Source organism: Leopardus geoffroyi, chromosome A1 (genome assembly GCF_018350155.1).
Source record: "Leopardus geoffroyi isolate Oge1 chromosome A1, O.geoffroyi_Oge1_pat1.0, whole genome shotgun sequence".
Taxonomy (NCBI): domain Eukaryota; kingdom Metazoa; phylum Chordata; class Mammalia; order Carnivora; family Felidae; genus Leopardus; species Leopardus geoffroyi.
This window is the reverse complement of record NC_059326.1, coordinates 215,568,997-215,641,085: the sequence shown is the minus strand read 5'-3', so window position 1 is coordinate 215,641,085 and position 72,089 is coordinate 215,568,997. Positions and strand designations below refer to the sequence as shown.

At 34.9% G+C, this 72,089-nt stretch overlaps 1 long non-coding RNA gene across 1 annotated transcript; it reads right to left on the bottom strand.

The window, feature by feature from the left end:
- Positions 1-28,087: 28,087 nt before the first annotated feature.
- Positions 28,088-71,401, bottom strand: LOC123605857. Its single transcript, XR_006715968.1, has 5 exons — positions 71,298-71,401; positions 70,660-70,818; positions 60,285-60,335; positions 32,424-32,456; positions 28,088-28,228 (listed from the first exon to the last, which is right to left on the bottom strand). It is a non-coding gene; the product is annotated as an uncharacterized LOC123605857 (long non-coding RNA).
- Positions 71,402-72,089: the final 688 nt, after the last annotated feature.

The window sequence follows — 72,089 nt, the reverse complement described above, 5'->3', positions numbered from 1 at the left end:
CCCCAGTACTTTCTTTCCTTACCAAGCTCAGTGTATCTTCAGCAGGTTGTTGTGACTTAAACCTAGATAAAGGCCACAACACCAGGAGGGAAAGTGAGGGCATATGTTAAATGGTATGTATGTTGCCAAGCTAATAAATCTCAAGCTTTATGTTTGGCTATCTCTGCACTCCTACTGTAAGACATGAGGGTCTCCTTGCCTCTACTAAGTCCCTTGGGCTGTCACAGTTCAGTATTATATTTCTTATCATTCTATAGAGAAATTACAGCACATAAGAGTGTGCCGGTATGGAAACTGGGATTATAGAAAATCAAGAAGGACTTAATGGTCTCCTCGCTTCTGTAGAAAATGAAGAAGGACTTACTGGTCTCCTTGCTTCTGGACCAATTCATGTTTACATTCATAACACTGTACTCTAACTTGTGAATCTAATGATTTTATTCTTTCCCCAAATCTTCTCTCTCTACACACACACACACGCACACACACACACACACACACACACACACACACATGCAGTACAAGACTCTATTATATGTGACCTGCCTAAATATTAAACCCATTTACTACTAGTCTCTTTTGTGGCATTTAAATTTTTTTAATGTTTATTTATTTTTGAGAGAGAGAGAGAGACAGAGAGACAGAACATGAGCCAGGGAGCAGAGAGAGAGACACAGAATCTGAAGTAGGCTCCAGGCTCTGAACTGTCAGCACAGACCCTGACGTGGGGCTGGGACTCAAACTCACAAACCCTGAGATCATGACTTGAGCTGAAGTCAGACACTTAACTGAATGAGCCATACAGATGCCCCTCTTTTGTGGAATTTTAAATAGAAAAAAATGTATGTATGTATGCGTGTGTGTGTGTGTATATATACATACACACACATACACATACATGTACATATATACACACATATATACACATACACATATATACACATACACACATATGTGTGATAGCATATAAGATATGACATATATGTCATAAGACACATATGTCTATAAGCTAGACAGCATCAGCAATTATAAACACATGTACAATCATGTTTTGGTTCTATACCAGTCAGTTTCCCTTAGCCCTTTACTGGTACAGAAACCGATCCTAGACATCATAACATTTCAAAAAAAAAAAAAAAAGTTAGCATGAAAACTAAACAAAATATTATTTAGCTGTCGACCTGGAAATTTAACAATACTTCATTAATAATATAAAAATCTAATTTGTGGACATGTTTCCATGACGTCTCTTTCAAAATTGGTTTATTGAAATCAGGATTCCAATAGGCACAAAATATTGATAGCTTGGTTGATGATTGTTTTGTCTTTATAGGTTTTTTTTTCTCTTTTTCCATGAAGTTTGTTTTTCTTTGTAGGTAGTTACTTGCCCTACAGAATTAACAAATTCTGTATTTTTGTTTGCATTCCTATAGGTTTTATTTTTAACATATTTCTTTGATTTTATGTTTTTCCTATAAATTGGTAACCAGGGAAGGGATTTGATTAGATTTAGATTTGGTTGGCAAGTTTAATTCATAGTTGATGTGTTGTACTTCCTGTTTCTTTACATTAGGTGGCACATAATATCTGGTTGTATAGAGCTTTTGTTCTTAAATTTGATCACAAAGTTCATTTACTTAAAATTCCCCTAGACATGCTATGATTCTTAAACACCAATATATTCAGATGTACTGTTTTCTCTATGGATTTGAATGACCAGAGCATACTTTATATGGCATTATAATAATTATTCATTTTAAAGGAATAAAATAACTGACTAAAATTAATATATAAGAATGGTTATTACAAAATTTGTTGGGATAGGAAAAATTAGAAACACATTCAATAGCAAGGAATAAAAGTACAGGTAAGTTAACGTACTCATAAGATGAGTATCTTTTGTAGATACTAAGATATCTTCAAAACATACTCAGTAACATGGAAAATGTTCTTAATGCAATGTTATATCAAAAAGTACCAAAGATAGGATTCCTGGGAAGAAGCAGACTAAGAGGATAATGAACTCACCTCATTCCACAAATACACCAAGATAATAGCTGCCATGTATACAACTAACTCTGAAAATGGCCTAAAGACTAGGAGAACCGACCTTTCAAAGTTAATCACAGAGAAAAGGCCACATAAAAAAGGGTAGCAAGAAACTCCACACCCGAAAAACAAATAACCCAGTGAAGAAATGGGCAGAAAACATGAATAGACACTTCTCTAAAGAAGACATCCGGATGGCCAACAGGCACATGAAAAGATGTTCAGCGTCGCTCCTTATCAGGGAAATACAAATCAAAACCACACTCAGGTATCACCTCACGCCAGTCAGAGTGGCCAAAATGAACAAATCAGGAGACTATAGATGCTGGCGAGGATGTGGAGAAACGGGAACCCTCTTGCACTGTTGGTGGGAATGCAAATTGGTGCAGCCGCTCTGGAAAACAGTGTGGAGGTTCCTCAGAAAATTAAAAATAGACCTACCCTATGACCCAGCAATAGCACTGCTGGGAATTTATCCAAGGGATACAGGAGTACCGATGCATAGGGGCACTTGTACCCCAATGTTCATAGCAGCACTCTCAACAATAGCCAAATTATGGAAAGAGCCTAAATGTCCATCAACTGATGAATGGATAAAGAAATTGTGGTTTATATACACAATGGAATACTACGTGGCAATGAGAAAAAATGAAATATGGCCTTTTGTAGCAACGTGGATGGAACTGGAGAGTGTGATGCTAAGTGAAATAAGCCATACAGAGAAAGACAGATACCATATGGTTTCACTCTGATGTGGACCCTGAGAAACGTAACAGGAACCCATGGGGGAGGGGGAGGAAAAAAGGAAAAAAAAAAAAAAGAGGTTAGAGTGGGAGAGAGCCAAAGCATAAGAGACTGTTAAAAACTGAGAACAAACTGAGGGTTGATGGGGGGTGGGAGGGAGGAGAGGGTGGGTGATGGGTATTGAGGAGGGCACCTTTTGGGATGAGCACTGGGTGTTTTATGGAAACCAATTTGACAATAAATTTCATATATTATAAAAAAAAAAAAAAAAAAGGGTAGCAAGGGTGGAGATACAGTTGGAAACTAAACTCTCCTGTAACACACCCGAAATAGGAGGGACACCACAGGCATGGAGGAACAAAAGTATACACCACACCAGGCACCCCTAGCCCTGGGGAACTACGCTGAGGAGAGAGAGAGGGAGAGAGAAAGGAAGTAACAAATGAAATGGGCCACTTTTTCACATCACACACAAAAATAAATTCAAAATGGATTAAAGACTTAAATGTGATACCTGAAACCATACAACTCCTAAGAGAAAACATGGGCAGTAATCTCTCATACATTGCCTTTAGCAATGTATTTATAGACAGTCGCAAGCAAGAGAAAAAACAGCAAAAATAAACTATTCTGGCTACACTAAAATAAAAAGTTTTGTACAGTAAAGAAAACCATCAACAAAACAAAAAAAGGCAACCTACTGAATGGGAGAAGATATTTGTAAATTATATATCCTATAAAGGATTAATATCCAAAATACCTAAAGAATTTATACAACTTAACACAGAAAAAAAAATCCAATTCAAAACGGGGCAGAGGATCTGCAAAGACATTTTACCAAGGACGACATAACCGACAGATACATGGAAAGATGCTCAACATTACTAATATTTGGAGAAGTACAAATCAAAACCACAATGAATTATCAACTTGCACCAGTCAGAATAAGTAGTATTAAAAAGACAAGAAATGACTAACAATGTGGATGGAACTGGAGAGTGTTATGCTAAGTGAAATAAGTCATACAGAGAAAGACAGATACTATATGTTTTCACTCTTATGTGGATCCTGAGAAACTTAACAGAAGACCATGGCGGAGGGGAGGGAAAAAAATAGGTTAGAGAGGGAGAGAGCCAAAGCATAAGAGACTCTTAAAAACTGAGAACAAACTGAGAGTTGATGGGGGGTGGGAGGGAGAGGAGGGTGGGTGATGGGTATTGAGGAGGGCACCTTTTGGGATGAGCACTGGGTGTCGTATGGAAACCAATTTGACAATAAATTTCATATTAAAAATAGTATAGCACACACACACAAAAAAAGACAAGAAATGAATAACAAGTGTTCACAAAAATGTGGAGGAAAGGGAACGCTCATGCACTTTTGGTAGAAATGTAAATTTGTGCAGCCATTGTGGAAAATAGTATGGCGTTTACTCAAAAAGTTAAAAGTAATAATACCATACAATCCAGTAATTCCACTACTGGGTATCTATTGAAAGGAAATGAAAACACTAATTTGAAAAGATATACATACTGCAGCATTACTTATAATAGCCAAAATATTGAATCAACTCAAATATCCATTGATTGATAAATCAATAAAGGTGATGTGATGTGCACATGCGCGCGCACGCACACGCGCGCACACACACACACACACACACATACACACACTATAATATAAAGCCAAGACTTAGATCTTGCCATTTGTGACAACATGGATAGACCTAAAGGGTATGTTAAGTGGAGTAAATCAGACAGATAAAGACATATACCCTATGATTTCACTTATAGTAGGTATTGAAAAAAACTAATAAATAAACAAAAAGCAGAATCAGACTTATAATACAGGGAACAAACTGGTGGTTTGCTAGAGGGGAAGTAGGTGGAGGAATGAACAAAATAGAGAAAAAGGATTAAAAAATACAAACTTCTAGTTATAAAAAAAAACGGTCATGTGTATGGAAAGTACAGCATAGGGTATATTGTTAATAGTATTGTAGTATCTGTCACCAACTGGTTACAGATGGTGACTACAGTTATCATGATGAGCACTGAGTAATTTATAGAATTGTTGAAACAATGTGCTGTACACTGGAAACTAAGATAACGTTGTAATTATATTATACTTCAATAAAAGAGTACCATTTATACATACTGTTCCTTAAAAAAATACAAATACTTATCAGATGTAATTTCAGAGTAATATGTAATTTTAATATCCTAGTGTTTGCGACAGTTTGTAAATATTCTAAATTTTAAGTCATATAATGTGTCATATAATTTAACTAAAAATTAAACTGATTTAGAATTATAGATGGCAGAATAAAGTTGTTTCTTGGGCCCTTTTCTCAGTAATTTAGTGCCACCAACAAAAGGAAGATGAAAAATAAGTGTATGCTCAGTAAAAATAGAAAATCTAATGGAAGATGGTTTTGTTAATGGAATACGACCAAATTGAGGAAGAACTCTGAGATCACAGAGGTAACACACATCTCAATAATACAATGCAAAGTTCTAAATGTAAGTGACCAATCTTGTGATTCCTGAACTGGAGTTTGGGAAAAGGGCAAGATTTTCCCAGGAGAATGGATGAATGCTCAGAAAACATATCCCCAAAAAATTGGATGGATAAGGTTTTCCATTATAGAACTCTCTGTATAGCAGCCAAGTGAGGACAACTCAATGTCCACATAAGAATGGGAAATAAATGATGAAGAATCCAGAATATATAAGACTATGACGGTATTCTGAAAAAGTTATATATCTATAAAGAGATATGGAAAAGAGTTTCTAAATTTTATTATAAGATAAAAAGCATGATCCAAAGCGATACAAAGAATACTTGTCCAATGTTTACATTTCTACCAATCTGAATACTTACATTTAGTTAATTTTATGAATTAAATATATAAATAAAACATTTGTATTAATATTAAGTCTGGTTTGGTTGAATGCTAAGCAGTTTATATATTTTATTATATTTATAAGCTTTTATTATTTGTTTTGAATTGCTTGTGATGATTCAATGTAATATTTATCTTCTATGTATTTTATTAAATCTCTTGACTCTATTGATTATTTTGCATTGCAGAAGTTCTCTATTTTGAAATTTCTTTTCAGTTTTTGAAGTTTTTGATATTTTTAAAAAATGTTTATTTTTGAGAGGGGGGACAGAGGATCTGAAGCAGGATCTATGCTGACAGCAGTGAGCCTGATGTGGGGCTTGAACTCACGAACCATGAGATCATGACCTGAGCCAAAGTCAGACACTGAACCAACTGAGCCACCAAGGTGCCCTGAAGTTTTTGATATTTAATCAAATCATTATAACTCCTTATAGTGTAGCTCAGTTTCAATTTTCTCCTATATAATTGTAGGATTTTATGCTCTTACATTTAAGTCCTTATTCCATCTGAATGCTACTTTGATTTGTATTTCAAGATCTATATAAAAAGAGCCATCTGCTAATTAAGTGTACGTATTTAAGATATTTGCAAATGACATATCTGATAAAGGGTTAGTATCCAAAATCAATAAAGAACTTACCAAACCCAACACCCAAAAAACAAATAATCCAGTGAAGAAATGGACAGAAGACATGAATAGATATTTTCTCAAAGACATCCAGATGAGTAACAAACACATGAAAAGATGTTCAACATCAGTCATTATCAGGGAAATACAAATCAAAACTACAATGAGATACTATTTCACACCTGTCAGAATGGCTATAAGTAACAACATAGGAAACAATAGATGTTGGCAAGGATATGAAGAAAGGGGGACCCCCTTACACTGTTGGTGGGAATGCAAACTGGTGCAGCCACTCTGGAAAACCATGTGGAGATTCCTCAACAAGTTAAAAATAGAACCACCCTATGATCCAGCAATTAGGTATTTACCCAAAGGATACAAAAATACTGATTTTCAAAGGACAAATGCACCCCAATGTTTATAGCAGCACTATCAACAACAGCCAACTATGGAAAGGGTCCAAATGTCCATTGACTGATGAAGGGATAAAGAAGATGTGGTACATACATATACAAGGAATATTACTCAGCAATCAGGAAGAATGAAATCTTGCCATTTACAATGACATGGATGGAGCTAGAGTGTATTATGCTAAGAGAAACAAGCCAGTCAGAGAAATACAAATACCATATGATTTCAGTCATTGTGGGATTTAAGAAACAAAACAGATGAATATAGGGGAAGGGAGAAAAAAGAGAGGGAGGTTTCTCTTTAACCAATATTGTAAAGAATGCCAAGCACTTGAGTGTATAATCTATCATAATAGTAGGGAATGGGGTATAGTAAAGAGTTTTAGTACCCACTGCTGGCCTCAAGAAGATGAGTGATTGCCTTGGAGAACCTTAAGTATTTATTTAAATTTCAATTTGTAACATCTCTGGTTAATCAAAATTGTTATCATCATTGTTTCATGTATTCTCAGTTTCATGGGGCAAAAATTTGCTCTAAAAAATGTTTTTACCCCTTCAGTCCACCTCCATCTACTCAGTCAACAGAGGAAACTTCTCTTCCATTAGTGGCATTATATTTTTATCAGATCAAGTGTTTGATAAATATCAGCTTCATCTTGACTTGTGTCTTCAAAAATATTGGAAGAAGGCTGAACCTAGTAACTGATAAATCTTTATGTAACTTTCTGGATTTAAAAAAAAGGAAAAAAAAAACTCTTTGTAATTTGCAAAAGTAGCCAGTGTGATAATTCATTAATTTTGCTTGATGCTTTTGAAGATTTATAAATTAATTTTTTAAGTTTATTTACTTTTGAGAGAGAAAAAGACAGCATGACTGGTGGAGGGGTAGAGAGAGAGGAGGTAGAGAGAGAGAGGGAAAGAGAGAGAATCCCAAGCAGGCTCTGCTCTATAAGCACAGAGCCAGACGTGGGGCTCAAACTCACAAACTGTGAGATCATGACCTGAGCTGAAATCAAGAGTCCAACCCTTAACCAATTGAGCCACCCAGGCACCCCTATAAATTATTTTTTTAATGAAAAAAATAAATTTGTCCACTGTGCTCTTCTTTCACATTAACATGGTAGTCTTTGCATTCAATATTTTATCATTTTTGTTTCATGACATTGCCATTTCATGCAGACTGGATTTTATTGTCTACTTCTCTCTCTTAATGTTTCTCTCATCATATCTAGTTTCTATGGTTTTATTTTGAATTCTGAACAAGTTGACTGAATATCTGTTTCATTGCATTGATTTTCTAAGGAATATAACAGTTTTAAATTTGATAATTCTTCTTTCAATCGGGAATACATATTTTATTTCTAATCTCTAGAATAATTGCATAAATTAAGAGCTAATGATAGCTTCAGGTCATAACAGAGGTGGCGGCTGAATACCAGATTTCTGGACTACTCTGTGGGTTCCAATCACAACTGGGGCCACCTATCCACAAGGAAGGTCCTCATCTACTTCATCAAGCTCCCTGGAGTTGGAGTCAATATGCTAACTGCTTTCCTGAAGTCACACCAGGGAGAGCACAAGAACCCGTATTCTCTACATACCCTCATCTCTGCATCAGGTCCAAGCTCTTTCTCTGGAAAGATGGCTACCATGCTCTATTCCATAGCCTTCATGCAAAGACACTTTCAACCCATGATGATATGAATAAAGAAAACCACTACTCTGACACTGTGGACCACAGCACCAATTTGGACCGTTATTCTATACATGGACCAGTAAAACGTAAGTGATTTTAAGCTCATTTCTTTAGCTGCATCAAATGATGATGTGTAGACAGGTCTTGTAACACTTTGATTTGACAAGAGATGACTTAATAATTTAGAATGACTTAAGTAAATAATTTAGAAATAATAATAATAATAGTAAATCTTTAAAAAATAAGTAATAAGAAGAAAACCTTGCCTCACTTCTCCCGACCCCACCTTTTTATTCTTGTTGCCTTGGGTTTTACATTTCCAAGTAAAGAGTCACCGCATTACATAGGTAGTATATATAACAGCCATATACATGTGTTTTGACAATTAAACATTTTTCACACTATATGAAAGACAACAGTTGATCCAATTACAATTAAAGTTCTCACTACTCAGTGCTTTACAAGGAAAATAAATTGGACAAAACCAGTTCGAGACTAGTTCCCACTTTGATTTAATGGACTCAGCAGAAGTCGACCTAGAGGAGCTATAAGGTGGCTAGTCTTCTATAATGTATAGGTTATTAGAAGAGTATGGAATAAAAAACAAACAAAAATGAAAAAGATGTTCACAAGATGAGACTGCAGAGGTGGTCATAGCCTAAGTGTATATAAGGCCCAGGAACATAACTTGATAACCTTAAAATATTACCAAAAGCCTTGAAAAAAACTCAGTGCAGTTAAATCATTGTTGAAAATATTTTCATATGGTGGCCCAGGGTAAAGAAAGCCATTTTCTGCCCTAGACAGAGTGGTGGGGTAAAATGGGAAACTGGCAGTATTCAGTATGTAGCCTTGCATTCTTTGTTATACTTCACTGACTTACTTTCTAATATATTTTACCATTGTTGATTTAAGTAGTTTCTGTGAATTGGCTGGGTAAACATTAAAAATGGATATCTTAAGTCTTCTAGTAATTAGCAATATTCTAGAACACTAATAAAAATATTTGATGATGTATTTTTTTTGTCAAGATGAAAATTGGCAGGTTAATAAAACCAAAATAACGTATTTTTTTTAAACTTTGCAAATGCACTGAGAATTTCTGCCATAAGTAAACCTGAACATTATTAATCCAACATTTCTAAAATGGATTTGATGATCTATCATGATTTTATTAATCATAATACCTATCAATATATTGCAGAATCAGTACACCAATGTTTTATTTTAGATTACTTATTAAATCTATTTTTAAGCTTGATTTTATAAATAAAAACACAAGAATTTGAAAATTGTCAGTTTTCCACTATATATAAGAGGTTCATGACATAAATTGGTCCATATGAGAAACTTTCTTTTTAAAGAATGCTGAGTTACTTAACAAGAGACCCAGATAACATGAAATAATATGAAGGGTTTAAAAATATGTAATTGTGTTTAATTTCTTATATGTTAAACATTTTATCCAGTGACTCACAATTGCTGAAAATTTTCAAAAGATACAGGAAAAGAGAGATTTAAAGAAAAAATATGCAACTTCAACACAAAACTAGCTTTTCCACAAAATGAGGGCCATTCCATGTTCCCATGGAATGATATACACCCACTGGCAAAGCTTTGCTTCTAATCTTATAAAATATACAAATTTAATCAGGGATAATACTCAAATACATTCATTACTTTTTCCTTGGGCATTGTGCATGACACTTAAAAACTTAATTTTATAATAAAACAAGATGCCTATAGCTACATTGGTGAAGTATTAGGAAATTGTTTAAATTGTCATTATTTAAAACAAAACTTTCTACTAAAGCTAATAAAAATTTAAATCAATACATAAAGCTACATTTAAGTAGATTAAAAGGAAGCTTACCGTTATGATTAAAAACAATAAGTTCAAGAATGTAAAATGAATAAGGACATTCAATAAATAAAATGTATTGATAATTGATATATAATTATATTCTATTTATTAATTAATAATTCAATTCTAGAAGCATTGGAACTTAAGCACATAGCTATCTGTACCATTATTAGAAAATAGAGACATCACATATTATATTAATAGGAAAGAAGTTTAAAATATTTTTTTAAAAAACTTAGAAAAAATTATCAGAGGCTGTGGATTCAAATAGAATCATTAATAAAATGAGTCTTTGGTTTAGTGCATGCTCCACAAAAGGATAAGGGAGGAGGAGGGAACTAAAATGCTTTGAAAAACTTTCCATCATATTTCTGGAAATCTAGGAGGTCGTGTTCATGTTTAGAACTGCACATGCCCAGAAGAGACATGAAAATATACTTTAACCTCTGCTTGACCTTGAGGCTTAACAAAAGCAGTAAGTGAAAGTTATGACACAGTCTTAAACTATTGGCTAAAGCAGTGAACTTGTACCCCAACACAACCCACACCCACACACAGAGCTACTCAGCAAAGTCCTAGAAACCCATTAGTTGAAGGTGTATATCTCCCTTCCACGAAGTTAAGTAGAGGCCAGCCAATACATACAACAAAGAATACAGACAGTATAGAATTAGTCCAGGAAAGTCCTAAACAAAGGATGATAGCAGAGTAGGAAGATTCTGAGTTCATTTCCTCCCATGTACACACCTAAAATGCCTCTGAAGACAAGCAGAACAACTCTTCCACAACAAGGGATAGAAAGCCACACTAAGAAGGGTAGGAGGGGCAGAGACAGAATCAAGAACCAAACCACTGGTACAACCAAACCACAACTGGGAGGAATACCATAGGCACAAAGATCCTCCCTGAGGAGTGAGGGATCAGGCCCCACATTGGATACCCCTTGCCCTGGAGACGGGCAAGGGGAAAATGACCATCATAATGTCTGTCTCTGAAAATCAGTAGAGCTTAACTCTGGGAGAGCCGAAGGGATATAGGAAGTTGATATTTACAAATAAGTCATGTTGATGAAAAGGACAGAATGGGTAATACAATCAGTAACTTTGTAATAATTTTATATAGTGACAGTAACTACATTTACCACAGTGAACATTTCGTAATTAATTGATTATCAAATCGTTATGTTGTACACATGAAACTAATATTGTAGGTCAACTATATTTCAACTAAAATTTTAAAATACATATATTAAAAAAACAGCAAATAGCAACAGTAACAAAATTGGATGAAGGAGGAAAATAATTTCCAGAGCTGACACAGAGTCAAAGCCTTTGGAATCAAGGTTACAACATCAGTTCCTGCTGGAATTTCCAGCCTACAGGCATGCCCTGGAGATTTTGGATTTGCCAGTCCTCACAACTACATGAGCAAATAAACCCAAGTCTCCGAAATACATTCCCTAAACATCTCTTTCTCTCAGTTTCTGTCTCTGTTTCTCTGTCTCTGCTGTCCTTTTCTTTCTCTCTCATGTGTTCTTTTTCTCTGGAGAAGCTTAATCCACAAATCAAAAGAAAACACAGGAAACAAACAAAAAATCAAGGACACCAGAGGAAATTAAAGCTCTGACACCTATAGTTACACCAGACAATAAAAACAGAGCCATAGCTAGATAACCATACAACTTCACACTAAAAACCTATTTGCTGTAGTTCTTATCCAAATACAATATGTCTAGCAAGTAACAAAAATTACAAGGAATACTAAAAGGTAAGTAAAACCATAGTCTGAGCCAAATCAGGTAACAGAACCAAACTCCAGAAGTGGCAGACATTTTGGGTTTATCAGGTTGGAAATTAAAAATGAGTATGATTAATGTGTGAAGAGAACTAATGGAAAAAGTGGACAGTATGCAACATCAAATGGGTAATGTAAGCAGTTAGATGGAAACTCTAAGAATCAAAGTAAATGCTAAAAATCAAAATCACTGTAACAGAAATGAAGACTGCTTTTCATGATCTTATGAACAAACTGGACAGAGCAGAGGAAAGAATCACTGAGCTTGAAGACACCTTAACAGAAACTTTCTAAGTTGAAATGCATAGAGAAAAAATATGAAAAAAAAAAACTGAAAAATCTAGGTACTATAGGGCAAGTACATAAGGCATAATATATGCATGTTGGAAATGCAAGAAGAAAAATAAAAAGGAGGGAAAATCATGTAAGAGTTGAAAATGGCTAAGAATTTTCCTAAAATGGCAGGCACCAAACCAGAGATCAAAGACTCAGAGAATTCCATGTAGAATAACAAAAACCCTTTACCTATGCATTTCATGCTTAAACTACAAAAAATTAAAGAGAAATCTTGAAACACACACATAGACAGAAAAACGACATCTTACCTAGGAAGAAAGAAGTATAAGACTCATAGCAGACTTCTATAAGCAATGCAAACAACGAGAGAAAGGAGTGAAATAAATCACCAACCTAGAATTCTATATCAAGGAAAATTATTCTTCAAAATTGAGGGAGAAATAAAGATTTTCTGAAACTAGTAAAACAACAAGAGTATTTGTCACCAATAGACCTCCCTTTAAAAAAAATATTTAAAGTATTGGGGCGCCTGGGTGGCGCAGTCGGTTAAGCATCCGACTTCAGCCAGGTCACGATCTCGCGGTCCGTGAGTTCGAGCCCCGCATCGGGCTCTGGGCTGATGGCTCAGAGCCTGGAGCCTGTTTCCGATTCTGTGTCTCCCTCTCTCTCTGCCCCTCCCCCGTTCATGCTCTGTCTCTCTCTCTCTGTCTCTCTCTCTCTCTGTGTCAAAAATAAACAAACATAGGGGCGCCTGGGTGGCGCAGTCGGTTAAGCGTCCGACTTCAGCCAGGTCACGATCTCGCGGTCCGTGAGTTCGAGCCCCGCATTGGGCTCTGGGCTGATGGCTCAGAGCCTGGAGCCTGTTTCCGATTCTGTGTCTCCCTCTCTCTCTGCCCCTCCCCCGTTCATGCTCTGTCTCTCTCTGTCCCAAAAATAAATAAACGTTGAAAAAAAAATATTTAAAGTATAATGTTAAAAAAGTGTCTACAGAAAGAATTGATGAAGATCAGAAACTGAAATCTACACAAAAGAGGGCATTAGAAAGGAAATAAAGGAAAGATAATTTTTTTACATATAGTTGATTCAGTAACTTTAAATTTTTTTAATGTTTATTTATTTTTCAGAGAGAAAGAGCACGGGGAGGGGGGGGGAGGGGCAAAGATAGAGGGAGACACAGATTTCAAAGCAGGCTCCAGGCTCTGAGCTCTCAGCACAGAGCCAGAAACCGGGCTTGAACTCACAAACTGCGAGATCTGACCTGAGCCGAAGTTAGACGCTCAACGGACTGAGCCACCCAGGTGCCCCGAATAACAGCAAGACATAGCAGACAATAATAGCTTATTAATAAGTGAAATGCATGATAGCAATACTAGAACAGATGGAGGGATAAATTTGAAACGTTCTGTTATGAAATACCTGCACTACTCATAAAATGGTGTAGTCTTATTTGAAAGTGGACTTCAATTAGTTATAAATATATGTTGAAAACTTCCAGGCAACCAGTAGAATAATTTTTAAAAAGAAGTGTAAATAATTCTACTAAAAAATGGGAGAAAACAGGGACACCTGGGTGGCTCAGTCGGTTGAGGGTCCGACCCTGGATTTTGGCTCAGGTCATGATCCTAGACTTGTGGGACTGAGCCTGACGTCAGGACCCATGTTAAGTGTGGAGCCTGCTTAAGAGTCTTTCTCTCCCTCTGCCCCTCTCTCCCCACTCGCACACTTTCTCTAAAATATAAATTTTTAAATAAAAATAAAATATCGATAAATAATGAGAGAAAACAGAATCACAAAAAATGACTAATCAAGTCAGAGAAGGCAGAAGTATGGAAGATTAAAAGAAAAACAACGCAATGAATAAAGAACAGTACTGAAAGAGGTGAGAATTATCCAAGTATATAGATAATTGCTTTAAATATGAATGGAGTGAATGCAACTATTAGGGGGTGCTTGGGTGGCTCAGTTGGTTAAGCATCTGACTTCTGCACTGGGCTCTCTGCTGTCAGTGCAGAGCCTGCTTGGGATTCTCTGTCCTTCTCTCTCTGCCCCTCCCCCTCTCTTGTGTGCTCCCTCTCTTTCTCTGTCTCCCAAAAATAAACAAACATTGGGATGTCTGGGTGGCTCAGTTGGTTGAGCGTCTGACTTCAGCCCAGGTTTGTGAGTTTGAACCCCGTGTTGGGCTCTGTGCTGATGGCTCAGAGCCTGGACCCTGCTTCGGATTCTGTGACCCCCTCTCTCTCCGCCCCACCCCTGCTTGTGCTCTGTCTCTGTCTTTCAAAAATGAATAAACATTAAGAAAGATTTAAACACCCCAAACATTAAAAAAATTCAACTATTTAAAAACAAAACAAAAAAAAGAATAGATTTTTAAAAAAGAACAAACTCTATGTTGTCTGCAGGAAACCCACTTTAAATACCTAGACACAGATAGATCATGTAGAAAAGGATGAAGAAAAATATACCATGCTAACACTAGTGAAGAGAAAGCTAGAGTAACTATATTAATGCTAGGCAAAGCAGACTTCAGGCAAGGAAAATTATCAGGGACAAAGAGAGGCATTACCTAGTGATAAAGGGGTCAATTTCCTAAGAGGATTTAACAGTCCTTAATGTGTATGTGCTTAACAGCAACACACCAAAATAAATAAGGCAAAAACTGGTAGAATAGCAAGATTAAGTAAATAACTCTATAATTATAGCTGGAGAGTCCAACAGACCTCTATCAGTAATTGACAGATCTTGCTGGCAGAGTATTAGTTAGGGTGTAGTTGAACTGAAGGGCTATCAGTCAAGTGCCTCTAATTGACATTTATAGAATAGTTACGCAACAACAGGAGAATATACATAATTCTCAAGCTCACATGGAACATGCAGCAAGATATATCACATTCAAGGAAATGAATCAGACTTTGGCAAATTGAAAAGAGTTGAAGCCATCCAAAGCATGATCTCAGAACACAATGGAACTGAACTAGAAGTCAGTAACAGAAAGTGGTAAATTCCAAAAGATATTTAAAATAACTTAAATTGGATGAAAATACAAATTATCAAAATTGGTGGTATGTAGTGAAAGCAGTGCTTAGAGGGAAATGGAGGACATTGAATGCCTACAGTATAGCAGGAGAAAGCTCTAAAGCCAAAAATGTTAGCTTTCATCTTAGGATACTAGAGAAAGAAGACCAATATAAGCCTCCAAAAAGCAGAAAAGAAATAACAACCTTAAAGTAGAAATCAATGAAGTTTAAAATAAGAAGTAGAGAAAAATCAATAGATAAAATGAGAGGATCTATGAAACCAAAAATCAGGGCTCTTTGAAAACAGGAATGTAATTGATAAACTTCTATACAGACTAGGAACAAAAATGGAGAGAAGACACAGTGACTAGTATCGGAAATGAAACAGTACCGTCATTAAAAAAAAAAGTTTATTTTGAGAGAAAGAGCAAGCACACATGAGCGAGCTGGGGAAGGGCCAAGAGAGAATCCCAAGCAGGCTCCATGCTCAGCACGGAGCCCAATGAGGAATTTGATCTCGTGACCCTGAGATCTCAACCTGAGCTGGTATCAGGAGTCAGCCACTCAACCTACTGAGTCACCCAGGCACCCCAAGAGTACCATCATTTTAAAAGCTAACAGATTATGTAAAATGTTATGATCATAATTTGATACTTTGAATGAAATGAACTAATACTTGACACAACCCACCAAAATTTACACAAGGAGAAATGGTAATCTGAATAAGACCATGCCTATTATAGAAATTCAAACAATAATCCTTCAAGAAGAGAAAGCACCAGGCCCAGATTTTTTCTTTGCTGATCTCTACCAAATATTTAAGAAAGAAATGAATTAAATGTCTTTAATATCCTCTATAAAATAGAAGCCGGTTGAACATCTCCTCACTCATTCTATGATACCAGAATTATCCCAATATCAAAACCAGATACAGACATTACAATAAAACTACAAGCCAACATCTCTCTTAAGGAGATGAAAAATCCTAAAGAGTTATAGGACACTAAACCCAAAACTTTGTAAAAAGAATTTTCATACTAGACCAAGTAGGATTTATTCTGAATTGGCTAAACATCAATATTCAATTACATCAAAAGAACAAAGAAGAAAATTTTACCCCAGTCACGTTACCTACGTTCTAGTGTCTCATTTTTCACATCTGTAAAATCTGGTTGATAAAGGATGTACTGCATGCAAACAGCTGGCTGTGAGAAGTAGATGATGACTCCTTTCTCTCCTTCATTTTACACCAAGATCACCAGGACTGAGTCCAGTAGGATAATCAGATGTGGCTGTCATACAGTTCAAGGAATGATGGTACAGAGATACAAATATGGACCTAGAATATAGTATCTACTTGGTAAATATTTGTTGAAGGAATGAAAAAAATAAACACAATACTATATAAAAATACTGATGAGGGGCAGTTAACTCTGGTGGTTTCATAGAAGACTTCTTGAAGAAACTGATTTTTGATCCAGTTCTTGACGGATGAATAGGAATCTGTCCAAGGGAGGAGATATGTACCAAATGTCATAGTCAAAGAGCAATGGAGCTCCCAAATGACAGGAAGTGGAAAACTGAGGTCAGGAAGATGAGTAATGGTTCCTCCTTGCTTCCTTTAGATCTGTGCCCCAGATTTGGGGCTTGAAGTGTGCTGGTTATGGAAATTTGTCATTACACCTGTTTTTATAATATAATTTTCTTTCACTATGAAACATAGCAAAACTTCAGGTACTCAGTCTAAACATCTTTGGGATGGATTAACATTCTATATTTAGGAGTGCTATTCTAATATTTAGGTGTTATGTAGGTATGATTGCTATTCACTACCAATATCTGCTCTGTCAGTTCTATACTCTACCAGTCATGACATATTTTAAAAGTTGTATCTTAAAATTACATATTTACCACAAAGTAAATAAAGATAGTCATTTTTTTTGCAAACTTTTGGTCAAGTGTAAATAATAGTATTCATTTGATATGAATTTGACATGAATCAAATGAGTTACTGTAAAATTGTTTTCTAATTTATTTCTAAGAGAAAGACAGTGTGAGTGTGGGAGAGGCAGAGAAAAGGAGACACAGCATCCAAAGTAGGATTCAGGCTCTGAGCTGTCATCATAGAGCCCAACACAGGGCTCAAATTCATGAACTGCAAGAAAATGACCTGAGCCAAGGTCAGACACTTGACCAACTGAGCCATGCAGGCGCCCAGATGAGTCACTTTTTAAAAGATTCTATTACCTTTATTTTCCTTTGCCTTTATTTTGACTCATCATGTAAGTATTTCAAACATTCATATCATTTTAAAAAGAAAAAGAAAACAGGTATAGTTATATTCACTCTGTACATAAACTTTTAATTTTGAGTGTATTTATTTCCATGACTTCCCTTTGAACACCACCATCTTATTACTGAACCATCCAAACCAGGTGAATTTTTTTTAAATTTCTGATTATACATTAGTAAATGTAGTTTTTAGAATAGTTTTCGATTTATAGGAAAAAATGTGAAGATAGTTCAGAAAGTTCTCATGTATTTTATATCCAGTAGCCTCCGTCATAACATCATGTATTAGTTGTGGTCCATTTGTCACAGTTAATGAACCAAAATTGCTATATTATTAACTAATTATTAGCTAAGGTCCATACTTTATTCAGATTTGTTTAGTTTTTACCTAAAGAAGACATTAGGTCTTCTTTTCCAGAAACTCATCGAGGATACCACACTGTTTAGTTGTCATGTCACCTTAGGGTCCTCTTGGCTGTTGACAGATTCTCATGCCTTTATTGATTTTGATGATTTTGACAGTTTGAGAACTAACTGTTCAGGTATCTTTTCAAAATGTCCCTAAATTGAGTGTTCCCTGATGTTTTCTTATTATTACATGGGAGTCTGAGATTTGGAGAAGAAAGTGCACAGAAGAGACATGACATTTTCATCATATCAAGTGTATATACTATCAACATAATTTAGCAATGTTGATGTTGACCTTGACCACCTGGCTGAGATAGCATTTTAATTTTTTTCCACTATAAAGTTTTTGGTTTTTGTTTTAATTTTTCCTGTACCCTGTCTCTCATTCTCTACTCATTGGAAGGAAATGACTGTGTATAGGCCACATTTCAGAAATGAGAGTTATGTTCCATGTCCTTGAGGGTGGAGTATCTAAATTATTTGCAATTCAATAATCATTTATTTATATCAATATGGCCTCATTGACGTTAATTTCATACTTTATGCTACAACTCAATACACTTAATTTATTTTGATGCTCAAATTTTTCCAGCTTTGGCCATTGGGACCTTTTTCAGTTGGTTCTCTGTCTCTTCAACCTACTCTCATCATTATAGGTGTTTTGTTGCCCTTCCTTGCTTCCTGGCACTAGATGATCCTCTAGGCTCATATGGTGAATTTCCTCCTCTGATGCTACAGGCAGCCATTTCTTCAGGAAGCACTGGTTCCTTTTATTGAATAATGAGGAACTAGAAACCAAAATAACATTACTAAGTGTACCCGTTGCTACTGGAGAGTTCTTACTCCTGAGCCCTCTCAGATGAAAGACAAGATAAAATATGTGTGTATAACAAAATGTGTACATGTGTATATATATTAAAGTATACATAAATAAAATACATATTATACATACATAAATACATACATATATACATATATAAAATATATGCTTATCTGTAAATTGACACTCTAGTAGTGAGAAAATTTGATTTTATATATATATTATATATATATATATATATTTTACATATAAAACCTGGAGAATACAAATGTATCAAAAATAAATTTGAGATTACTGAAAATTTTCTCACAAACACATCAAAATGTTCTTGAATTTTGAAAATATACAGCCAGGAAATAATTCTGTTTTCTAGGGCAGTGCTATTATAATAACCATTTATGGAATGTTTCCCATACACTATGGAATGAGTTTTATTTTAAAAAATCTATATGAAAGAAATTTGCCCCAGATAGAAACTTTTACACCTCTTTAACACATCTACATTTCAGCAATAGCTACTACAAATCTGAATGAATCTTACATGATAGGCATCATGCTAAATACAATGTACATATTAACTTCCATCATACTGAGAGTTGCCTTTAATATAGTTACTATTTCCTTCATTTTACCGAGAAAACATCTGAGTTTTGTGGAGATAGATTACCTCATATCATAGAGTTATTACATAGCAAAGAACTGAGTCAAGGAGAGCAAAAAATTAATTTCTTAACCATTTGTTTATATGGCTCCTGCATTTCCGTCTACTTTTTAGAGTAATTTAGAAATTAAAGCTGAATTGTCTTTACTGACTATTTTAGCCATTTAGATTAGGTAGGCCATGCTAGTCTCCTGAAATGGTTATAGGTACCACTATCATATGAACATTTTATAGTTTAGAAATTACAGATATATATTTATGTGAATACCAATAAGCTTCTGTCAAGGTCAAGGGCTAGTCCCAAAGGGGAAAACCAAATTAAAGGAGGAATTTGATTATTATCTGCCTCTATGCTGGAAGGAAGTTCCATGAGGGCAGGGTATTTGTTTTATTCAGAGATCTAGTCCTAAACCCTAGAAAAGTGTCTTGCATGCAGATACAGTTTTGAAAATTACCAAATATTTGTAGGGATGCATAAACTTAATATAGAATCATTTTAAACTGAAATGCTACCAGCTTTTGTCTATTTGCACATATAAACAAAAACCACGGAGCTCAAATTTCCTTATAGAGCTCAAATGTCAGTAACTCATAACCATTCCTTCTCATTTCTGAGAATCCTTTCAATGTATTCATTTTAATGGAATGGGTTGATTTCAATAAAGTCTATTCTTGACAATTATGTTGAACTCTTAAGAATATGATGGCTATTCCATTTGGCGGTTGTGAACATCTTCATGAAAAAAGAGTATTTAACAGATATTTTAATGTCTGCTGGAATAAATTAAATGCAATGTGTGATACAAAATCATTTACAAAGCTCTTTTAGGAACTACAAACTTGTTTCCATGTTTGGTTTTATTCAGCTAGAAAAGTTAATTTCCTGTTCTCTGAAGTGTTGTGTGAAACCGTGATTATAAATGAACTGAATTTCATAAGCCAAATGAATCTGCAATTCTTGTTCAAGTGAAGTAGATACTTGGTATACAACACACACCCAATTAAAATGGTGAAATTTGGGGGCATGTATTATATGTAAATGAAAACATTTATGTGTATGTAAATATATGTATTATATATAAATATGTGAACATTTATGTATGTATATTATATATGTACAAAAGCAAGCCAGAGATTAAATATTATAGACTGAATTATGCCCCCCCCCCAATTCATATGTTGAAATCCTAACCCTCAAAGGACTATATTTCAAAATAGAGCCTTTGAGGAGGTTAAATGAGGTCAGTAAGTTTGGAACCCTAATCCAATAAAATTGGTGTCCTTATTAGAAGAGACACCATCAAAAGTTCACATGAAGACACAACAAGAAGTCAGCAAGCCAAGGAGAGAAGTCTTAGGGAAAGACCAAACTTGCCAAACACCTTGACTGTGGACTTTCAGCCTCTAAAGCATTGAGAAAATCAATTTCTATTGTTTAAATCACCCAATGTACCCACGGTGTCTTATTATGGCAGCCTTAGCTGACTAGCAATTGCTTAAAGGCAAAAAAGCACAACAAAGAAATTCCCTAAGCAAAGCTTGTTGGATGATAGCCTATGTAGAAAACTTTTTTCCTAATATTTAATAGTTTTAGAGCTTGTGCGTGTGTGTGTGTGTTTGAAACAGCTCAGGGGTGCCTGGGTGGCTCTGTTGGGTAAGCGTCAGACTTTGGCTCAGTCATGATCTCCTGGCTCCTGATTTCAAGTCCCACATCAGGCTCTGTGCTAGCAGCTCAGAGCCTGGATCCTGCTTCCATTTCTATCTTCATCTCTTTCTGACCCCTCCCTGACTCGCTTACGCGCTCTTTCTCTTTCTCAAAATCAAATAAACATTTCAAAAAAGGTACAGCTCATGTGATGTTACATGTATTTATGCCAAGTAATTTAAAAATCAGCAAAATGTATGCTTATTTATTGTGTCTTGAGAGATGTTATACAAATGAGCCCCATAAGGCCCTAGTATGGTTTGCTTCTTTACAGCAGTCTAAGACTATTAGCTCAAAAGCCTGCTGGTACAAAACTCCTATTCTTACACATACAATTGCCTTAAATATAGTCCAAATTAGCATATATTTAGCTATTTAGAAGCTGGCCTGCTTCCCATACTCCATGAAACTGCACCCGGCATCTCCTAGTGGTAAATAAGATAACCCTGGGGCCATCCCCGATCCCAAGCCCTCTCAAACCCAGAAAGTCCCTATCTTGCTGCTGAGTAACACCTCCTGACACTAAGCCTGCTCTTCAATTTTCCTCCCAAATAATTCCTTTGGCGGGCTCTCTTTCTGGATGATGGTCCTGCCCCAGTGCCCAAAATATCTCCTTTTGAGGGGGATTTTCTCCTTGCTGGTGGGCAAGTGCTGTTCCAAGGAAGCCTTTGTATGCTACTTCCACCTCATGGCATACGCCTTTGCCTGGACCAGGCCTCCACGGCCTTCAATTCAATGCAGTGGGTATGAGTGTCTTAATCACACATAAGCTCATAATCAAACTTAGATCTAGATACCAATTTTATATAAACCAAAGATGAATCACAAGTGGTAAATTGCTTGTAAGGTACAGCCACTCACAAGATAATTGGGGGTAAATAAATTAGTGTATGTAAAATATGTAGAATAAGGATTGCAAAATACGTAATGGTACTTAGCAAATATTAATATTCCTGGTGAACTAGACTCAAAAATATTGATACAATTTCTTCAACTTTTGCTGGACCAACTTTTCATAATCATTTTAGAACTTATTCAGCAAGCACTTTGAGCACCTTCACTATGTCAGGTTACTACATGGTGGAATCTTTCCACATTTTCTCCTCTTTATTTAAATAGAGTATTTCACGTGGAACTTTCCTATCATATAAAGAAAATTTCTTGCCCTGATTAGTAAATTTGAATCATAAATCATTTATGGCATTTTTAATAGTTATTCATTTTTGAGAGAGAGAGAGAGAGAGAGACAGAGAGAGAGAGCGAGCATGAGCAGGAAGGAAGAGAGAGAGAAGGAGACACAGAATTCGAAGCAGGGTCCAGGCTCCTAGCTGTCAGTACAGAGCCTGATGTGGGGCTTGAACTCACAAGCCATGAGATCATGACCTGAGCCAAAGTCAGCCACTTAACTGAGCCACCCAGGTGCTCTATGGCATTTTTCTATCATCACTGAAAAAAAGTTGATATAGATAGATAAAATGCTATTAAAATCATTGAAGGTATAAAAGGAGATGATTCTAGGGTCATTGACAAATGCCTATTTTTCCTTTCATATTAACTCTTTTTGTGATCAGGTTCACTATCTTCTTTTAGTTTGAGATTTCTAGCATTTTGAATGAACTGATTTCTTTTTGATCCTTCAATTTTGTATCAGAAATTATATATTATAGCTGTTTACCTATAATTTATTTATTAAAAAATATCCAAACCAAAAAAAAATATCCAAACCATCCAATAAGGGGTTAATATACAAAATATAAGAACTTATACAACTCCACAAACACACACAGCACTACAAATAATCTGATTAAAATAGGCAGAGGACATGAATAGACATTTTTCCAAAGAAAACATACAGATGGCCATCTGACACATGAAAAGGTGTTCAACATCAATAATCCTCAGGGAAATGCAAATCAAAACCACAGTGAAATATCACCTAACATCTATCAAAATGACTAAAATCAAAAACACAAGAAACAACAAGTATTGGCAAGAATGTGGAGAAAAAGGAACTCTCGTGTAACTGTTAGTGTGAATGGAAATTAGTGCAACCACTGTGGAAAACAGTATGGAGGTTCTTCGAAAAATTAAAAATAAATATACTATAGGATTCAATAATTCCACTACCGGGTATTTAAAAAAAATGAAAACACTAATTCAAAAAAAAAAAAAAAACAACACATGCACCCCTCTGTTTATTGCATCATTATTTACAATAACCAAGATATGGAAGCAACTTAAGTGTCCATCGATAGATGAATAAAGAAGACACTGTGTGTGTGTGTATGTGTGTGTGTGTTTGCGTGTAATGGAAGATTACTCGCCATAAAGAAGAATGAGATCTTGTCATTTGAGACAACATAGACCTTAGCAGGTTTTATGCTAAGTGAAGTAAGTTATACAGAGAAACCCAAATATCATATGATTTGAATGATATGCAGAATCTTAAATACACACACACACACACACACACACACAAATGAATAAACAAAGAAAAAGCAGAATCATACCTATAAATACAGAGAACACACTGATGGTTGCCAGAGGGGAGGAAGTGGAGGAATGGGCAAAATGGGTGGAGGGGAGTGGGAGATACAGACTTCCAGTATGGAATAAGTCAGGAGAATAAAAAGTTCATCGTAGGGAATATAGCCAGTGGCATTGTAACGGGCTTGCATGGTGACAGATGGTAGTTACAGTTGTGGGCAGCATAGTATAATGTATAGACTTGTTGAATCACTATGTTATATAGCTGAAATTAATGTAACATTGTGTGTCAGCTCTCCTGAAAAAAATATAGATCAAAACCAAAATGTATGAGTGCGTTCATATCCTAAACCCCTTTGGCAATCAGAGGTCATGTAAAATACACCTCAATTCTAAGTTATGTCAACATCTTGTTTCCAGGAAATTGTTAAATCTTATCTCAACTGACAGAAATGCATATTAAAAAAACAATAGTTAACACTGCTGCATGGCATATAGGAAATTACTAAATACTAAATATTAAGCAAATACGGAATCTTCATCACGAAAAACAACCTTCTTTTTTCCGTTTTTTAATTGTATCTACATGAGAAAATGGACTTTAGCTGAATCTTTTGTGGGAATTATTTCACAATACATAGAAATCAAGCCACTATACACCTTAAGTCTACAGTGATGTTTCTCAATTATTACTCAATAAGATGCGGAAAAAAGAAACGGAGATCTGAAAATATTTTATATACACACTACAACTGACTGTAAAATTTTGCCACTAAACTAATGTGAAAATAAAACAGAAGACAAAAGAGCTTCCACGTGGCAGTATACATTTCTGTTACCACTCTTCAAATATTTAAGCCTTTGAAGAAAACTCTGTAAAACGACTGAAGTGTCATTAGAATGCATGGAACTTGCTAGAAAGTCCTTTAAATTTCTAAAGGACTAAAATTTTTTAGACTGCATCTTTTTCAGACTAATAAATCAATAGTTAAAGAGAAAATTAGGAAGCTAAATATTCCGATTTTAGAGCTTTTACTGAATTGCAATGGTTAAAAAGGTTTGCAAACAACAAGATGCTTAAATGTATCACTACAAAAGTGAAGAAAGGGAAAAACTAGGTGGCCTTGAATTTGGTGATAGGTTTTTAGATACAATTATCAAAAGCACATTCCATGAGAGAAAAACTTAAGTTGGGCTTTATTAAAACTAAAAATATACATGCTGTAAAAGAAACTTTTAAGAGAATAGAAAGATAAGCTATTGACTGGAATAAACTATTTAAAAAAAAACCACATACCTGACAAAGGTCTTGTATGCAAAATACAGAGAAGGATTTAAAAACTCAACAATAAAAGTATTAATAGGCAAAATATCTGAATACCTTACCATAAAGGACATACAAATGGCAAATCATATGAAAATGTGCTGAAAATAATTTATCATTAGAAAACTGAAAATTAAAACAAGAAAAGATAGGACTACACAACATTACAATGACTAAAATCCAAAAATGTAATAATAATAGCTGGCATGGATGCAGAGAAACAGGGACTCCCGTTCACTGATGATGGGAAAGCAAAAGGTTTTGGAAGATAGTTTGGCAATTTCTTACAATGTTACACATACACTTAACCATACAATCTAGCAGTTATACCCCTAGGCAAGTTACCCAACTTACTGAAAACTTATATTCACACAAACCCTGCAGGCTTCAGGTTTCTGATTCTACATATAAGGAGTTTGGAAGTCACCACCCCATACTAGCAAGAAAAAGGCTGAACAGACTTCAAAAACCAACAACTCCTCTTAAATCCATAAAAGAGGACACAGCACAAACCACCGCCCCCAAAATTGGAGAGAGTCACCCAAGTGCATACAGGTATCAGTACTTACCTGAGCAGAGACTCGGCAGCAGAAAATGTGAAGGGAGCCAGTGCTGGAGAAGGAAAACATGAACTGTCGCTGATTAAGTGCTAGAGGCTCAGTGTGGACATCTCCAGACAGTTAAAAACTCCAGGGGGACCCAGTTACAGGGGCTCTCACATTTTCGTGAATTTTACCTCTAGGAGCCCAACAAGATTCTCCAGTAAGTAGGAGAGAAGAATCCCCTCTGGCTTCCAGTGGCAGCAAGGGAAAAGGAACCATTTTGAAAAACGCCAGAGCACTCTGTTCTTAAGGAGGCCTGCCCTCAGAAGAAACGAATTAACCAGAAACTAATGTGCTGGTTGTTATCAGTCCCTCCCTAACTCACCTGGGAGAAGGTGAAAACCCAACCTCAGTCAAGTATAGCTTTCCATAAAGGAGGAGGAAAGTATCAACTCCAACCCACTTAGCCATCCTCAGCTACCTAAGGAGAGAGGAAAAAAACAGAGAGAAATACTTGTAAAGTTCACAGTCTAAGCTCACTAAAAAACAGAGATCTAATCATAGTAGGGCCAGAGAACACTTCCCTTTTCCCAATACCTTGACACCACATACTAAAAACCTATGTACAGCAGTTCCTTGTTCACGTCTGGCTATCAAGAAAGAAAAATACAAGGCATTCTAAAATGTGGGGAAAAAATACAACAATTTGAAGGGACAGAGGAAGCCTCAAAGTGGGAATTATCATATCAGGACTTTTAAAAGAACATTAATATGCTAAAGGCCATAATGGATAGAGTAGTTAACATTCAAAAACAGATGGGCAATATAACAAGAGAGAGAGAAGTCCTAAGAAAAAACCAAAAGGCAGTACTAGAGATCAAAAGCACTAACAAAAATGAAGATTGTCTTGATGGGATAACGAGTGGACTAGATGCAGCTGAGGAAAGAATCTCTGCGCTTGAGATAATTTCGATATAAACCTTCAAGACAGAGAAGCAGAGGGCAAAGACTGAATTAAAAAAGAAAAGAAAGAAAAGAAAAGAAAAAAAGAGAAGAAAAGAAAAGAAAAGAAAAGAAAAGAAAAGAAAAGAAAAGAAAAGAAAAAAGAATATCTAAGGAGTGTGGGAGAACCACAAAAGGTAATATATATGTATGAGAATGCCAGGCGAAGAAAGAGAGAAAGGAGCAGAAGAAATATTTTCAATGATAATTACTGACAATTCCCCCCAAATTAATGTCAGACACCAAATCAGAGATGCAGGAAGCTCAGAGACATTAAGCAGAATAAATGCCAAAAGACTATATGCAGGCATGTCATAGAAACTATAGAAAATCAAAGACAAAGAAAGTATAGAAAACTCAAAGATAAAGTTCTGAAAAAAAAAAACTACGTGCCAATAAACATGCCAGCTTTCCTCACAATTGTCAAAACCCAGAAGTGACCAAGATGTCCTTCAGGAGGTGTGAATAAACAACTATGGTATATCCAAACAAGGGGATGTTATTCAATGATGAAAATAAATGAGGTACAAAGTCACAGAAATATATGGATGGATTATAAATGTATATTGGTCAGTGAGAGACGCTGGTCTGAAAAGAATAAATAATGAAAAATATGATGTTCTGGAAAAGGTGAAACTATAAAAATGATTTGAAAAAAAAACAGTGATTGCCAGGTGTCTGGGGTCAGACAAGTATTAAACAGAAGTACAGGGAATTTTTTTAAGTCAGTGAAATTATTCTGTATAATATTGTACTGATGGACATCTGATACTATTCATTTGTTAAAACCCATAGAAATTCATAGCACAAAGGGTGAACTATAATATCTGCAAATTAAAAAAAAATCATTTAAAATGTCAGGAGAATCCTGCAATGGCATGCAGTACGTGACCGATCGAACTTAGTACAAATGTATAAAACAATCTCACTTAAGGGGGTTTGGGGAAAAATAGGTGTTGACCTCAGTAATTCTGGAAATGAGAAGAGGCTGTAAACTGAAAGCCAAAATTAACCATAATAAGCACTATAAAAATTACTAAACAGATATTTTGTGGAGAAAAAAACTAACTCAGATAATATATTTGCTTAAGTTAAAGCCCAGGGTCATTGATCTCCCCAGTCTAACCTAAGGCTCAATGAATCCCTGTGCATTGTCACATCTGTTGCCTTTGAAGTCTGTGAAACATTGGTGTCTCAAGCAGATGTTTAAGGCTTTTCTAAAGACTGCATACGCTGCTCTCGGGGACAAATTGCCCTAAAATGGGATTTGAAAAATGTCTTAAAACTGTGGAGGGTCTCTATGTTACTGCTTCCCTTGCCCAAGTTGCAGATCCTGGGAAGACTCAAAATGTGCACTTCTCATAGCTGATGTGTTCAACCAGATGTGTTAGCTGCAGAAGTGCAGAGCAGACAGAAGTTGAAGAACCCTGCAGAGATTTGTTGGAACCCGGCTCCTATTTATTAAAACCAATGGTAAATGTAAAGCAAATAGGAGGTGACAGAGGTTGCGAACACATTCATTGCTTGTGTTTTCCCTGGTGCGCGCTGATAGTCAGGAGTCGGTTCCCTCTGTCATCCATTCCCTGCGCAGCATGAGTTAGAAATTTTATCAATAAATGTTTTCACTGTCAATGTTCAACCTATTCTAATAGACCGTTAAATACAGTTTTTGGGTTCACAGCTTGTCATCATCATTTGTCTACACCTGTGGCAAGGAATACGTAATGAAATACTCTCAGCATTTTTCATACATAGACTAAAATGATGAATGCTGTGTTTCACAGAATGATCAGATTCATAAAATTCAGAGACCCAACTGACATGCTGTGGATATTCAATGGTAGGTTTGGATTTTATTTTTTTCAAGGTTAATGATAAAGGGTTATAAGTTAAATATTAGAAAGTCAAGTATGCGTTATGATGAAATGGGTAACCTGAATTAGCAATATGCACAATACAATTTATTTTTTGTCTTTATTTTAGTTTATTTTATTTTAGAATTCATGTCATATGTATAGATTATTCATTAGTTTGGGTCCTTTCTATCAGAATAAAGTTAAAATTAAATAGAGCTATAATAAAAAGGACTATATTTTAAAATCAAGATGAGCTTTCTCAATAGGCAAAGGGAAGGAAAGTGACTTTGACTCATCTTTAATTTTTTTACATACATGTAAGAAAATCATGTTGTTTTTACATGCTTCGGTATTAAAATCAGCATTATAAAATATGCTTTGCAATTCCTAATTTTCATAGTCGATGGTTGAGATGGAAGTAGCAATTACAGGAATTACATTGATATAGATTTATGGTACTCCAGATAAAAATCAAGTTTGGGCTGTGTGAGCTAAGAAAGCCTGTGCCAATACCGCTTATGGTCTGCTTCATGAGGACTTAGTGCATTCCCAAAATGTTTCATCACTAAATCTATGTCGATGCAAACCTCGATACCCTTCAATAGGTCACCCCTTCAATCAGTGCTTCAGATATTGGCAAACCATGATTTATGATTGATAAAAAATTTTAAATTATATAATTATTAATCTAATAGTGTAATATCACACATGATGGATAAAATTATGTTGTGATAATTTAAAATCACAAAACCTCATTGGTTTAACACAAACAAAATTTACTCCTTGCCAATTAAACATGTCTATTGTGGTACTGCAGGGACTTTCTGTTTATGATTGTCACTCAGATATCTAAGATGATAGAGACTCAATCTTAAGATGTATTTCCACAATCATTAGAGTCAGGAGAAGACTAAATGGCAGGTCGCACCTAGATTTCAAAATTCTCCAACTGGAAATTCATATAATACTTCTGGTCACATTTTACTGGCCAAAGCAAGTCACGTGACAATGCTTAATTTAAGTTTTATTTATTTAACTAAGCTCTCCACCCAACATGGGGCTCAAACTCACGACCCCAAAATCAAGAGTTGCTTACTCTTCTGACAGAGCCAGCCAGGCACCCGACAATACTTAATTTAAAGATAAGATACTGAGGGACGCCTGGGTGGCTCAATCAGTTGAGTCTCCAACTTCCACTCAGGTCATGATCTCACGATTGGTGGGTTTGAGCCCCACATCTGGGTCTTTGCTGACAGCTCAGAGCCTGAAGCCTGCTTCAGATCCTGTCGCTGTCTCTCTCTGCCCCTCCTCTATTCGCACTATGTCTCTCAAGAATAAATAAATGTTAATTTTTTTTTTTTAAAGATCAGAATGAAAGAGGAAAAGGCCTAGAGTGATTGCCAATACTAATCATGACTGCTGCAGCTACTGAGGACTCCACCCCAGTGCACTTCATAGGCCTACCTAGGTTACATTTAGTCCAGTTATTAGCTTCAGCTGAGTGCCGAAAGGAAAGCTGAATCTCTTAAAAATCAAATATACCACATGGTAAAGATTATGGCCAGCAAATTATCTAGGGCCAGGCAATGACTGTTCCTATAAATCAAGTTTTAATGGAGTCAGCTATGCCTATTCATTGATGTATTGTTTATGGTTGCTTTTGTACTACAACAGAAGATTTATATAGTTGCAACAAATTATGTATGGCCTGCAAAGTCTAAAATACTTATTTTTGCATTTTAAAGAAAAAGTTTGCTGACTCTTGATATAAGTGCATATATAACAGATGATATATATATATTTTTTTCTTTTTTAAATTTTTTCTTTTAGTGGTGGGCCTTTGTTTCTGATGTGATATTGGACATGTAAAAATTCAGAGAGGTCCCCAAAGGAGTCTATGCCATTTATTAATGAGTGTGAAAAGCAGCAATCCACACTTACCACCAAAAATTCCTGTGAAATGATAAATATGAGCCCATAAATATAAAGCTAATGTGGTTTTGTAAGCATAGTATTTTTATGTGTACATGGTGTATTTCTGATTTTTTTCGAATTTATTTTGTTAAATTGTTTTCTTTTTTTGTCTGTTGTGACAAAATACACACAATGGAAAATCCACAATTCTCATCATTTCCAGCATCAAGCTGTACCTCAAGCACACCCACACTTCAGCGTAACCATCACCACCATCCTTTCCCAGAACCTCTCCGTCCTCCTCAACTGAAATTCTGTACCCATTAAATACCAACTCCTCATTTTCCCCTCCCTGCAGCCCCTAGTAACTACTATCCCACCATCTGTCTGTCTGTCTCTATGAAACTCACCATCCTAGGCACTTCCACACGAGTGGAATCATACAATACTTATCCTTCTGAGACTGGCCTACTTCATCTAGTGTAACATCTGCAAGGTGCATCTAAACTGTAGCATATGCCAGGATTTCCTTCTCTTTCAGGTCTGAGCAATAGTCTAAAGTATGTGTAGGCTGCATTTTATCCTCTTAGTCTTGGATGCACGCCTGGGTTGCTTCTACTCCTTGGCTGCTGTGAAAAATACTGCCACGAACATGACCATACCAGCATCTTTTCAAGTCCTCACTCCACCTCTTATGGGTACATACCCAGAAGTGGAAATGCTGTATCACAAGGTAATTACGTGTGCAACTTATGAGGAACACACGTACTTTCCTCCAGACCCACTGCAAAATTTTATGTTCCCATCAGTAATGCCCAAGGATTCCAACCTCTCCATATTACCTACACCTGGTATTTTGTTTTGTTTTGTTTTGTTTATTTCGTTTTGTTTTGTTTTGTTTTGCTTGATAACAGCCATCCCAGAGCGTGTAGTGGCATGCCATCATAATCTTGATCCAAATTTCCCCCAAGGCTAGTGATGTTTAACATGTTCTCATGTGCTCAGGGGCTACTTCTAGAATCTGCCTGGAGAAATGTCCACTCAAGTCCTTTATACTTTAATTGGGTTTCCTGTATGTTTATTGTTGAGATGTAGAAGATCTTTATATATCATGGATATCTCTCCCTTATAGGATATATAATTTGCCAATATTTTCTTCCACTCTGTCGATTACATTTCACCCTGATAGTATCCTCTGATGCACAAATGCTTTTAATTTTGATGCGGTCCAATTTATCTGTATTTTTCCCTTGTTGCCTATATTTGTTAATATGCTTACCCATCCTGGCATGCCAGAAATAAATACCACTCAGTGATGGTGTAAGTAGATAGAAAGCTTGTGAGAAAAGCTTTAAATATTTTTGAATTATAAAATGTTCAAATATTCACAAATTTTCAATATTTTCAACTATTCAGCAGAAAGGTCAGTTACTCTTAGGAATTCATTAACAAGCTTTAACAAAACATGTTTTTCCACATGTTTCAAAGCTATCCCCAAATATTTGTTCTTTAAACCGAACAATTTTAAAATTAGCATGAATTTCAAAAATAATAATAAGAATATTTCTTACATAAATACAATCATATTTTCATATCGTACATTTTATGATTTATGAATATTATATAATAATCCATAATCAACTTACACTATTCCTTATAAAAAATATTTCTTGTTACTTCAGGATAAAAAGCATGCATCCAACATTCTGATTTTTTGTCATTCTATTCCACTAATAGTTTTTAAAAATGTATTCAATTATTTTATAGTATATTCCATATTTTGAATTTTATGAATTGTTTCCTTATGGGATAGTTTAACTTTTTCCTTTGTTCTTCATATTTTCTGAATGTTTCTGAACAATAGATATAAAGGTTTGAATACATTAAGTTTCAAAACTGTTGGCAAGAATTTTGGAGTAGTTTTGGATGGTTGCATTGCATAACATGGGGAAACACGTAATGTTTGTCTCAAATCTATTGATTCTAATAACGAATGAGTCCAAATTACGTGAAGCCTGAAGCTCTTACAACTGGAAGTCTCCTGTGTAACAAACAAACACATTAAAAAAATTAAAATTACCAAAAAAAATTACTAGTATAAGTATTTAGTTAGAAATAATAAGGAAATGGGGCACCTGGGTGGCTCAGTCCATTAAGCATCTGACTTCCACTCAGGTCATGATCTTGTGGTTTATGAGTTTGAGCCCTGCATTGGGCTCTGTGCTGACAGCTCAGAACCCGGATGAAGCTTGCTCTGAATTCTGTGTCTCCCTCTCTCTCTGCCCCTCCTCTGCTCACACTGTGTCTTTCTCAAAAATAAATAAACATTAAAAAAATTTTTTAAAGAAAAAAATAATAAGGAAATCATACACACACACACACACACACACATACCAATTAAAATTAAAAAAGAAAACAAAACAAAACAAAACAAAAACCCTAACTAGTTACTGCGAACTTCACACATTGCTCTGGTCTCTCAGAGCTTGGAAGTGGCAAATGCAAATAAGGAAACTTGAAGCTAAGGCTATTTCCTTCATAGTAACTAACCTCTCTCTGATGCTAAGATTGTAATCCTTTCCAGTAGAGACCTAACTCCTTTATTATAATACTTCCCACTAACATTCTACCTTAGCACAATGGTATCAGCCATCATGACTGTTGATTAAATCATGTATTTCAATATAAATTGCAAAAGGAAGTTACATAAATTTGATAATTTCTTCTTTATGAGCTAGATTTCATTTTTAAGAAAAGTGACTTTCGAAGTTATGCAATGAAGTTATAAAATGAAGTTCCTACCAGAAAGATAGTAAAATGTGTATTTCTTTACCATTAATCTATTTTCAGAGTAATGAGTTGATGCTTTAGTGAACGCTAATGATTTTTGTCATTTTGATATGCTACTTTTTTCTTTTCATGAATGTCTTTATGAACTCATTTTCTATACTTAAAGAGATTTAATCAATTGTATAGTCATTTTTAAAAAAAAAAATTCAAACTATCTTATATTGGCCTATAAGTTTCTATTAAAACTAACTCTTGGATCCTCCTGACATGACTCTCTTAATTTTGAATAGCCATGTTTTTTTCTGGTGTAGTAGTATGCACCAGATCTATCTTGTGGATTTTCTACTCCAAACACAGAAACAGTTATCTCCCCAAGGCAAATTCAGCCCCCCTTAATTGGATGAACTGTATTAAAGACAACAATTTTGACATTGGGACAGCTTTTATATCATTTGTAGAGAGTGGTGTCTCCTGCTTCTTTACAAAAATTCCGTCTCAAGTTATACCACACTATAACAAGTAAAATGATTGCTTACAGTCTACTCTGATATCATTATTTTATTAAACACAATTTGGATGTATTTTTCTTTTGAATCTCACAAATCTTGCATTTCTAACAGGACCCCTAACTCACTGTTTTCATCTAAAAGGACCAAGGATTAATACATTGGTTTAAAAACTGATACATCTTTTATTACAGAGTCACAAACCAAAAATATCTCCTGAGCTTACTAAATATATATAAATCATATATGGTGATACATACAAATTATGTGTATGTATGTGCCTCTGTCCAACATTTTATACACAATTCACTCTGTACGCATGGCTGAATAAATAGATATCATTATTATAGCTCAGCTGCAAGGTACTGTTTCCTTATTTCTAATGACAAGTCCTATAATAAGAGAAAATCAAGGATATTTCTGCACATAAAGCCTATAGCATTTTTCCAAAAATCTTTCCCTCCAGGGCTGAATTGTTCAGAGTATACCAGTACGCATTATGAAATCATTTCTTCAATTATAAATTTGGAGAAGCATAAGTTTTACTTTCAGTGGGTCAAAAGGAAAAGGGATTAATCTTAAAAGATCATTTCTGAGACTGTGTTCAGTATTCCCCACCTTTCACATCATCCGTATGCCTATTACTCAAACAAGTGGGCTACTGTCGTGGGGACCTATGGTGGCAGCATTGGTGCACTGCTTCAGCTTTATACACAGTAATTACTTCTACTTAGAATCTGTGGCATTGGACAGTGAGTGCCTGTCATGTCTGTCATCTAGCTTGCCCTTAATTGGAAAAAATGATGGATCGATGGAAAGACAGGAGGCAAGAAGATGGACAGAAAGATGGAAAGCAGCAAATAAAAACAGCAGAGCACAGATTAAAATATATGTTAAGCTTTGCAAACACTGCAAGAGGCCAGACAGCTTGAAAGATGCTTATGTTCAGTTTACAGATTTATGACTTGCTCTCTCCAATATTCATGAACACAGAGAGTATTTGCCTAAGGCATGATACAGTGCTGAAGCATTAAAACTGACAATAATTGCCTAACACAATGAACAATATAATTATAGACTTTTGGCCATTTTATCTATTGAATTCAAGATACATTTACTACTCTTAAATGTATCTGTATGTACAGAAATGCATTCATCTGAAACAAAGGTCAGTTGCCTACAAGATTTTCTAATCTTTTTATCTCTTAACTAATGCTGTTTTTTCCCCTTTCATTTTGTTTATAGCATGTAAATTGCAGTTTTACTTAATTCAACAGATCCTTGACTAATTGGCTGTCAGTTTCATTGTGAATGCTATATTCAATAAGCCACAATTATAAATCCTTAATAGAGCTCTTATTATTGAAAGGAAGGTGAACGCAAACAAACAAAATAACATTATATTTTACATTTAACCAAGATTATTGGCCCTTTGCAGCAAGGTTTTCAGATGATAAAAACAACTGATGTCATATTATTTATCCCCATGTATTTTTTTTACAGAGCTGGGAAATAACATTCTATTGTCCTGTGGGCCAATTTCTTTGCAGATGTGTAAACATATTCAATTTTTCAATTAAAAAGATTAAAAGAAGAAAGAAGGAAACAATTTGTATTGACTGTATATATCCCTTTCCTGCTAGACTGTACTCTTGCCTTCTACTCCACAAATTTCTTGATAAGCTGTCTGCATATAAAATTTTTTCAAACCATCCTCCAAACACTACAGTTAATTTAACTACAATCTGGCATGGCTCGTCTTCTTCCCCTAAAAGTTTGGGACCCCAGAAAACCTTCCATTGCCAAATCTAAGAGTCACGTATGTCACTGCCAGATATCTTACCGGAAATCTCCCTGCTTGACTTTTCTCAAACAACACTCCTCTGGATTGTAGTGCATCAGCCCACTCTGGGCTTCCTTCTAAAAATAAACAGGATTGTAGTAATAAATCTTTTTACTCCTTAGTGATGCTGTTCTCACACTCATGCAGCCACACTCTTTCTCTCCCTTTGTCTTCCTCATGTTAAAATTCTACCAATCTTGTTAATTGTTTTTCACAAGCAAAAAAATTTGTCTCTGTTAATTATATTTATATTGAATATTTTATTTCATTGACTTATACTCTTATTATTTATTATTTGTTTGTTGCCTAGGGAGAGTTATATCATATAGTACACTGTAATTGTTTTGAATTGTTTTGGCTTAACAGAGTCAGCTGTTTTCATCTAAATTAAGAGCAAGAAAAAATGCTGGATTCTTTTTCGTGTTTATTTAAATAATTAAAACTTCTATTTTTCTCATTCCTCCCTTTACATGGGAGTTCCAGTGGGTGGTGTTTCTCCTCAGCCTGAAAAACACCATTTAGTATTTCTTTTAATACAGTTCCACTGGCAAAAAAATTCTCTCAGTTTCCATTTTTCTGAATGTGTCATTTGTCCTTGTTATGACTGGATACTTTGTCTATAGCTTTCTGGGGTCTCTTAGTTATTTTAAGCTATATTACATGTTAAAATCTAGAAAATTCCCAACCATTCTTTTAAAATAATTTTGTGAGCAGTTAGGCAATATGACCCACCACCAACCTCCTGGTCTCAGACAAGGAACTGGAGGACCTATACAAGATCACAGAGAAAGCAGGGCTTGAATATAGGTCACAGGAGATATGCTATGTCCCTGCCAAATCTGGTCAGAGTCCATTGCAGGAAAAATTCTTGGCTTTTACAGTCAATCTTGTCTGCTGGTTTGCCCATGTGTCCCAGAGGCTAGTTGCCATGAGACACATTGTAAAAGTTGAGTCAATTTCAAAGAACTTCTCCTGGCTCTCTATCAGGCTCACTTTCCAGCCCCTCACCACACACGGTGGACTGGAAAGTTCCCCCCCCCCTCCTGTATTTTTTGTACATAAGCTTCTTATCACACACAATTAACGGTTCCCAGTTTACAAACAAAACACAAAATAAGCAAAGAAAAACTTTTGCATTGGCTTAAGGTTATAGAAAAACTCTAAAAAGTGATTTCAAATTAGAATCACGTTGAATTTTTAATATAATTATGGAAATATCAACATTTTTTTAATGTTTATTTATTTTTGAGACAAAGAGAGACACAGCATGAACAGGGGAGGGTCAGAGAGAGAGGGAGACACAGAATCTGAAACAGGCTCCGGGCTCCGAGCTGTCAGCTCAGAGCCCGATGAGGGGCTCGAACCCACGGACCGTGAGATCATGACCTGGGCTGAAGTCGGACGCTCAACCGACCGAGCCACCCAGGCGCCCCATCAACATTTTTATAAACATGTATGTTTCCATCAAACAATATGGTATGTTCCTTCTTTTTGCTTTGGTCTTGTTTTATATCCTTCAATAAAACTGTATTGGTTTATTCATAAAAGTTAGGTACTTTTCCTCTAAGTTTATTCCAAAGTATCTTACAGCTTTTCTACTGTGTTAATGGATTTTTAAAAATTCTGTTACTACTTCTAATAGGAGAGACCAAGTAATAAATTATTTTTTGCATCTGTTCGATCGCTCTATATCCATTATTACATTTTCTTTTTTTCCCATTATTATATTTGCTAAGAATTTATTTGAGTCTCTTAGTTTTTTAGGCATAAAAATCATGTCTTCAAAAAGATATATATTCTCTCTCTTCATTTTTTTATATTTATAAAAACGATTTCAATGTACCTTATTAATTGTGACAAAACTTAGAATACTGCATGATAATGTGGATGTCATTCTTCTCTGGCTTTATCCTAATTTTCCTTGGTGAAGACTTTAAAGTTCCTTTACCTAAAGTGGTGCTTGCTATTAAAATTTGATAAATGATTTTGATTGCAATTACCATTTTGCTTAGACATTTTATTATAAATTATTTTTAAATGCTACCAAGAAATTTGTTTGCACATGAGAAACAGGTACTGATATATTATTTTATGGATATAATGAGATGTACTGATGGCATTCCAGGTATTGAGCTAACTTTTCAATCTCGAGATAAATCGTAAATTGCTATAACATACCATGCTCTCAATACATTGCTACAGTACCATATAGTATAGTATATACAGATATATCAGTTATATATTATATAGGACTAGGCTTTAACCATAATATTTCACTCTGCTCTATTTTTATTTTGCAAAATTAATCAAAAAGTTTTATGTCTTATTCCATGGTAGGGGTGAGTTAAATATCACTAAAATTACTTTAAAGTTTATAGGAAAATTAACTATACAAATATCTTTACCTTTGTGTGTATGTGTGTGTGTGTGTGTGTGTGTGTGTTTGGTCTTATTTTTCCCAGCTCATTTAATGAGGCATAATTGACAAATAAAATTATATATATTTAAAGGCACATAACGTGATGTTTTGATATATGTAAACATTGGAGAATAATCACCATAATCAAGCTAATGAACAGATCTACCTCCTCACACAGTTACCATTTGCTTGTGTGTGTGTGTGTGTGTGTGAGTGTGCACATGGTAAGAACACAAGATTTATTCTGTCAGCAAATTTCAAGTACCCAATAAGTATTGTTAACTATAGTCACTGTGCGTTACATTAGATCTCCAAAAATTGTTCATCTTGCAAAACTGAAATTATGTACTCTTTGGTCAACAGCTCCCTGCTTCCTTATCCAGATCTACCCCTGGAAACTAGCATTCTAGTCTCTGCTTCTATGATTTTGGCTATTTCAGATTCCATACATAAGGTAGATCACCTTTCTGTGTCCTGTGTCTGGCTTATTTCACTTAGCATAATGTCCTCCAGGTTCATCCATGTTGTCACAAATGGCAGAGTTCCCTTCTTTTTTAAAGCTGAATAATATTCCATTATATACTCACATTATAAAACCACATTTTATTTATTCATTCAACTGTTGGACATTTAGGTTGCTTGCATATCTTGGCTATTATGAATAATACTGCAATGAACAGAAGAGTGAAGATATCTCTTTAAGGCACTGATTTCATTTCTTTGGATATATATTCAGAAGTGGGATTGTTGGATCATAAGATACCTCTATTTTTAATTTTTTGGGGAACCCCCACACTCTTTTCCACAATCGGCACATAAAAGTACATTCCTACCGATAGTGTCCAAGGGTTCCCTTTTCTCCATAGCCTTGTCAACACTTTTTATCTTTTGACCTTTTTTTCACTGTAATAGGTACGAGGTGATATCTCATTGTAGTTTTCTTCTTAAGTGTATTTATTTTGAGAGAGAGAGAATGGGGAAGGGGAGGGGGCAGGGAGAGAGGGAAAGAGAAACCCAAGCCGGCTTTACACTGACAGCAGAACCCACTGTGAGATCATGACCTGAGCCAAAATCAAGAATCAGGTGCTTGACCGACTGAGCCACCCAGGCGTGCCTGATTGTGGTTTTAATTTGAATTTCTTGAAGATTAGTGATTTGAACACCCTTTTATGCCCCTTTTGGACATGTTAATGACTTTGAGAAATTTGTATTGAGGGCCTTTGTCCATTTTTAAATTGAATTCTTGTTATTACTACTTTGCTGTTGAGTTATATGAGTCCCTTATGTATTTTGGGTATTAACTTCTTAGCAGATATATGGTTTGCAAATACTTTTTTCCATACTTAGGTTGCTGTCTCACTTTGTTGATTATTTGCTGTGCAGAAGCTGTTCAGTTTGACAAAGTCCCACTTGTTTGCTTTTGTTTCCTGTGATTTCGATGTCATATTCAAAATGCATTGCCAGGACTGATGTCAGGACACTTTTTTCTTATGTTTTATTAAAGTAATAATATAGATTCAGATCTACATTTAAGACTTTAATCCATTTTGAGTTGATTTTTGTACATGGTGTAAGCTAAGTATCCAATTTCATTCTTTTGCATGTTGATATTCAGTTTTATCAACACCATTTATGAAAGAAATTTCCTGTCCCTACTGTGTGTTCTTGGCACCTTTGTTAAGAGCAGTTTACCTTTGAATTGTGAATTCATTTTTGGGCTCTCTGTTCTTTTCACTGGTCTATGCGTTTGTTTTTAGGGCAGTACTATACTCGTTTTGATTACTGAAGCTTTCTAATATATTTTCAAATCAAGAAGTATGATCCCTCCAGCTTTATTCTTCTTGCTCAAGACTGATTTGGCTATTCAAAGTCATTTATGGATCCATATGGATTTTAGATTTTTTTTCTATTTATTTGAAGAATGCCATTGAGATTTTAATAGGGATTGAATGGAATCTGTAGATCTCTTTAGGTAGTGATCACTTTATTAATTCTTCTAATCCATGAAAACTGAATGCCTTTCCATTTGTCTGTTTATAATTTATTTCATCAATATTTTGTAATTTTTAATGTACAAGTCCTCACTTCTTTGGTTATATTTATTCCTTAGTATTTTATTTTTGTTGTTATTTTGAATGGGACAGCTCTCTTAATTTCTTTTTCAGAGAGTTCAGTTTTGTGAAAAGAAATGTGACCCATTTGGGTTTTTTCTTTTATTTAAATAGAGGTATAATTTACATATATCATTATATTAGTTTCCAATATACAAGGCAACAATTTAATATTTATACATTGTAAAAGGATCACTACAATAAGTGTAGTTAACTTCTATCACCATACGTATTTACAAATTTTTTTTCTTGTGATGAGAACTTTTAAGTTCTTTTAATAATGCAATATAGTCTGGCCCACGGAATATAGCCAGACCAACACGAAACCATCCTACACACCTAGAAAACTGATTGGAGGATTAACACAACAATGTGCACAAACTGAACCACAGAATTCAGCAGGTATGTGGTGCGGAGAGGTGAACTTGGGGAGAGAGAAGCCAGCAGTGGGCTGGGAGCCACTTTTTCAGGAGGAGAGAGGACGGAGACTGGGGGAGGGGGGCAGATGCGGGAAAAGCACCCCTCCCCAAAAGCAGCTGGAGAGAACATTTTAAATTGGAAACAGCCTCAGATACTAAACTAAAAAGAAAGGAGAAAGGAGAAAGGAGAGGGTTTAAATTCCACTAAGACTGTTAACAGGGGGAGTGCAAAGTCTGCAACTCTGCAGCTTGATAACTGGCAGTTCTCTGGTGGGAAGGGCAAATCCCCAGGAACAGAGTGGGGTCTGGGAGGTTCTCGGGCCACATGGGGAAAAGCGGTTCCATTGCTCGAAGGACATTTGGTAGAGACTGTTGAAGCCACCTGGTCCCAGCAGACCCCTGAAAATGGCCACATTCGCTGTTGCTGGAACAAGGTCGTTAAGGGTGAAGCCTGGTGTCAGATGTGTGTTGTGATTTTCCAAAATCCCTCAAAGGTGCTGCTACAGTATCTCGCAAACTTTTTCTGGGGCGGGCTGGCCCCTGGCCGTAGTCTCAGGGCACTGGCAGCAGCAGGGTCCAGCAAGCATTCCTGGGTGCAGCTGATATTCAGCCATTGCTCATACGGCCATTGCTCATGAGACTCTCCCGCAGAGGGGTGGAGAGGGTCAAGCCTGCGGTCCTTCAGAGGTAAGGGGCCGGGGAAGGCAGCCACATCTGTGACAAAACTCGGGAGAGAGGTACTGCCTGGGGCTTGGTCATGGACAGTGGGAAAGTGGGAGGTGGATGAAAGCTGAAGACAGAGGACAGGTGTGCAATTGCTGATCAGAGAGAACAGAGTTCTGATACTGCAGACTGGGTAGCTGTGTGATGCCATTTTCGCCGCCCCCGCGCATGCGCATAGGCACCTACAAGCGCCGCTACAATCCACCCCAGTAGGCTGGCAGTGCCATCTAGTGGAGAACGGAGCCGTTACACTGAGCCCTGCCCAACTGGGCCAACCTCACTCTTCAAGAACACAAGTCTCACTGCCTACTTAGTTTATGGACTATAAAGACCTACATAGTATGACTTCTAGAGGAAAACGAAGTAATTTCAGTCCTATTTCAATCTATTAGAAGGTCCATCTATTTAATTTTCTTTCTTTTTTCTTTCTTTTTTTCTCTTTTACACTACTTTTCTTTTTCTTGAATATAGAAAGAGAAAAAAATCATTTTTATTTTCAATTTTTATTAAAAATATTTTTATTTTTTTTAGTATATTCTTTACTTTTGTGTAATTTTTTAAACATTCTATCTTACTTTCATCATTTTATTTTAGTCTACTTCAGTGTATTCACCTTCTCAAATGTTCAAGCAATTTCCTTTTTTTCTTATTTCTTTTTCTTTTTTCTTTTTTGATTCTTTTCTTTTTCTTGAATGCAGAAAGAGAAAAACTTCATTTTTTACATTCCATTTCTATAACAAATATTTTTCTTTAATTTTTTTTACTATTTTTTTGCTTTTATGTAAATTTTTTCAAATTCTATTTTACTTCCATCATTTTATTTTAGTCTACTAAAGTGCGTTCACTTTTTCAACTTTTCAAATGATCTTTTTCTCTTTTTCATTTCTTTTCTTTTTCTTGAATACAGAAAGAAAAAATCACTTTTATTTTTAATTTTTATTAAAACTATTTTTATTTAATTTTTTTCTACTATATTAATTTTGTGTAAATTTTTTCAAATTCTATTTTATTCCCATCATCTCATTTTAGTCTGCTTCAGTGTATTCATTTTTTCAAATTCCCAAACGATTTCCTTTTCTCCCCCCCTTTTTTTCTCTAATATGTCAAACCACTTTCAACACCCAGAAAAAAACACACCTAGGATCTAGCATAACTTATTAGATTTGTGTGTGTGTGTGTGTGTTTAATTTTTTAATTTTAACATTTTTTTAATTTTGTTTTTTTAATTTTAATTTTTCTACCTCATTAATTCCTTTTATCCCTTCAAAATGACAAAATGAAGGAATTCACCCCCCAAAAGAGAGCACGAAGAGATGACAGCCAGGGATTTAACCAACACAGACACAAGCAAAAAAAAAAAAAAAAAAAAAAAAAGAACGAAGAAATAACAGCCAGGCATTTAACCAACACAGATACAAGCAAGATGTCTGAACCAGAATTTAGAATCATGATAATAAGAATACTAGCTGGAGTTGAAAATAGATTAGAATCTCTTTCTGCAGAGATAAAAGAAGTAAAAAATAGTCATAATGAAATTAGAAACGTTATAACTGAGCTGCAATCACGGATGGATGCAGCAGTGGCAAGGACGGATGAGGCAGAACAGAGAATCAGTAATATAGAGGACAAACTTATACAGAATAATGAAGCAGAAAAAAAGAGGGAGATTAGGGCAAAAGAGCACAACTTAGGAATTAGAGAAATCATTGACTCATTAAAAAGGAACAACATCAGAATCATAGGGGTCCCAGAAGAGTAAGAGAGAGAAATAGGGGTAGAAGGGTTATGTGAAAAAATCATAGTGGAAAAGTTTCCTAACCTGGGGAAAGACACAGACATCAAAATCCAGGAAGCACAGAGAACCCCCATTAGATTCAACAAACACTGACCATCAAAAAGGCATAGCATAGTCAAATTCACAAAATACTCAAGCAAGGAGGGAATCATTAAAGCATCAAGGGAAAAAAAGTCCCTAAACTACAAGGGAAGACAGATCAGGTTTGCAGCAGACCTATCCACAGAAACTTGGCAGGCCAGAAAGGAATGGCAGGATATATTCAATGTGCTTAATTAGAAAAATTTGCAGCCAAGAACTCTTTATTCAGCAAAGCTGTCATTCAAAATAGAAGGAGAGATAAACAGTTTCCCAGACAAACAAAAATTAAAGGAGCTTGTGACCACTAAACCAGCCCTGCAAGAAATTTTAAGGGGGACTTTCTCTGAGGGGAGAAAATATGAATATATATATATATATATATATATATATATATGTGTGTGTGTGTGCACATTATTATTATATGCATATGTAAAGAAATACCAAAAGCAACAAAGATTAGAAAGGATCAGAGAACACCACCAGAAACTCCAACTCTACAAGAATCATAATGGCAATAAATTCATATCTTTCAGTACTTACTCTAAACATCAATGGGCTCAATGCTCCAATAATGCAATACAGTCTTATTAACTACAGGAAATACGACAAACTTTTGTATGTTGATTTTGTACCTGCAACTTTACTGAATTCGTTCATTAGTACTAATAGTTTTTTTTTTAATCTTTACATTTTTCTATGTATGTGATTATATCATCTGAAAGCAGATATAATCATCTGAAAACAGATATTATTTACTTTTTTCTTTCTTATTTAAATGTTTTTTCTTTCTTTTTCTTATTTATTTTCTCTGGCTAAAATCTCAGTACTATGTTGAATGGAATAGTCAAGAATGTGCATCCTTGCCCAGTACCAGATCTTAGAGTAAAGGCTTCTGTTTTCCTCCATTGGTTATGATTTTAGCTATGGGCTTCTCATATATAACCTTTATTGTGTTGAGGCAAGTTTCTTTTATACTTACTTTATTGAGAGTTATTATGGATGAATGTTGGAAAATATGCAAATCTTTTTTCTCTATCTATTGAGATGATAATATCTTCTCTTGTTCTGTTAATGCATTGACTGATCATTGACTGATTTGTTTACATTGAACCATCTTTTCATCCCGAGAATAAATTCCATTTGGTCATTATGTAAGATACTTTTAGTGTGCTGTTGAATTCAATTTGCTAGTATTTTATTGAGAGATTTTTTTTTAATCTCTATTCATCAGGTATATTGGTCTATAGGTTTTTTTTTTTTTTCTTGTGGTATCTGGCTTTACTATCATGGTGATATGATTTCATAAATTAATTTGGTGGTGTTACTTTTGATAGTAGATATTTTATTTCTTTGCTATGATGATTGATTTATTCAAGCTTCCTGATTGCATATCAATCAATAAATCAAGATTATTAATTTTCAAGGAAATTATTTATTATGTTTTCTAATTTATTGAAATTGAGTAACAGAAAATACTTTATAATAAAAGTGTAATTAATCTGTGGAGTTTCACCTCATACATTTACCTATGAATTATGCCTATTTTCATTCTACAATGGCAGATTTCTGCCAGTTGTGATAGAGACCACATGGCCCCAAAGCCTAAAATATTTACTGTCTGGCCATTTACAGAAAATGTTTGATGACCTCTGTTATAAAGGAATACATAGAAAATTCAATTTTTATTAGTTTATTGTATTTATCTTAGCTTGAAATTGTCTGGTAATCTGAACAAGTAATTGTATCACTACATATGATTATTTATTTCATTCTCTACACTATTATACCTTATTTCAGTTATTTTTCTAAATTAAACACTTGATTTCTTTATTAAAACTATCCCTTCATCTTTCCAATCCAATTACATACATCAGAAACCTCAATGTCCTTCTGGGTACATTCTCCTTCTACATATTCCAGCCAGTCTATTACTTATGAATTTATTAAACAAATTACATTGAGTCACAGTATGTTTTGGTGACTAAGAATAATATTGTGTAAAACTCTAATTCTTTATATCAAATATTTTTCAGTAGGTTAAATGGTTTTTATATTCCTAGCCAAACTCTAACTGGCACACCATTACATTCATTATATGATCCAAGATTTTGCACATTCCAGTTCCTCCTTACTTCTTCATCTTGTGTGTTTTCTTGCTTCTTCTAAGAACAATAGTTTTCTTTCAGTTTTGCTAGTACAGAAAGCTCTTTTCCACATTTAGACATTCATGGAAGATGTATCTTCTCCCTCAAAGGCCCAGTCTCCTCTACAATTCAGTCAAACTTCAGTATAAGCATTAGTTCATCAGAAATGAGTTTTTCTTCTTAATGCAAAATACATTTACTCTCTAGCTTTTGTTCTCTTGTGGAATATTGGTTTTTATCACAAAAATATGTCATTGTGAGATTTCATTTCATGTTTCTCTTCCCACTATTGTGTAGGCTCCATGAGGACAGGAGACAAATTCCTTAATGAATACCCAATACTAAACCTGAACTACATAAGCATCTTGCTCAAAATAGTCATTTGAATAATATTTTTATTAAATAATACTTATTTTGTGTAAAATAATCACAGAGGCATTGCTTACAATAGCAAAAGCCAATTATAAAACCCAAGTGAAAAATTAGGGAAAGGTAACGTTCACATATAGGATTGAATTCCAGTTATTCATTACGTATAAAGTTTTAGAGGAAATATTTAAAAACATTACTATTATCAACCAAGTGAAAATGTTATATTGTTTTGGTTCTTTTCTGCTGAGTACACTGCCCTCCCTATTGACAAAACCAAAATAAATGAGAAAATTCTCTCATAAGCTGTCCAGTCAATGAAATAAATTCCCAGTGTAATGTTTTGCTCTCCAAGGAAACCTAAAGTCACATGGCTAAGTATCTGAATAGTTTCGAAATGGTTTTAGACATGTACATACAATCCTGTTTATTGGGGATCATCAGCAAAGAGAACAGAATAAAGTAAAACCACTTGTTTTTCTGGAATAATGGACCACAGAGAGCTTGATGTGTGGAATAACTGTGGATACTACTGGAAAATTGTTCTAGGTAGAATCTCTTTACAAGCACCCTCTAGCTTTCCTGACGGGAATAAATGGGGAACATGATTACATTATTTAGGGTGTTTGGGGCTTAATTAATGGAAGTCTTGTATAAACTTCCTAAAATAATGAGAACATTTATTGTCTCAGTACTGGAAGTTATAGCAGATTTCTAAACTTATTGAATACATGACTTAATGAGGTCATCAGAGTCATTAATTTTATCTGCCTTTTGACTCTTGTCCTCAGGGTTGGCTTCATGCTAAGACTGGTTGCCCGCAGGGTTATAAGGTGACTGTCAGTAGCAATCGTTGTTACAGGCTAACTCCTATTCTTAGGTTCTTTCCAGAAGAGTAAGAAAGAACTTTCTCAGAAGTTTTCTCAGCAGATTTCTCAATTTTAATTCTGAATAAATCCCATGTCTGTATTCCAACCAATCACTGACAAGTAGGAAGATACATATTGTGACTGATTTAGGCTAAATTCAGCCTATTAAGTCTCTACTGAGTTATATAGGCTTCATAGAAAGCATTGGATACTTGGGGTAAATGGTTCAGTTTTTAGTAGGGAAATGGAAAGGGGGGATATGGAATGTGGATAGATGAACAACTATCCAATATTACAAGCTCTTTGGTTATCCAAGAGCTTATTTTACAAATATATTTTTTAAATATTCATGCTCACATAAAATATGTCTCAATTCCTCCTCAAATAGATAGAATCAAAAGTTAATTACTGTATTTAACCTCTAGTATAACATCTTTGGTTGGTGTTCAGTCCTCTTCATCAAGTCTAGATGTAGCTCCAAATGGTTCTATGATATCATACTACAGGATGAATTGTTTTCCTTAAAAGCACACAAATGCAAAATGGATAAAATGATAATTACTATAAAAACTTCCTTTTTTAGGGGACTCTTTGAGTGAAAAGGAAAGACTAAGAGTAAGGAAAGTAGGAAGCACAAAAGCAGTAAAAATAAGTATATCTATAAAAATCAGTCAAGTGATCCACAAAATTAAGGATATATAGTACACCTAAAACTTGGGGATGAGAGGAGTAAAAACTTAAGCAACCATCAACTTAATATAGACTGCTATGTGAAAAAGATGTTATATACAAACAGAATGGTAACCATAATTCAGAAATCAGTAATAGATATGCAAATATAATTTGATAAAGGAATCCAATTAAATCACTAAGCAAAGCCAACTAATCTTGAGAGAAGAGAGCAAGAGAAAAAAACAGAGAAAAACTTCAAAAATCACCACAAACCAGATTTAAAAAATGGCAATAAATACATACCTATCAACAATTACTATGGATGTAAATGGAATAAATGTTCTAATCAAAAGACATAAGGTGAAGGAATTGATTAAAAAACATGACCCATCTATATGCTGCCTACAAAAGACTCATTTCAGACCTAAAGAAGCATACAGATTGAAAGTGAAGGAATAGAGAATATTTACCATGGAAATGGATGTGAAAAGAAAGCCAGGATAGCAATACTTATAAGGCACAAAATACTTTAAAACAAAGATGATAACAAGAGATAAAGAAGGACACTATATAATAATAGGGGAAAAATCCAACAAGAAGATAAAATCATTGTAAATATTTATTCAGCAATATGAGAACACCCAAATACTTAAAGCAGTTAATAACAATCATAAAGGAAGTAATCAATAGCAATGCCATAATAGCTTAGGAATTTAACACCCAACTTACCTCAATGGATATATCATCCAAACAGAAAATCAACAAAGAAACAGTGTCTTTAAATGACACGTTGAACCAGACGGATTTGATGGATATATTCAAAATATTCTATATTAAAACAGCATAATATGCATTTTTTTCAAGTCTACATAGAAGATTCTTAAGAACAGACCACATATTAGGCCACAAAATAAGTTTTAACCATTTTAAAAAGATCAAAGTCATACCATGCATCTTTTCTGAACTACAATACTATGAAACTAGAAATTAACCAGAAAAAAACTCCAGAAATAGCATAAATACATGGAGGTTAAATAACATGCTAGTAAAAAATGAATGGGTCAACCAAGAAATCAAAGGAGAAATAAAAAAAATACACAGAGACACATGAAAATAAAAACACAACAGTCTAAAATATTCGGGATGCAGCAAAAGCTGTTTTAAGAGGGAAGTGTATAGCACTACAGACCTACTTCAAAAAGCAAGAAAAATCTTAATCAAACAGTAGAAGGAAGGATATTCCAGTGGAAGGAAGGAGATAATAAAAATTGGAACAGAAATAAATAAAATAGAAACTAAAAACAAACAAAAAACACAACAGAAATGATCAATGAAAACAGGAGCTGATTCTTTGAAAACATCAACAAAATCAATAAACCTTTAGTCAGACTCATCAAAATAAAAAGAGAGAGGGAGAGAGAGAACAGACATAACGGAAATGAATGAGGGGAAATTATAAATGATGTCACTGCAATTAAAAGAATTGTAAGAGAATATTATGAAAAATTATATGCTAACAAATTGGACTACCAAGAAGAAATAGATACATTCCTAGAAACATATAACCTCCTAAAACTAAATCAGGAAGAAATAGAAAAATTGAACAGACCAATTAACAGAGGTGAAATTGAATCAGTAATCAACAACCTCCCAACAAACAAAACTCCAAGACCAGATGGCTTCACAGGTGAATTCCACCAAACATTTAAAGAAAAGTTAATACCTATTCCTTTCAAACTATTCCAAAAAATAGAAGAGGAAAGAAAACTTCCAAATTTGTTCTATAAGGCTAGTATTACCCTGATACTAAAATCTAATAAAGATAGACACACAGACACACAGACACACACAGACACACACAGACACAGACACAGACACACACACACACACACACACACACAACAATGGGCCAATAACTCTGATGTCCATAGATGCAAAATTCCTCAAAAAAATGAGCAAACTCAATCCAACAATACATTTTAAAAAGATCATTCACAATAAGGGGGATTTATTCCAGAGATGCAAGCATGGTTCAGTATTCACAAATTAATCAATATGATGCATCACATCAATAAGAGAAAGGATTAAAACCATATGATAATTTCAATAGACTCAGAAGAAGCATGCAACAAAGTACAACATCCATTCATGGTGAAAATCCTTAACAAAGTAGGTTTACAGGAAACATACCTCAACATAATAAAGGCCTTATATAAAAAACCCACAGCTAATATCATATTCACTGGTGAAAAATTGAAACTTTTCTCACTAAGATCAGGAACAAGACAAGAATGTCTGCTTTCACCACTGTATTCAACATAGTACTGGAGGGGCGCCTGGGTGGCGCAGTCGGTTAAGCGTCCGACTTCAGCCAGGTCACGATCTCGCGGTCCGTGAGTTCGAGCCCCGCGTCGGGCTCTGGGCTGATGGCTCAGAGCCTGGAGCCTGTTTCCAATTCTGTGTCTCCCGCTCTCTCTGCCCCTCCCCCATTCATGCTCTGTCTCTCTCTGTCCCAAAAATAAATAAAAAACGTTGAAAAAAAAATTTAAAAAAAAAAAAAAAAAAAAAAAACAACAAAACATAGTACTGGAAATATTAGCCACAGCAATCAGAAAACAGAAAGAAATAAAAGGCATCCAAATTGGTAAGGAAGAAGTAAAACTTTCACTATTTGCAGATGACATGATACTATATATAGAAAACCCTAAAGACTCCACCAAAAAACTACTAGAACTAATAAAATGAATTCAGTAAGGCAGCAGGGTATAAAATCAATGTAAAGAAATCTAATGAATTTCTATAAACCAATAATGAAGCAACAGAAAGAAAAATTAAGAAAACAATCTCATTTATAACTGCACCAAAAACAATAAAATACCTAGGAATAAACTTAACCAAGGAGGTGAAAGACCTGTTCTCTGAAAACTATAAAAGCTGATGAAAGAAATTGAAGACGACACAAAAAAATGGAAAGATACTCCATGCTCATGGATCGAAAGAACAAATATTGTTAAAATGCTCATACTACCCAAAGCAATCTATAGATTTAATGCAATCTCTATCAAAATAGCAATAGCATTCTTCACAGAACTAGAATAAGCCATCCTAAAATTTGCGTAGAAGCACCAAAGACCCTGAATAGCCAAAACAATCTTGAAAAGAAAAAACAAAACTAGAGCTATCACAATTTCAGGTTTCAAGTTACAATAAAAAGCTATAGTAATCAAAACAATATGGTACTGGCACAAATATAGACACATAGATTAATGAAACAGGATAGATAGCACAGAAAAAAAAAAACCCAAAACTGTGTGGTCTATTAATCTTTGACAAAATAGGGAAGAATATGCAATGGGAAAAGAGAGTCTCTTCAACAAATTGTGCTGGGTAAACTAGACAGCTATGTGCAAAAGAATGAAACTAGAACTCTTTCTTATACCATAAACAAAAACAAACTCAAAATGGATTAAGAACTCAAATGTGAGACCAGAAACCATAAAAATCCTAGAAGATCACAATTGGTAATTGCTCTGACATCAACCATAACAACATTTTTCTAGATATATCTTCTAAGCCAAGAGAAATAAAAGCAAAAATAAACTTTTGGGACTACATCAGAATAAAAATCAAAGGAAAAAATCAGCAAAACTAAAAGAAAACCTACTGAATGGGAGAAGATATTTACAAATGCCATATCCAATAAAGGATTAGTATCTAAAATATATAAATAACTGATACAACTCAACACACACAAAAAACAAATAATCGAAAAAATGGGCAGAAGGCATGAGAGATGAACAGACATCTCTCCAAAGAGGACATACTATGGCCAATAAGCACATGGAAAGATGCTCATCACTCAGCATTAAGTAAATGCAAATCAAAACTTCAATAAGATATCACCTCACACCTGTATGAATGGCTAAAATCAAAAACATACGAAACAAATGTTAGTGAGGATGTGGAGGAAAAAGAACCCTCATGGACTTTTGGTGAAAATGCAAATTGGTTCAGTCACTTTGGAAAATAGTGTGGAGGCTCTTCAAAAAATCAAAATAGAATTTACATACAATTTAGTAACCACACTATTGGGGATTTATCCAAAAATATGAAAATACAAATTCAAAAGGATTATATTCACCCCTATGTTTATTGCAGTAGTATTTACCATAGTCAAATTATGGAAGCAGCCCATGCATCCATTGATGAATGGATAAAGAAGGTGTAATATATATATATTAGCCACAGCTAATATAATATGATGTAATATATATATATAGAATAGAATATTATTCAGCCTTAAAAAATAAATTCATACCATTTGCTACAACATGGATGGAGCTAGAGAGTATAATGCAAAGCAAAATAAGTCAGAGAAAGAGTAATACCATTTGATTTCACTCATATGTGAAATTTAAGAAACAAAACAAATGAACAAGGGAAAAAATAAACCAAAAAACAGACTCGTCTATAGAGAACAAAAGGATGGTTACCAGAGTAAATGGGGGGGGGGGTGTGAAATGGCGAGGATTAAGAATACACTTATCAGGATGAGCACTGAGTAATGAACAGAATTGTTAAATCACTATCTTGTGCACCTGGAACTAATATAGCACTGCACGTTAACTGTATTAGAATTAAAACAAAACACTTAATAGAAAACTATCTTTTGTTATGGTGGGCAATGGAAAAATGTGTGGTTGTCTACAATATACTTTCCTTTTTAGACAGGGATACAGAAAGTTCCTGCTTTGTCACAGGAGTGGCTTTCTTTTACTTTGTATTTTCTTCTCTTTCCTTCTCTTTCTTTCTTTCTTTCTTTCTTTGAAGCTGTTAGATTCTAGTCTAATTTAGGTTCTTGATAGTCCTTTTAATATCTAACATTCTATTATATAAATATTGGGGAATGGAGGCATGGGAATGTCAATTTAGTTTTCCAGTTCGGAATGGGGCAGACGGAAAATGCTAAAACTATTTCTTGACAATTTATTCCAAAAGAGAAGTCCTCTGCTTTCATCTTTCAGGCACCTTGGTTTTATCCACTGACCTTGAATTTCTGCATATCTTTCTTATTCTATTCTTTACTTAATATGCTTCTATTTTATCACCTTTTCTCCTTCATCTTCTTAGAGCAATTCAGCCTAGTCTTTTTAATATCCTCTTCATTTGGAGTCTTCTCCTAGAGTATTATTTGTTATTACAATCCTTTTGGGCTCAGGTCATGATCCAAGGGTCGTGGGATTAAGCCCACATTGGGCTCTGCATTGAGCATGGAGCCTGCTTGGGATTCTCTCTCTCTCTCTCTCTGCCCCTCTCATCCACTCACACACTCTCTCTAAGTTATAAATAATAATAATAAATTATTAAATATCTTTTTTTTAAGAGAGTGAACAAAAAAGAGTGGAGGAGGGGCAGAGGGAGAGAGAGAATCTCAAACAGGCTCCATGGTCAGTGTGGAGCCTAATGAGGGGCTCAATCTCACAGGTTATGATCTTGAGATCATAACCTGAGCTAAAATCAAGATTCAGACACTTAACTGACCGAGCCACCCAGAAACCCCAACAAATAGCTCTTATATCAAGGTATTTTTTATACCTTTATTAAAATAAAATGTATGACATGAAACTTACTGATGGATTGACATATTTCATAGTGAATACCAGGTTTATTATTTATTCTGAGATTAATTAAAATACTATTTAAATATTTTTTATGATATGGATGTACTTTTTTGTTTTTTATTTTCATTTAAGTTTTTATTTAAATTCCAGTTAACATACAGTGTAATAGTAGCTCCAGGTGTACAATATAGTGCATTTTTTTTCTTTTGAAGACAGAACAACACTGTGATCATTCATCAATAAATGATGTAAATTTGAGTTTTCATATTTTTCATAAGATCTGAAAGTCTATGTCTAGGGGTAAAGCAGTACAGTTACACAATAACTTAGGGAACTATTTTTTTTCTTTGTGCTAGTTTATCTCATTTTTAAAGGCTACATTTTAAATCACAATTACAGCTCGTGTAGTAGATAGATAGTGATTACAGACGGATAGATGATAGAAAAAGAAATGGGGAGAAAGGGAGAAAGGAAAAAAGGAAGGGGGGAGATAGAGGGAGGGAGAAAAGAATGAGAGAAAAGGAAGGAGGAGAAAGGGAGAGAAGGAGGAGAAAGTTAAGGAAAAAGAAATGGGATAGTAGAGGAAGGGAGGAAGAAAGCTAAAAAAGAAGGTAGGAAGAAAGAAAGGATGGAAGAAACGGAGCAAGGAAAGGGAAAGAAAAGGAAAGAGAATTTATTATAGATCATCTCTTGCTGAGCATCCTAATTATAAATATTCACAGTCTACAATACTTCATCTCATACTCATTTAATGGAAAAACTTTGAAAAAAATAATAGAATACCTTTTGCTTAAATGCCTCACCCTAGATAATTTCAAAAAATTGCAAACAAATGTGAGAGTTAAATGTAACGTAAGACTTACATTTTTAATATATGGACGTATTAATGCTATAGAATTTTTGTTTCCATTAGCACTGTTAACATTTAGTGGATAAAATGTAAAATTTCTTGAACGTTCAGTATTCTTGAAATGTCATTCATATCTCCACTTCGCAATGGCCTATTTATGTACTTATTTAACAGTCCTGGATGGTCCTAAGACTCTGAACTGTGGGTAAAACATTTCGAAATCTTTAGGGGTGTGTTTGGAGGGTAATGGCATGCAAAACTTCACTCCTGATCAGGATGTGACTGAAGACAGCCTTTTGCATATTCCCCAATAAATTCAGGTGATTGTAGAAATAGTGTCCCTGTTACACGTGTGCTCAATCACACTGTAGTTTATAACAACTAAGGTAAACTCTTTTTGAAGTACACAGACATGAGAATCAGGAAAGAGAGTAAGGAGAACACATGGTCTGGAATAGCCTGGAAGCTCTACCCTGAACATATATGTTCAACAAGCTCAATGTGTTCCTATTTAAGGGGGGAGGGGCATAGTCTTAACATACAGGTTGTTTTTCTTATGACTTTCAAGTGGTATTATCTATAAAGTCTTATGATAGTGCTGGTCACAAAATGTGCATTCAAGAAAGGTAGGTTATTATATTAACAGTGGTACACAGCTATTGATAACGTGAAATTTATATTCCTGATGCATTTTACTGTAGAAATTTTGAACTATGAGTATATTTCAAAAGAAACTGTTATTTTCTCAATTGTTTTGAGCTGGAAACAACAGGAACCTTCAAATGATCCTTTTTCTGGCAAGGGTAGAGAGGCAGTCTCCAAGGTAACTAAATCCCAAACCATATCAGAGTTTAGAAATAAAAATCTATACTTTAAATTTCACTAAGAAGCACAAAGGTCATCAGTAACACTTTGCAGTTCAGTAGCACTATGTTTTGTGCAGTCAATCCTCTATTCACCCAGTCTTCAAGGTTAATAACCAATTATTACTAATTTCATACTATCGGCAATGCTAGTCAATTTAAGTAAAATTCAAGTCCTTTAGCATTGTTTTCTGTTTATATTTGGAAGTTTGGGTGTCTTAAATTAACAATTTTCCCCACTGAATTTTGCATTCATTGGTATATGAATAAACCTACATTGACCATTATAAAATAGAATGCTATTTGATAATATTTACCCCTATATTAAGACATAGGTTGGTTAGAATTATGTTTAAACTATTCAGAATACAATTTCCTGTTGGGTGAAGTAGTTGTATTTGCTGTTTCTTTTGGTTATTTGATAACATATTCAGATGAAGTAAATGCAGAATTCTGTTAAGAATATGAAGGGGTACCTGGCTGGCTCAGTCAGAAGACCATATGACTCTTGATTTTGGGGTCAGGTCAGGAGTTCGAGCCCTACATGGGTGTAAAAATTACTAAAACATAAACAATCAATAAACTTTTAAAAACCCATAAATTTTTCTTTATTCCTTTCTATAATATCTGATATCAAGTTTTAATGCCAATGTGTTATTTCCACAATTCCAGCATGGGATTTGGACTATAAATGCTCATTGCATATTATAATGTAAGAGAAATTTTGTGTGTTTCCCTAGAAGTTTGAAATCCACTATATCCAATGATTTCTGCATGCCAGTGAGCCTCCAAATTATTCATATAATACTGAATGTATACTTTTTTTTCTAACTTCACAGAAATGTCTTTTTTTATAATTAAACAAAATACAAATGCACCTTTCAACTAAACAATTGCCCAAGCATATTTTCCACTAATAACCAACATACCAACTGTAGAGCAATGTGCTAAAATCAAGTATGAGTCATTGTTTTTGTTTATAATACGAAAAGATTCTGATTATAAATTTAATGTTAGTCTAACATCATCAAGTGAGGTCACGACATTACTTGTAACATATATCATTGACAATAAGTACTTTTGACAAAGATTTAAATATATAAAATATCAGCTTTGGAAGACTGAGGGACCCGAATTTTCTTTCCTGCATATATTGAGTAAAATATATACTTGCTTAAAACTATCTTTATAAATAATTTGATAAAGCAAATGGAGAAAGAACAGCCATGATTTGAGCTTTTACAAAATACAAAGTGTGCTATAATCAACTAAGCTATTAGTGTTGTCGTTGACTATGGAATTCAGGGGAAAACAAAAGACTCCTTTGTCTCTTTAATTACAGTATTGGCAATAATCAGAATGTGAAGTTTCATGAGAATTTATCTACGGTCATGATAGATACATAAATAGATACTGTGAAATTGATAAAGCCTTTGTTCATTGATCAAGTTTTAGTTTTGCTCTTTCTTTACATTTGTGAACATTTTATAGAAAGGAAATAATGAAGCAAATGTTCCCCTTGATTTAATAAAGTTTTCATGGTTGATCAAACTATCATTTGGATTTAGTCCATGAATACTCAAGAATCTCCTATTTTTTTTTTATTAAACAAGAATGCATCCATAAAGAAAGAAATCAGGTCAAATGTTTATCTTCAGTTACTTAGTGCATAACAAATACATGAATAAATAGGTATAGATAGTTCCTGGACCAATGAAAGCCTGACAGGCAGTGATAGCTGGAATATAGTAAGACAGGTCTAAACAGCTGATATCTAAGTGATGAAAATGGTTACTTTTATTTACTTTTTTTTTTTTTTTTTTTTTTTTTAGAAACAATTTTTTCAACGTTTATTTATTTTTGGGACAGAGAGAGACAGAGCGTGAACGGGGAAGGCGCAGAGAGAGAGGGAGACACAGAATCGGAAACAGGCTCCAGGCTCTGAGCCATCAGCCCAGAGCCCGACGCGGGGCTCGAACTCACGGACCGCGAGATCGTGACCTGGCTGAAGTCAGACGCTTAACCGACTGCGCCACCCAGGCGCCCCACTTTTATTTACTTTTAAATATAATGCAGCCCTGAGGTAAAAATACTATCCCTCACTAGTCTTACCTTACTTTGTGTGTGTGTGTATAATATTTTGCCTTTTAACCTCTTATTTTTTATTTGTTTATTTTTGAGATAGAGAATGAGAGAGTGAGCACGGGAGGGGCAGAGAGAGGGAGAGCCAGAATCCCAAGCAAGCTCCATGCTGTCAGCGCAGAACCCAATGGCAGACACGGGGCTCGAACACACAAACCATGAGATTGTGACTTGAACCAAGATCAAGAGTCGGATGCTTAACTGACTGAGCCACCCAGATGCCCCTCTTTCTGTCTTCTTAAAGAGTTAGGATGGTTTGTATGTATAGGGCAGAAAGATTACAGAAAGTCAATCATTTCGGAACTCAAAGCCTCTTTTTTTCTTATTATATTATAATAATTATGATAAATATTAATAAAATCATCACCCTTTAAAAATTTACATACGAAAGAGTTTTTAACAAATATTTAGAGAAAAAATAAGTGCGTATCATATAAACTATTTCAGAACATGGGAAATACAATATGTTTGCCAGCTCATCTTATGAGGATATCATATGCATGATACCCAAACAAGACAAAATTACACACACACACACATACACACACATCTTGCAGGTCAATTTCTCTTGTAAAAACAGATTGAAAGAGTCTACATAAAACATTAAAAAATAAATTCCAACAGCATTGAAAAAAATTAATTCAATAGAACTAAGTAGGGTTAATCCTAGGAATCTGAGGCTAATTAGTATCAATACAATTCCACAGATTAACAGATTAAAACATAAAATCACCAAGCAACCTTAAAAGATAACACAAAAACATTTGCAAAATATGCTAGCAATTCTTTACAAAATAAAATCAGTAAATAGGGCTTGAAGTATATATTAATTTTAATAAAATGTATCTATTTCCAGTAGAAACATTGCACTTAACGTTAAAACTTTTTTTAAATTTTTTAAATTTAAAGTCCTAGTTGGAAGAATAAGAAAAGTAACAACAAAAAAAGTATAATATACAGAGACATTTAATGATATTACTTACAGAGTTATGCTTGTCCTATGTTATCAACTACCAAAAAAGAAAAAAGAAAAAAAAAAACTACACCAAATTAGATTTAAAGTTCATCATGATAACATATTCAAGATGAAAATTTAGAATTCTTAGTTTGCCTATATACCAGCAAAATCTATTCCAATGAAAATATTTTAAAGTGCATATTGCATGTTATCAACAATTATAAAATAGGAATAATCAAATAGTATTGGTGCATTAAATACCAAAAGACATACATAAAAATACACAGAGACATAAAATGTTCCTGTATTGAACAAATCAATATTAAACAAATAACAATAATTATACAAATAACAAAAAGTTTTATTTTGTGTGTGTGTGTTTATTTTTGAGAGAGAGACAGAGACAGAGACAGAGCATGAGTGGGGAAAGGGCAGAGAGAGAAGGAGAAAGAATTTGAAGCAGGGTCCAGGCTCTAAACTGTCAGAACAGAACCTGACGTGTGGCTTGAGCTCATGAGCCATGAGATCATGATCTGAGCTAAAGTCAGATGCCCAAATGACTGAGCCACCCAGGCACCCCACGTAACAAAAAGTTTTAGAAAAATATTCAACATAATTGAAATTGTTAAGGATTTTGTAATTAATCAACTGGATAATAAATTTCCTTTGGAGGCAAAAATGATGAGGAAATATTCTTTATTAAAAACATGACAAAAATTGGGGCACTTGGGGGGCTCAGTCATTTCTCTTGATTCGATTCTTGATTTGGCTCAGGTCATGATCTCACTGTTCATAAGACTGAGCCTGAGCTGACAGCATTGCAGCCTGCTTGTGACTGTCCCTCTCCCTTTCTCCCTACCCCACTCACTCGCTCTTGCTCTCTCTGTCTCAAAACAAATAGACATTTAAAAAACTAAAAATATGACAAAAATAAAAGAAAATGTTGAAAGTTTCAACATTAGATGAAAAATAAAGTAGTAAGGTAAATTGATGTGAATAATACAGTACTGGTTGGAACAGTATGTAGTCTAGACACATTTAATGGATATTTGGAATTCAGAAGAATAGGGAAAGATGTAATAGTCAATAAAATATTTTTAAAAAATGGCTAACCATTGAAAAAACAAAACAGAAATAATTTTCGATGTAATATGTTAATAAGAATCAGAAAAACTAATTTTACATGGATAATACAATTCAAGTAAGTAGCATCATGTAAAGGTAAACATCAATTGACACCATATATTTTGAGTCAGGGTGAGGAAGTCTTTCCAAAGCAAAACAGAAAATCCATGTTATTAATTAATATATATGATACCATAAAGTATTGAAAATAGATAAGACAGTGTATAATAGGCATAATCTTAAAAACTAGAATAAAGTATTTTAGAATATTAATACAAAAAATTAAACTGTCCCATTAAAATGAACAAATGATAAGGTCAAAAGAAATGCATAGTAAATAAAAATAATTTTCCCCAAGAGGAGTGGGATAGGGCAGAATATATGAGGGAATGGTTATCAACAGATAATGTTATAAATAGGCACAAACTCTTGATGTGGAATAATTATATTTTCTGAAATTTAAAATGCACTTATCGTTCAGTATAATTTCAGTGCTAAAAACCTGTTACATGCGTATGCATATGAAAAAAGATATAAACAGTATGTCTATTGCAATTTTATTTATTTTTTAATATAATTTATTGTCAAATTGGCTTCCATGCAACACCCAGTGCTCATCCCAACAAGCACCCTCCTCAATGCCCATCACTCACTTTCCCCTTTCCTCCACCATCTATCAACCCTCAGTTTGTTCTCAGTATTTAAGAGTCTCTAATGGTTTGCCTCCCTCCCTCTCCGTCTCTGTAACTTTTTTTTTTTCTGCTTCCCTTCCTCCATGGTCTTCTGTTAAGTTACTCAAGATCTACATATGAGTGAAAACATGTGGTATCTGTCTTTCTCTGACTGACTTATTTCACTTAGCATAATACCCTCCAGTTCTATCCACATTGCTGCAAATGGCCAGATTTCATTCTTTCTCATTGCCAAGTAGTATTCCATTGTATATATAAACCACATCTTCTTTATCTATTTATCAGTTGATGGACATTTAGGCTCTTCTTATAATTTGGCTATTGTTGAAAGTGCTGCTATAAACATTGGGGTACAAGTGGCCCTATGCATCAGCACTCCTCTATCCCTTGGGTAAATTCCTAGCAGTGTTATTGCTGGGTCATGCAGTTTTATTTTAAAATGACTAAAAGAAGGGGCACACCTGGGTGGCATAGTCAATTAAACCTCTGACTTCGGCTAAGATATGATCTCGCAGTTCACGAGTTCCAGCCCCGCGTCAGGCTCTGTGCTGACAGCTCAGAGCCTGGAGCCTGCTTTAGATTCTGTACCTCCCTCTCTCTTTGCCCCTCCTCCTGCTTGCACTCTGTCTCTCTCTCAAAAAGAAATAAACATTAAAAAAATTGTTTTTCCAAAGACCAAAAGGAGAATCAACCTTATCTATGAATATGGGAACAGTTAAATATGGTCGAAAATACAGTAATCGTTTCATATATTCTGATATGATATCTTCAAGACATAAGAGCAAGTTTGAAATAAAAAAAGAAAACATTCCATATAATTTAATTATATTAATGTAACAAGTGGACTATATATGTCATATATATTTAGTGTCCTTACCATAGAAAATGTCAGGAATGACACCAAGCAAACCATGAAGACGGGTTACCCCTGGAAAAAAGTATGCAGGATATTCTAATTTATCTACTTTTGCATTATCAGTATATTTACAATAAAGCAATATTTATACACTAATTACATTTTATTGATGTATAATTGACCTGCAATATTCTATTGGTTTCATGTGTGCAGTGTAGCGATTCGACATTTGTATACCATGAGAACTGCTCACCACCTAAGTGTAGTTACCATCTATCACCATACAAAGGAAATACATTATTATTGACTGGACTTCCGTCATCATAATTGATTTATTTTATAACTGGAGATGTGTACCTTCTTGATCACATTCATCCATTTTGCCCACCTGTCACTCCCCTTCCTCTCTAACAACCACTGCTCTAATCTCTGTGTCTGTGAATCTGGATTTTGTTTTGTTATGAATCTATCCTTGGATTAACTCTAACCATCAATTAACTAGGATTCGGACCTAGCTCGATTGGCCAAGCTTCCTGAATTAACATTGGAAGATGACAGTGCACTATTTTGGACAATAATTATTGGAACAGTATTTTTAAAACTCACATGGAAATTGTCACTTTTTAACATAAAGATTTGCAAGAATGCTATTAATGAAATTAATGGAAATCCTTCTAGGAGTTTACTAGGAGGAAACATTTTTCTAATTTGAACATAACTGATAGATAGATTTCTCCTGAATAAAACCTTATGGATGTGGTTAATAACAACTGGTTATTATTACTTATTCACATTATTTTTTATAAATGTTAGAGTTCTGCAGAAGAATAATATTTAATAAGATGAAAGATTTTAGTATGCGTTTTTTCATGGCCCTGACTTTGTGCATTAACTTTTATGCATTTTAATTACATAAGCAATTATGATTATTATAGAAAAATTTGTATTCTACCAAGAGTAAGAAAAAAGTTTGAAATGTATAATCCTAACAAAGGCAAGTATATTGATACGTTGTTTTATTTGCCTTTAATTTGGGTAGTGTATATTTACTATTAAATGTGTATATCCACAAGCCTACTAAATATCACATTCATATGTTGCATATACACAAACATATATAAGAAACATAAAAACATACTCATTTTCGGAAAGTTGCTATCATTACATATATTTTTTGTGTACCCTGAGGTTTTGTTCTTTTTTTAACTTTGCAATTAACTTTTTTCTTGTTTCCACTAACATATTTTTTTACTATTATAAGTTTGGTATAATTCCTCCTGAGTTATTGTGTACTTAAAGTAAATGGAGGGGGTGCCTGGGTGGCTCAGTTGGTTAAGCATCCAACTTCGGCTCAGGTCATGATAGAGAAGTTCCTGAGTTCAAGCCACCATTGGGCTCTGTGCTGACAATTCAGAGCCTGGAGTCTGCTTCGGAATCTGTGACTCCCTCGCTCTCTGCCCCTCCCCCATTCATGCTCTGTCTCTCTCTGTCTCTCAAAAAATAATTGTTAAAAAATAAATAAGTTAAAAAAAGATGAAGTGAATGGGATTTTTCACAGTTTCAAATAAGGCTATAATGTGAATAATTTAAACTACATCTTCATGAAGTTTAAAAATCAAGCTTCAAAACATCAATCAATTTGATGAAAAAGCATTAAATATCTTTTATGCTCGTTGCTAATTCTTAAGGGTTTTATATTTTTGTTAAGCTTATGAATGGATTAGGTTTATCTGATATATTCTTTAACTGGTCACGGTGGTATTAAAGAAGCTCTTGACGATTATAATAAGCAATTCCCTGAACTCTGATTTGTAAGAATAACTGCATTCTTTTCTCCTAACTGATCATCTCAAGTTTTTAGATACCACCAAAAAATGTAGGAAATAATACTTGACTTCTCTTTCCTTAGCACCTCTATTTCTATTCCTGTTACCACTATGGCTTAAATATTCAAACAGTCTTTAAGGAAAGCAGGAGAGTCACAGGTCATACCACTTTGTTCTTTAATGAGAGAGCCTCTCCTGTGTCCCTCTCTTGTAGAAACTTCAGTTTTATGCTCCCCACCATACCAACGATGTCATTAACAAGATTTTTATAAACTTAGTGACTTTGTAAGAAATATTTTGTCATAGACTGATTGCCAATTTTTTTCTTACTGAATCTGTTGTACGTTCTAATATTGAAGTGTATTTGCACTCCTAAAATATATTTACTTAATCAGGAGTGTAATTACACTATACGGAACTGAAATTGATTGTTATTTTGAATTTTACTTTTAGCGGTGGGATTTGGCAAGAGTTTTCTTTATGCGCTTCATTTGTGTCAAAATTATAACAGGTCCTTGAAATGGAAGAATATGGACAACATTTTATAATACAAATCATTTTATTATTGTTGGAAATGTAATAATATATGTCCTCACTACAGTTCTAAATTCTCTAAAGTTCTGACATCAAAATATATCTGGAGCCAAGGGTTTTGAGTACAAGATTGTGATATCCTTGAACTCATTACTTCTTTTTGTGTCCCTCTGCCTCCTTTTTCTTTTTTTTTTTTTAATTTCTTTTTAATTTTTTAACGTTTATTCATTTTTTGATAGAGACAGAGCATGAGTGGGGGAGAGGCAGAGAGAGAGAGAGAGAGAGAGAGAGAGAGAGAGAGAGAGAGAATCCAAAGCAAACCCCAGGCTCTGAACTGACAGCACAGAGCCAGACGCGGGCTCGAACCCACGAACCTTTAGATCATGACCTGAGCTGAAGTCGCACACTTAACCGACTGAGCCACCCAGGTGCCCCCTCTGCCTCCTTTTTTGAACTTTTTGATTGTATTTGCCAGTTTCAGCTTTATTTTATATATTTTATATGTATTTATCAAAATTCCTGTTTCTAATTCATTTGATTTACTTTTGTATACTGTTTGTCCTTTTTCCCCTGGGGTTATCAATTCTTTTTAAACTTTTAAAGTTTTAACTATATTCTGGTACTGTTTTAATTTCCCATTCTGAATTCTAACTCCACTCTTGTTGCATATTTATTATATCTTACTAACTTGTGAAATTGTGGAAGTTAGTGTAAATAATTTGAAATGGAAAAATGGGAAAATGGGAAAATAAATATAATTTTGCATGTATTTTGAGTGTTTACAGAAAAATTATTTCATTCTGTTTCACAATCATTTTATATTTCAGCATATTCCATAATAAACATTACTGTCCTCACGCTATGCTTATTTTATACATAATTTTATTTAAATCTATTCATAATTTAGAAGCTATGTAGAATATATCAAATTATATTCTCATGTCTAATGAAAATAGTTGCCGCCCCTCTCTCTCCATTAAGAATTAAAATCTAGCCTTCCTTATTATGAAACGCTTTTAAGAATTAGTTTTAATAATGCACAAATTTATTTTATTCATAAAATCCTATATGTAGTTAGATTTGTAAAATCTAAGTGTCTTGATAATATTTACAAAAGTTGGAAATTGTGCAAAGTAACAAAATTATTCCCCAAGGAGACATAACAGGCCAGACACCTTTGTTTATCTTAAGTTTTATTAAATAAGGTGTAGCTTACTACTAAAAAAAAATGCTCAATTAAAATGGACAATACATAAAATATAACGTTTAATCAAAATAATTTCTTCATAGACCTGTTTAGCGATTTTTGTCTCTTTCCTTTCAATATATCTAGTAAATACTTCTCAGTAAACTTGTAAAAATATCTTATGTCGTCTGTGTTAATATGGCACTGAATCTCCAGTGTACTGATTGAATAAATATGGTGTTTATAGGTAGACAGCAAAATTCTGAGCTTTCATTTTCATATATAGCAATGGAAATAAAAGGTGTTTGATAGTAAATAAATAATTTTCAGCAATAATAAATATAACAACAGAAAAAAAGGAGTAATAAAAATGTTATGGTTTGGGCCCAATTTTCATTTTGTATATACTGGTGTGTTATTTTTTGTCAAGTGCCAGAAACTTTCTGACAATTATTTACCATAATATACTCAAGGGAAATTTTCCAGGCATAAGTGCATCAAGAAAAACTCCAGGCCATACTTGGTAATAGATCAGCAAGCCACATAAAAACATGGAGAACCATAAAACATATTCTGAACCAAAAGAATCTATACATGAACCAAAATAAACTCAAAATTTTATATTTTATCAGAAACCTATAACATGAAAATGTAAGCCCACTATTTCTCATCAGTGCCTAGAATTCCATACACATAGTAACATCAATAAATATTTGATGGATGAATGAATAAATACCAAGCCGTAGCTATAGTTGCAGTTATTGAGGCTTTAGGAGATTAAATAACTAAACAGAATAATGATAGATTAAAGATAGATTGATGATAGACACAGGACAAGGTAATTTAATTAAAATGTGTTCCAAAATTCTCAAATTATATGCAGTTCTTTATAAAGTTCCACATTACAGAAATATCTTTGAACGGCTTTAAGAAAACTTATGGGAATTGACTAGATCACACATTTGCTGAGGAACAGTCTTACTGAATTGTGTCTGGATAGGTATTGTTTCCAGGGCTGTACATTCAGAATAATCTGTTCTTGAACCATAACTATAGGCAATAGGTTATGTAGAATGAGAGATGTTTATTTTTCCTACTCATGATGAATTAATATTAGTAAAGTTTAATTATTTAAAATGCTCTATAAGGGGCACCTGAGTGGCTCAGTCAGTTGAGCCTCTGACTCTTGACTTTGATCCAAGTGTCATGATTCAAGGGTCATGGGATGGAGTCCCGTGTCAGGCTCTGCACTGAGCATGGAGCCTGCTTAAGATTCTCTCTCCCAGGGGAGCCTGGGTGGCTCAGTCAGTTAAGTATTGGACTCTTGATTTCAGCTCAGGTCATGATCTCACAGTTTCATGAGTTCAAGCCCCACTTCTGGCTCTGTGCAGCTCCTATAGAACCTGCTTGGGATTCTCTCTCTCTGCCCCTCCCCTGCTTATGTTCTGTCTCTCTCATATTAAACTTAAAAAGGAAAAAAAGATTCTCTTTCTCTTCCCTGCATGTGTACTCTCTCTCTAAAATATTTTTTTAAAAATGCTCTGTAAAAATATCAAATCAGAACTTTTACAGTTGTATTGTCTATCTTCAAGTCATATACATTTTATGCTAGTAGTCTAGGAGCCAGAGTGCTTCCCCTTACCAGAAAAAAAAAATTAATAAATAAAAAATAGGAGTATAAGTGTATGTGTGTGTGAAATAAATGATCAAATATCATTTACTTCCAAAATAGGAAGTTAAATACAAGAAATTATATAGTTGTGGCTTTGTCAATTTATTGATAATTATATCAAAATTTGTTATTTATTTTGATGTTATATAGTCAGGCGTACGTAGATTACTATTTTATTTGATTGCCCTGATAAACTGCTCTGTTAGTAGGTCACAATCTACTTCATCACTAATATCTGACTTCAGGTTTGAGGGTTGTTGTTGTTGTTGTTGTTTATAATATTTTTCTTCTTTTTAAATTACCTGACAAGTACAACGTTAAAATTTTTTTTAATGTTTATTTATTTTTGACACAGAGAGAGAGAAAGACAGAGCATGAGTGGGATAAGGGCAGAGAGAGAGAGGGAGACCCAGAATTTGAAGCAGGCTCCAGAATCCAAGCTGTCAGTGCAGAGCCCGACGCAGGGCCCGAACTCACGGACTGCGAGATCATGACCTGAGCTGAAGACGGATCCTCAACCGACTGAGCCACCCAGGTGCCCCTGCCAGGTACTACTTTAACTGTTTGAGGTAATTTTAGAATTAGAGTCAGGCTGAGGTAATTCTAGAATTAGAGGCAGGATGGCATTGCCTATCAGAGACAGTGATCACAAAAGAGACATTATACCTCAGGGGCTTTAGTAATGTTCTCTCTCTTCATCTGAATAGTGTTTGAGATATTCGAATTCATTGAAATTTCACTGAGTGAAATTTCATTTATTCAGTGAACATTCATTGAGCTGAACACTGACAATTTTTGTACTGCCACTAATTTTACTAACGTAAAAAATATGTGTTAATCATTTTCTGATGTTTTTAAATGGATGTTATTTTGGGGCGCCTGGGTGGCGCAGTCCGTTAAGCGTCCGACTTCAGCCAGGTCACGATCTCGCGGTCCGTGAGTTCGAGCCCCGCGTCAGGCTCTGGGCTGATGGCTCAGAGCCTGGAGCCTGTTTCCGATAATGTATCTCCCTCTCTCTCTGCCCCTCCCCTGTTCATGCTCTGTCTCTCTCTGTCCCAAAAATAAATAAACGTTGAAAAAAAATTTTTTAAATGGATGTTATTTCTTTTTACTCTCCATGTTACCAAATAGGTATATCCAATTGCTCTTTAGCACTGAGTTTTGGGTAACTGGGGACAAAAGCACCTATGGGTGATGAAGGATGCTAGTCCAGGAGATAGTGAGGCCCAGAGCCTTACAATCTTATATTATGGTTGGATACCTTACAGCTGATCCAATAGGGACAAATGGTCAATATCCTTAAAATTAGCCTTAATGTCATCCGAGATGAAGCAAATAAAAGATTTCGAAGGGTCATTTGATTCATCTGGTTGGCTACTTTGGTTCTACTGTTAGATTCTAGAGTTATCGCTCCCTTTTGGGAGAAAGGAATTCTGGCATATTTCTCCAAGAAATCTCTACCTGATAAACAAACAGGAGTGGAGGAACTAAGACTTGTAGTGCTCTGAGTCAAGAGCTGTTTAGCTATTCATTCCCAGTGTGGAGAATTGCTTTTCGGAGCCAGAGAAGAGGGAGTAGTGGAAACAGCCCCTGTAGGTCTTTGAAGCCAGTAACTAAGCTAAGGCTCGTTTAGAGGACTGAAGATTCCTACAGCACTAAGTTTGCAACAATCTATGACCCAGTGTCCTGGCTTTTGCAATGGTGGCAGAGAACGGGTTGGGTGGAGAGTGTTTTGCTTAAGGGCCTCCATTTGTTGGAGTTAAGAATTGGAGGATTTTAGCAGTCTTTTTAGTTCAATCATCTATGGTATGGGGGAACTTATTTGGTAACTAAAGAGGAGCAGACATAGATTTTTTATTCTACCCTGATCCTCTTAAATAGTAGAGAAAGATCCCAGTTCAGTCTATTAATTACTATAGAGTTAAAGGCCACATGAGTGGATTCAACATCCAGAGGAAGGCCAGAATTTTCCTAAAAAACAATTTGGAAGCATGCACAGGTTTCCTGAGTTTCCAAGTACAAGCCTGAAATTTATTCCAGTCGACAAGTTTTGGAAAAACCCTAAAGATTGCCAGGTGACATTACTTAGCGGCTGCCAGATCATATAACAAGGTCCAATCATATAACATGGCAGGGAGTTGGTCTCTTACCTGAAGTTCTAGAGATTTTCAGGATCCCAATTAGTTGTTTTCATTCAGTGTCTGGCCTGGCCTTCGCCAGTGAGCATGTGAGCTAATTGGTACACATTGGAGAAAACTAAATTTGAAAGACTATATTAAATACCTCAGCAAATTTGTGGGGATCCTCAGTTACTTTGGGAAGAATGGTTCACAATTAAGCCTCAGTCCAAGGGACATAAAAGATTAGGGCCTTAGTATAAGAATCCTCAGTGGGTCTGATTTTAAAGGTGCAGTTTCTAAGTTCATTGACAGGGTTACATGAAGAGGTGAAGGGTATTCAGAGGTGCCACAGGGGAAGAGAATGAAGCATGGGAGGAGGGAGCAAAGAGGACTTTGATGCCTTTTTACTTTTTTTTTTTGCCTTGGTCAATTTAGAAAGGGTATTTTGTAAAAAAGAAATTTTAGAGTTCTGAATATACTTGGAAACCTCACAAATACCAATTGAAGTAAGTGTGCCATTCAGTTTTATTGTAGAGGTATGGTCTTCTAATATAGTTCTGAGAAGAGTAAGTTTGGGAAGGAAGTTCCCCTAATGGCCACTGAAATTATGAAAGTAACTTGGTTAAGTTAATACAATTAGTTAAGAATTCACATGAGGAGAGACCACAGTTTTTAAACACAAACTGGCTGGGGTCCCCAAAAACGATACTCCTGAGAGAGTCTGGCAGATTGAAATCCCAGTATTACAAATCAGAGTTTCATTAAAAGCAAAAACAATGGAATACTCACCAGTAAAGACAAAAACTTTTAAACAGATCCCAAAGAGAGTCAGAGTTCCAACAAAAGGAGGGAGCTCAGATCTGAGAGACTTCCCAAACCTAAAGGAAAGACAACTTGCAAAAGCAGAGAGCACAAAGGGCTCAGGTGGGTACTTCACAGTTTACTGGGTTTAGTTCCTTAAGGGTTCATCATTTCTGGATCCTTCTCTGATCACCACATAATGTTGACCTTGAGAAAATAAGAGCCAGCTATTTTGCAAAAAAACAAAACAAAACAAAACAAAAACAAAAAAAAAACATTACTTGAGAATAACAAAGAATTGCAATTCAGAACAAGCAAACTATGCCTAACCATCAGCAAGTCTGGAGAAGAGCTGAGAGGGGCTTGCTTTTATAGGGGAAAAGCTGAAACTGTGAGGTTCTGTTACAGTTTCTCAATTGCTGGAGTGTGGTAGTTTCTCATTGGCTGGGCTGTTGCTGGACTAGGAGAAATTCTTCCTTCCTTCTGCTGGGGTTTATAAAGTAAGCTTCTTCCTGTTGGGGAAGGCGAGGTGCCTTCTTACCATGAGGGGTAGAGAATGAAAGCTCCCTCTCCAGGGCTTTCCAACTCCATTTTTAATGAACTTTCCCTTCTTTTCAGTTTGAAGACACAGATGGATTGAATTCAAGGCCCTGGAGAATTGCTATTATCTGTCCTGTTTTTCTGCCTCAAGGAACCACCACAGTTGTAACATCACAGTGCCTTGGTCTAGCCCCCATTAAAACCCTCCTCTTCAGAGTTTAGCAACACATATTTAGAAAACAATTGAATTTATTGATAATATGTGGCTTCTTTCATGAGTTTTATTGCTCCCTGAATTGCCTTTCCCAGAGCATGAGCTTAGTTGTTGAGGCATTTCTAAGTTGCTACCTGTAAGAAGACAAGGACTATTGTTCAATCCAAGCATGGCTAGTCCCCCCAGAGGTTAGAAAGAAAGGGAGATTTATTCCTCAATGATAATTTCCAGAGCACTTCCTTGTCAAGAAATTGTCAGGAGAATTTTTGATCATCTTATTAGCTTAAACAACACATAAAATTTTATAGAGCTCATTGTCTTGCAAATTTTGCCCAGAATAATACCCGAGCAGCAGACACTAGATGCAACTTACTATGTAACAGGCATGGTGAAAGCAGTTTTTGTGTATAATTTAATCATCACATGACATCTATGATTTAGTATTAGCCTCGTTTAACAAAAGAAGACTGGGGCACAAAGATATTAGGTCATTTCCCAAAGAATCAATAATGTCCTGTCTTTTGTATTTCATGTTGGTATTACAGAGATCAGGTCTGCCCGCCCATGGTCCCATCTAACTAGCAGGTTTTCTTCTGAGGCGGCATGCCCTCCTGGTTTTATTCAAGAGTGCCAATAATGAGATAAAAAACTGAGTTTCAGCCAAATTCAGAGCAGCCTAAGGTACAACATCAAAAAAAGTAATTTAAGCACTCAAAGACTGCAACAATCGATAAAACAAATGAGAGGTGATTGCACATGAAAAATGGCCATTCACATTTCGTCAGTTCTTGTTCACACTTCATAATGAACAACTTCAGTCGCCTCCAGAAAGCTGTGTTTCCAGGTATATCTGGAAAATCTCATAAACGTCTCACAAAGGTTCAAACATAATTTTATTCCATCATGCTGTAAACACTAATTATATAGAGGCCAAATGTATGAGAGGCAATTCCCCCAGACACTGGGATTTTCAAAATAAAGAAATAGCTCAGGATGTTGCAGACAAAATAATAATAATAATAATAATAATAATAATAGCAGCAATAATACAATAGTAATAGCAAAGAGGAGGAGGAGGAAGGAGAAATTCTCTCTGTGTAGGCACTTTGCTAAGTCTTTTGTATTCTTCAGTGTCTCACTGTATATTATAATAACATTAATGGAAAAGAATTCATACCCACTTTTAATGAATCCAGAAGCAAAGATTTGGGGAGATTTAGTGACCTACTCAACATCTCACATGTTGCCAATTGCAGACTTGCTTTTGAACTGATGCTTATTTAATATCAGAATCCACTAGAGAAGTTAAAAACATTTTGTGCCATACATACTCAAGAGGTTCTCAAAGCAGAGCTCTTTACATACTAATATTTTACAGCATTAATGAGAATATTTTTTTCTTGTATGCGAACTACTACCACTCTGATAATTAGTATTCATCTGCAGCTACTTTTTAAAACTTTATTGTAGGTTCTAGAAAACTACTGCAGACATCTTACTTACAGCAGAGACAGCTGATGGCTCCCCAGCATGGATGTCTCTTTCATTATCAAAATATTAGCACTCTTGATTTAAGTTGGGCTATTGCTGGCCGAATTTGATCCTCTAGAAGGCAGATAACAAGATGAATTTTCCACTCAAAACATGTATTGAAGGAAATGCCTGTAAAGGATAAAGGAGAGAAGCAACATGAGGCAGGGATGGTCTTGAGACAGAGATTTAGGTTTGACATCTGTGAACTGAGAGAAGGAAGGAAGTAGGATCGAGTGAGAAAGTTTCAGACCGCAGTGCAGTTCTAAGAAATATTTACCTAGGGTTACAGAGAGCTCCAGAAGAAAGACGGTTAGAAATGTTCTCATATGTTGGGAAGGAATGGCCTGGTTCCAGTATACCCTCATACTAAGTCATTAGCTGGATACGGCTGCGAGGGAGTATAGCCTCAGTTTGAACACCGGTGGTTCCCAAATGTGTGGCAAGTGGAGGCCATCAGCTAAGTACCCTTTTCCCTTGAAGGGAAATTCGAGTGGTGTACTGTCTAGGCTGGTACAACTAGCCAGTCGTCTGTGAATGCGAAGTATGTCCATATAACTAAGATAGAATTCAATGAGATATAAGCTAAAGTATGCAATGCTTATTCCTACCTTTACATTCTTCCTCCACCCTCAGCTTGCACCATGTTCACAGTAGCATGTCATCTCAAATGATTCAACGGACCGAGGACAAAGGAGATAGGAGAAACCATGGTCCCTGGATAATGGAGGAATGCCAAAACACCAACCATGATAAGAAAAAAGAAATGCCTATACCCATTCAATAAATATTGTCATAGAGTTCTACAGCACACAGCTGAATTTCTATCTTAACTAATACAGTCACATTTAGAGATGAAATGGAAAATTTTTGCTGAGGCAGCGATGCCTCAGGTAGATTAAGAAAAAGGGGTATTTTAAAATAAATGGTTCTGTAAGAAAACACCGTAACAATAAAAGCAGGTTTTAACATTGGCGGAGACATTGCGTTTTGGAAAAAGAAGGGAAGTTAAATGCTTGGTCAAGATGAAACCAATAGAATTGCTGACATGATGAGAAAGAAGGAAAATTAATGAAGAGTTCAAGATTTTGAAATTGTTGATTGGGTGAATGATGATATCGTTAAACAAAAGAGAAAGCATGAAGATGGGTCAGGACTACTGGGAGGATGATGATGAATTTAGTTTTTGTTGAATTAGATTGAATTGCTGATGAAACATTTAAACTTGGTCGCCCTGTGTAAGGAGAAGATTGAGTCTGTTCAGCCAGTGAAACAGATTCTTTATGAGCATAGTATCTTTCCTCTAAAAATTTCCTAAACCATTAGAGAAAGTTATGCATGTGAAATAAAGTCATAATGCAGTATTTAGGGTTTCCATTTGCAATGGATGATGGTTTTTTGTT